The sequence below is a fragment of the Rattus norvegicus genome, chromosome 14 (assembly GCF_036323735.1).
Source record: "Rattus norvegicus strain BN/NHsdMcwi chromosome 14, GRCr8, whole genome shotgun sequence".
Lineage (NCBI taxonomy): Eukaryota > Metazoa > Chordata > Mammalia > Rodentia > Muridae > Rattus > Rattus norvegicus.
Window position 1 is genome coordinate 81,532,700 of NC_086032.1, and position 70,997 is coordinate 81,603,696.

The 70,997-nt window shown below is 47.5% G+C and overlaps 2 protein-coding genes and 1 long non-coding RNA gene across 18 annotated transcripts in view; all 3 read right to left on the reverse strand.

Moving 5' to 3' along the window:
• Nucleotides 1-2,479: 2,479 nt before the first annotated feature.
• Uvssa (UV-stimulated scaffold protein A) lies at nt 2,480-43,745 on the reverse strand. Of its 13 annotated transcripts, none has more exons than XM_006251323.5 (14): nt 43,566-43,745; nt 42,970-43,069; nt 34,989-35,319; nt 34,138-34,258; nt 32,898-33,302; nt 31,547-31,659; nt 31,284-31,412; nt 21,176-21,281; nt 13,965-14,136; nt 13,407-13,529; nt 11,826-12,009; nt 11,197-11,308; nt 8,755-8,929; nt 2,480-8,002 (listed from the first exon to the last, which is right to left on the reverse strand). In XM_006251323.5, exons 2-14 carry the CDS (start codon nt 43,065-43,067, stop codon nt 7,909-7,911), a joined length of 2,163 nt encoding a protein of 720 aa, XP_006251385.1. In that variant the 5' UTR covers nt 43,068-43,069; nt 43,566-43,745; the 3' UTR covers nt 2,480-7,908. The 13 variants fall into 13 exon arrangements, with proteins under 13 accessions (XP_006251385.1, XP_063129376.1, XP_006251387.1 ...); XM_063273306.1 differs by having other exon boundaries at nt 41,483-43,069; XM_006251325.5 differs by having other exon boundaries at nt 43,508-43,745.
• Nucleotides 43,746-49,084: 5,339 nt separating this feature from the next.
• The window catches only part of Maea (macrophage erythroblast attacher, E3 ubiquitin ligase), a 33,463-nt gene continuing 11,550 nt past the window's right edge, over nt 49,085-70,997 (reverse strand). For 3 of the 4 annotated variants that reach the window (NM_001008319.2, XM_039091799.2, XM_039091798.2), the window contains exons 2-9: nt 62,929-63,111; nt 60,708-60,911; nt 58,391-58,513; nt 55,757-55,833; nt 53,752-53,860; nt 51,859-51,992; nt 50,576-50,771; nt 49,085-50,107 (exon numbers count right to left, since the gene is read on the reverse strand). In NM_001008319.2, coding sequence (NP_001008320.2) covers nt 50,012-50,107; nt 50,576-50,771; nt 51,859-51,992; nt 53,752-53,860; nt 55,757-55,833; nt 58,391-58,513; nt 60,708-60,911; nt 62,929-63,111 — 1,122 coding nt within the window. In that variant the 3' untranslated portion in view covers nt 49,085-50,011. Of the gene's footprint in view, nt 50,772-51,858; nt 51,993-53,751; nt 53,861-55,756; nt 55,834-58,390; nt 58,514-60,707; nt 60,912-62,928; nt 63,112-70,997 lie in introns of all 4 variants that reach the window. The other variant, XM_063273013.1, reaches the window with a different exon arrangement.
• The window catches only part of LOC134481860 (uncharacterized), a 12,557-nt gene continuing 10,624 nt past the window's right edge, over nt 69,065-70,997 (reverse strand). Inside the window, exons 1-2 of the long non-coding RNA XR_010057724.1 lie at nt 70,811-70,997; nt 69,065-70,516 (exon numbers count right to left, since the gene is read on the reverse strand). The exon at nt 70,811-70,997 is cut by the window's right edge and continues 10,624 nt beyond it. This is a non-coding gene — a long non-coding RNA (uncharacterized LOC134481860). The remainder of the gene's footprint in view (nt 70,517-70,810) is intronic.

The window sequence follows — 70,997 nt, forward strand, 5'->3', positions numbered from 1 at the left end:
CATTATGAAGAAAGGGCAAGTATGCAAGAAAAGAGCTAAACACAGGTCCGCAAATACATGATGCTGAAACTAACAGAATGAGGGGTGACAGACAACCGCTGAAGCCCTCATCACCCCACTTCAATGGACTGACAGGACAGCTGGGCAGGTATCACAGAGCCTCCCCAGAAGCAACAGGACAGAACCGGATAGTGGCTGGTTCCTTGACACAGCTCAGTGTGTTTAGGATGAATGAAGCAATCACTAACATAAGGGGTGCACATGTTTATGGAAATCAAACAACAAACTCCCAATCAATTGAGAAGATGATAACTGAAAAACTAGAAAAATCCTTGAAGTTAAAAAAAAGTCCTGGGTGTGGGGGACACGTGCCTGGCGTCTCAGTAGTTGAGCGATGAAGGCAGAAGGAGCAGGGTTTAACAGCCTGGGTAACATAAGACCTTGTCTCAAAAACAAATCAAAAATTTAAAAGACAAAAATACAATATGAAAAAACTTAAAGGATGAATGTAAAATAATGTTTAGACCAAACTTGCAGCTATAAATACTCTACTAAAAAAATAAAGAGTTTAAATCAATAAGCTAAGTGTTTCTATCTTAAGAACTAGGAAAAGAGAAACATCATATCCAAAGTAACACAAAAGAAATAATTAAAGTCTATAGAATAAAAAATGGAAAAAATAACATAGATTAGTTAACACAAGTAAATCACTATAATTAAAAAAAGCTAGCCAGGCGGTGGTGGCACACACCTTTGATCCCAGCATTTGGGAGGCAGAGGCAGGTGGATCTCTAACTTTGAGGCCACTCTGGTTTACAGATCAAGTTTCAGGAGAGAGAAACCTTGTCTCAAAACAAACAAGCAAACAAAACAACAACAAAAATAACAACAACCCCACCCCCAAACAAAACAGGCGACCAAGAAAAAATGGGCAAGGGATGGGCGTAATGAAAGGATTAGACTTCAGGAGCAAAGGCAGTTTAGCGCAGGACTGCGAGGTTAGTGCAACACATGGCCAGTATGTAATACAGCACATCTCTCGGAACAAGCACATGACCACCTCAGTAAAGGACACAGAAAAGGCATTTAGCAGTGGGAGAAAATCATTTTACAAAATTGAACCTTTTAAGACAAAACACTCAACAGCATACATAAAAGGTGACTTAAAATGGATAAAGAACTTTACACATACAGTCTATAACGGTGCAGCTCTCCCAAGGCCAGGAGGAGGCGTCCATGTCATTAATTAATCTTAGCACTTGGGGCAGAGAGGCAGGTAAACTTCTTGGGTTTCCAGCCAGCCAGGGCTACATAGTGAAACCCTGTTTCAAAACAAAACCAAAAAGAAACATTGACAAAAAAAAAAAAAAATCAACTCTCAAAAACAAAACCAAACAAAAAACCCAACTACAATAACAAAAACAACAAAACCAAAGCAAATCTTTGTGGCTTGAAATTAGGCAATGGTTTCTTTGAAATGACACAAAATTACAAGCAACAAAAGAAAAAATAAAACGACTTCATTAAAATGAAAAAGAAACATGATAAAGGACATCTACAAAAATCCGCAGTTGTTATCACACTGTGTCTGTGTGAGAGGTCAGGAGATTCAACACTAGACTGGAGATGCTAACCAGAGCAATTAAGGTGTGCGTGTGGTGCTTGCCTGCGTGCTTGCGTGCGTGCGTGCATGTAGAGAAACAAGCGAACACCATATCCAGAAAGGAGAAAGGAAACGTGTCTGTTTAAGGATACCAGTATTGCGCACAGAAAAAATTCTAACATAAACAAACACATAAGCTATTAACTAACAGACAAGTTTCACAGAGCTGCAGGATACAAGATCAAAATAAAAATTAACTGTATTTCTATAAGTTAGCAAAAAAAATCTAAATACGGAACTCTGAGAACAGTAACATTTATAAAAGCATTAAAGCGGGGCTGGGGATTTAGCTCAGTGGTAGAGCGCTTGCCTAGGAAGCGCAAGGCCCTGGGTTCGGTCCCCAGCTCTGGAAAAAAAAAGAACCAAAAAAAAAAAAAGCATTAAAGCACGTAGGGATATAATTTTTAATATAAGTGACCTATAAAAACTGTAAAACACTAAAAATAAGTGACAGCTCGATTAAACAGAACACTATCAGAAGTTCATGAATCTTAACCTGCCTTCGGGTTCCTCCTACCCTGCTTGAATTGAGTTCCTGTCCTGACTTCCTTTAATGGTGAACTGTGATCTGGAAGTGTAAACCAAATAAATCCTTTCCTCCCCAAGCGCTTTGGTCATGATGTTTTACCACAGTTATGGTAAACCCTACTACAACAGTGGCCAAGGATCCCCAATGCTAACGATCAAAAATGCAAGGACAATGAAAGTCCCAAATGCCAACAACAAAGACGGCCCTACCTCACAGCACACACACACTTGATTCCAAATGGATCAAAGCTTTACACGGAAGAGTTAAAATTCTACAATGCTCAGAAGAAAGCTGAGTGTAGTGACACACGCTTTTAATCCCAGCACTTGGAGAGCAGAGGCTGGTGGATATCTGTTAGTTGGAGGCCAGCCTGGTCTACATAGTGAGTTCCAGGGCAGTTAGGACTACATAGAGACTCTGTTTCAAAAAAAAAAATAATAATAACACAACAAAAGTCTCAGAAAACCTTGAGTAAATCTCTGTGCCTTAAATTAAGCAGTGTGTGTTTATATGCATATATACACATATATAATTAGTATATTAGGAATGATACCAACAGCACAAGAAACAAAATAAACATGTAACTGGACTTTATGAAGATGAAAAACCTTGGGGCTGGTGAGATGGTTCAGTGGGCAAAGGCATCTGCTGCTAAAACTTCCCATCTGAGTTCAATCCCAGGACCTGGACAGTGGAGGGAGCGAATGGATTCTTGAAGGCTTATCTTCTGACTTCCTTACATGAGCGCGTGATAGATATGCGTCTAAGTTTACTCTTGTCCATGTGGGCATCTGGTCTCCGAGCCCCGTCTGTTGAGGCTGCCGTCTTTTCTCCAGTGTGTATGTCTGGGATCTCGGTCAGATGTAGCTGGCTGTAGCTATGTGCACTCACGTTTGAGCCTGTTTAGTTCCGTGGATGCACATCTGTTTTTCTGCCAGTACAAGACTATTTCCATTGCTATATCTCTGTAAGACAGCTTGGAATGCAGGATTTCTTCATATTTTTCATCTAGGATGATGTTAGCTGTGGGCTTATCATATACTTTTATTATGATCATAACAGATCTTTTTATTATTATTAAAACTTTATTACAAAGCCAGGTGGGTGGTGGTGCGTGCCCTAATCTGAGCAGCTGGGAGACAGGCAAGCAAATTTCTGAGTTTAAGACCAGGCTGGTCTACAGAGTGAGTTCCAGGACAGCCGGGGCTACACAGAGAAATCTTCAAAAAAAAAAACAAAAAAAAAAACAAAACAAAAAAAAAAACAAACCAACAACAGCAAAGTTTATTATGAAAAACTTATAAAAAAAAAACACACAGTGAAGTTAACCAGACCCAAAGCTTACCCATCTCAGTGAACAGCTGTGAAGCTTCACGGTAGATCTTACACTTTCCTTACACTTAACTACCGAGAGAGAGAGAGAGAGAGGGAGAGAGAGAGAGAGAAGGAGAGAGAGAGAGAGAGAGGGAGAGAGAGAGAGAGGAGAGAGAGAGAGAGGAGAGAGAGAGAGAGAACGAACGAACTAGAAAAAGAATTAACTTTATATCCTCTTTCATGACTCAAAGGTTCATTATCTACATTCAGTCCTGCATTCAGTTTGCAGTATTTTATTGGATTTTTTTCATCTACACCCCTACACCCATCAAAGATATTTGCTTATATCAGAGATATTGTTGTTGCCGACATGGTTTTGGTATTAAAGTAATACTGGCTTCATGGAAAGAAGCTGTTTTTATTTTTTTAAATTTAAGTATTGGCTGTAGGTCTGTGAAAGTCTAGTGGAATTTTCTTGGGAATCCATCTGGGCCTAGGCCCTTTTCCTTTGTTTAAGATTTCTTTTTCCCACTGTTCCAATCTCCTTATTTGCTATGGGTCTTTTTGGGAGGGTTTGGTAGCACAATGTTACAGGTCTGTTCAAGTTGTCGCTCTCAGTTTACCTTTGGTAATTTGGGCTAATGTAGAAATCCATCCATTCCTTTTTTTTTTTTTTTTTTTTTTTGTAAATTTTTTTTTTTCAGAGCTGAGGACTGAACCCAGGGCCTTGTGCTTGCTAGGCAAGCGCTCTACCACTGAGCTAAATCCCCAACCCCCTCCATTCCTTTTTTAAATAAAAAACTATTCATATGAGCATTTTGCTTGCACGTATGCGCACCACACGTGTGCCTTGTGCACTTCTTTAGAGTTTCTAACTTAATGGGGAAGAGGTTTTTAAATATTCCTTTATAGTACTCTAAATTTCATTGGTGTTGTGATGGTTCCATTCAACTCTATTAATTTGAATCACATCTTTATTTTTGTTGGTTTTGGTTTTGGTTAATTGGTTAGCTGGATCTGCCAATGGCTTGTCAAAGAACCAGCTCTTAGATTCATTGATTTTTTTTCTTTCAATTTCATTAATTTATGTTGTTTTTTTCCTATGTATTTCTCTCTCCTCAATTTTGGTTTGTTCTTGCTTTTACAAATCATGGAATTACATCATTAAGTCATTTATTTGTGGGTCTTTTTTCTTCAGATTTTTAATAGGTAGAGTTAGTCCCTCATAGGACTCCATTCAATGTATCCAGAGACCTCATTTTCAGTTTTGACTTCAGGATTAAAACCTTTTGCTGATCCTTTAGGCACATGTATTACTTAGTAATGTGCTGTTTACCCTTCACCAATTTGTGTGATCTCCTGGGATATGTTTGTTATTGAGCTGAAGCCTTATTGCACTGTGGTTAGATTACACTAACTTTTTTCAATTTTTCTGAACTTGTTAAGATACATTTTGTGTCAAATTATGATCTATTTTATTATTTTTATTTTTTATTTTTGAGACAGGGTTGGAGTAAAAGTGTGGACTACCACCTCCTGGCCAATATGATCTATTTTAGGTATTTGGCCTGCTGTGTAGAATGTATATTCTTTAGTGAAGATGACCTGTCTTCTGGAGAAAGCAGGGTACAGAAATCTCCCACTAATACAGAACTGGCGAATCTGTATCTTTAAGTTAATGGCTGTTTCTTATGAAATTGGGTGTGTTAGAGTTTGGTGCATGCAGAACTGTAATGTATTGGCGGCCGACTGTTCTCTTGATTAGGATGAAGAGCCTTTGTCTTTAATTCCACCACTTGGAAGGCAGAAGCAGGCAGATCTCTGAGTTCAAGGCCCACCTGGTTCACATAGCAGGCTAGGACTGCACAGAAGACAGTCTCAAAAATAAGACAAGGTGAAAAGGCAGTGGCGCCCCTCCCTTCCTGTTTGCATTTGCTGGGATCCTTTTCTCCATCCTTAAGCTTTAAGGTGGCCCCAGTCTATAAAGCGGAGTTCTCAGTCCATCCAGCTACCCACTGTCAAGCATGGGAGCTGAGGTCAAAGGTGAGCGCTGGCTCCAGTGGTTGGTTCTCTGCATTCATCCTTTTGTGCTTCCGTAATCACAGTTTCACTTGCTTCCCATTATCCTCGGCCTTCTCCAGTCTCAAGTATTGATTGCTTCAGGTATTCTCTGTAGGGCAATTTGGTGGACGTGAATTCTTCTGGCTTGTTTATAATACGGAACATTTTTCTTTCTCCTTCAACTATGGCAGAAAAATTTGCTGAGTATCCATGGTCTTTTAGACCTTGAAGTCCCCTGGTCCGGACTCTTCTGCTTTTTACAATTTCCATTGAGAAATTAGTTGTCGTTTTGATAGGTTTTTTTTTCCTTTACATGTTCCTTCCACTCCTAGTCTCCCTAAGAGTTTTATTATGAAGCCATATTGGATTTTGTCAAAGGTGTTTTCTGCATCTATTGAGATAATCATGTGATTTTTTTTTGTCTTTAAGTAGACACTAACAAAACTTCATGTGCATGAACAGAAACCTCCCAGGTTGAGGCCAGGGCGTTAAGAGACCACCAAAATAATACAGGCTAATGCTGCTGCCCTTAGCTGCCTAACAGAACCTGAAGGTAAGACCTTACTGCTGAAGATGACAACAGCTATCTTCATATGATGATGAGGAAGAGACCTCTGGAGAGGGCAGGGGGGGTGGAAATGATGTGAACACAGTACTCTCATGCAGACGTCTCAAAAAAGCAAAAGAAACGAAGACAGCCAGTGACGGCACAGAGCCCTCAGGAACCACTGGTGAGTGTAAATGGTGCCACCATTCGACAGTTTAGTTCATAGAGAGAAGTTACTATATGCATCAGTGATTAGCAAAACCAGTTATCTGCACAAAAACTCAAGCACAGATATTCACAGCAGCCCTAAGGTAGGAACAGACCAAACATCAATAATGGACCCATGGACACAGGCCTTGGTGGCGCCTTTAGTCCCAGGACTCGGGAGGCAGAGGCAACCTGTGCACAACCACTTGGTTTTTATGGGTGGTGTGGAGTCCAATCAGTCCTCATAACTGCATGGCTAGTGCTTTATCTGCGGAGCGGTTCCCCTCGTCCTCTGCTGTGATTTTTATGTGCAATACACAGGAATGAAGCATTGGTATTACAATACGGAAGAATCTTAAAACAGAGGCAAGGGGTTGGGGATTTAGCTCAGTGGTAGAGCGCTTGCCTAGCAAGCGCAAGGCCCTGGGTTCGGTCCCCAGCTCCGAAAAACAAAAAAACAAACAAACAAACAAAAAAAACAGAGGCAAAGAAGCCAGCAACAAAAGGCCACATTCAGCCAGGAGTGGTGGCACATGCCCTTAATCTCAGTACTGAAGAGGCAGAGGCAGGAGGATCTCTGTGCGTTGGAGACCAGCTGGCATTGCCACATCTCAACAAAACAAAACAAAAACAAAAACCACAGACCCAATTATTCTAAAAAACACAAACATGGAGATAGAAAGTGGACTTAGAGGTGGCTGGGCAGTTTGTCTGAGGATAATAAAGTTCTGGAAGCAGATGGTGTCATTGGTCAAGCTCTGTGCATAAAGTAGGGGGACTGCATAACATGTGAGTTAGGGTCCAACAGAGCCAGTCCACAGAGTTTTATCAGGAGGTGGACATTTGTATTAAACAGCATATCACGAAAGAGCAGATTCCTGAAGGCATTACAAAGTACATAGCACCACCAGGGACACATGCACTGCTCAAGCACTGACCTGCGACCAGATGAGTGGCTGCCCCAATCTGACTCCAATGCGGGTACACCATCCCGAAGGGATTCCTCCCACCCTCAGCAAGAACTTACAACTTGGACTAGGTTAGCTGTTTGTTTGTTTGTTTGTTTGTTTTCAAGACAGGGTTTCTCTGTCTTGAAACTCACTCTGTAGACCAGGCTGGTCTCAAACTCACAGAGACCCACCTGCCTTGCCTTCTGAGTGCTGGCATTAAGAAGCGCACCGCCATGCCTGGCAACTAGGTTAGCTTTCAGCTCGTGCTGCTCTCCCTGCGCTGCCTCCTGAGTGAGGATTACAGGTGTGCATCTCCTCATCTGGCTTTTTGTTCTCGTTTGTCAAGCAGTCTTGCTCTGTACTTCATACTGGCCTCGGTCCTGTTTATGTCTTCCAAGTGTTGCAATTACAGGTGTGGTACCACACGTGTGGTTAAAACAGTTGGGCTCAAACCCTGGCCTCCCCTGGCCTCCTGGAGAGTACTTAGTGCATCCTTCCCTTGTTACACACAGATAAAAAAGCTCTAATTCTACTCAGACTTAAGCCTGCCCTTCTTCCTATCCCAGTGAGCTCTGAAAGGGAAGGAAGGAGCTGATGGCCAGAGGGGACCATGCGCATTCGCCACACCCACACCCTTTTACTTCAGTGCATAATTAAATTGATTTGCAAACTTCTCGTGCTTCTTCTGGTCCATCTGGTTCATGGCAGCAACTACTCTCTGCACAGCTCCTCTGTGGAGAGAGCACAGTGAGATGTGACTAAGGACCTGACAGGACTCTGGGGTCCTAGACTGGCTTGCTGCCTGTGGACCTCATAAGGCTCGGTGGGACTTCTGTAAGGTAGTGTTCAGACAGCAGGGGTCTCCAGTCTGTTACCCACAAGTCTTGGCTATGTCTCCTTGCAGCTGAAGGCAGTTCCAAGAACCCATGCTCGCTAATCCCAGGCTGCACGCTAGGGCGAAGGCACAATTGAACATGGGTTGCAGGTGCAGGGGTAAAGGCCCCCAGAAAGGGCTGTAGGAAATCGCAGGAGGCCCATGTGGACTAGCCTCCACCCCAACCCAAGGCTGACCACTAAGGAGCTTACTAACCAGTGCTACGATAAAGTATCTGGCCCCAGCCGTGCCCAATGCCATGCCTGCCTTCTCTGAGTCACTCCTACAGATGGCATAGCACTAACCCAGCATGGCACAGCAAAGCCAGCACTTGGCCTCTGAGGGCCACTTTACTGTAACCAGCTCTATGTACAGAGAGGTGGCTGTGGACTCCGACTCAGAGTGCTCAGGGCACACAGCTGCAGCTCTGTTCCCAACCAGCTCTTGGCATGGCCTGTCACTGCTCAGGGCTTGGGGTCACTTGCGACAGCTGATCTTGGTTATTACTTTGACTAATACAGTCACCAGAAGCTCTCAGCAACTTAATGGCTCTCCCCCAACACATCCTAGACCAAAGCCTGAGGCCTTGGGACAGTGAGTAGCTCTTACTTGGCAAAGACCTTCTTCTCAAGGCGGGCTCGGGCAGTGTTGGCACGTTCTCGAAGGTCAGTGAGGTTGGGGTGCTTCTTCTTTTTCCCTTTGCCCTTCTTGCTATACTTGGAGGAACCGAGGTCCACCCCTGTGGCTGCCTCCACGTCCTTCATAAACTCAGGGTCCTGCCAATCTGAGCACAACTTGAGAATTTCAAAATATGTCTGTCATAAACCAGGGGTGCCCCTTGTGGGTTTCTTCTGGATGAAGGGCTGGAGCCTGCTACTGCAGGCCCTGGCGCCATCGTCTGAGAGGGTCTGTGCTGAGTGCCATGGCCACCTTGGGACGCGATCCCCCCAGAGACATCTCTTCCCTTATTCCCTATTCTGTCTGGTGTGCTTGCTTCTCCCTCAGTGGACATGCCCCTCTCTCAGGCCTATGGGTGAGCCAGGAGGAATCCTTCTGTCACTGACTCCCCCAGTATCCCAAGGGTGCCCTCCACTTGAACAGGCTGGAAGGATCCGGGCAGGCCTACCCCACAGCCACTACTCCTACATTCCTGACCATTCAGGTAGGCAGTACTCAGGCCTTTGGCCATGGAGTCAGTGTCTACAGGCCACTTCCCTACCAGTCAGGCCAACTGTGCTGCCTTCAGACATAACTGGAAGCTAATTGGCATGTGAAGCAAGGGTATCCAGAGGTGAGACACATGGCAGGCTACAGATGAGTTCTCTGGTTCACAGGAAGTGTGATTATGGGCCTCCGAGTGCAGAGCGGTTCCCCCACCTGTAAGCTGGTCACTGCCTGTTGTAGCCACAAGGGTCTGTGGAAAGAGGGGACCTGAACAGTACCTGACCCACTGAGCAGCCTCATCTGATCAGGGCGTGATCACTGCTCACATGTAGGGCTGCTGGGATTGTTAGGCATGTAAATAAGCACCAGGCCCTTCTGGGAGTCAGCGCCCAGGACTCCTGAGTTCCCTCCTCAGTCTCTGCTGGCCCATCTCCACAGGCTCCCCTAAGCTCCATTAGGCGTGACACCGGTCCAGCCTGGCTTGCGAAAGTCAGTCTAGTGAATCAGATAAAGGCAAAGTAAACCTAACTCTCCAGGCCTATGGGTGAGCCTAGCAGGCCTAGCCTGGCATTCCTTACTACAAGGGCATCCACATGCCAAAGAGGTCCCATGGGCTGGGGCAGAGTGGACAGGGAACAGTGCCTGGAAACGGGGTGGCAGCAAAGCCAGACTGTGAGACGGGCATGTCCACTGAGGGAGAAGCAAGCACACCAGACAGACAGATAGCATGGCCTCTCCAAGCTGATTTTTTTGAAGTGAAGGAACTCAGGACTGCACGATTCAGATACAGGGACGATTAATCCAAGATTAAGGAAAACTGTCTAAACAGTTTATCTCCCAGTAATAAGAAGGCGTCACAGTTTAGGAACCTGGTGAATGGAGCAATTGTTTAAACACAACGAAAAAATGCTGGCATCCAGTGGAGATGGAATGAGCACCTCAGGAAAATGAAGGAGCAATTTAAAAGCCTTTGAAGAAAATCAATAGATGCTGGGGCTATGCGGCCTTCCTGGGCGCTGAAGGGCCCTGGAGCACCGTGTGCATTGTCACCGAGGTTAGCACCAGGGAAAAGAAAATTGCCCTGTGTGCGAGGGAGGCGGGATCAATACTGCAGTTAGTAAAGAGATGCTATTTCACATCTGACTGGCCAGCACCGGGCTTGGCCCGTGGCCTGATACCTGTTTGTTAACAAGCCACCGAGGGCTGGAAAACTAGATACTCTGCAGGGTTGACACAAAAATAGGCACTTAATTTGCTCTTGAGTGTGAGCCACCAGGGAAGGTTTCTCCCGCAGATGAACAGGTCAGGCCCTCCCCACCGCTATACGACCCAGACAAGTATCTGGACACAAGCTGAAACAGGTATTTGTGCCGTATAACCACAGGGCAAGAAGCTGTGAAGGGGCCTGCAGACATGTCCCCTTCACAGAAGGGCCCTCCATGGGCTGACAACAGCCCCCAGAATGGGTGTAAACACCAGACTGAGTCTGAGCCCCCATGGAGGTGTTGGGGGAGCTGGGGCAGGGTGAGTCAGAGTTGGCAGACGAGACCACCTTGACGCTAAGCACAAGAGCTGGATCAGGAGAGACAGCCTGCTGCAATCCCATCATCTGCTCAGGAAGCAGGGGTAAGAACCAGAACCTCAGCGGCTGAGTGCTTACCTACCATACGGAAGGCTCTGGGTTAGTCCCTTAGTGCAGATGTTGACATGGTAGTGTATGGAGTCAGGAGTATCCACATTCCTGTGGTGAGCCTTAAATACCTCACGAGCCATGTGTACCCAACCTTGCCCATGGAGCCTCCAACTTGCTTCTCAGTTACAAACAGAACTTGCAACTTGGTGACCAGGGCGATGCCTGCAGTCCCTCTCCTGCTCCCACACACCTACCTGGATGTGCCCGTTGCTGCTGAAGCTGCTGCCTCTGTTCACGGGCTCTGTCTTCAGGGTTGAGAGGCTGCCCCTTGTCATCTCTGGGGATGATCTTCCCATGGAACGGGCACTATACAAAAAGCACAGAGCAGCTGATGGCCAGGAGATCGCACAAATAGCTCTAGGGGAGGGTGGTACAGCCAAGCCCCCTAATCATGTGCCCTCCCCACAGAGGGGGAGATCTGGGGAGAGACAGCATCAGGAGTCTAAGAACTGGTCTATTTATCCAAAGCAATTTCTCTCTATTCTGCTACCTTTGGTATGCATGCATGTACTTCCCCAACCTTGTGTGTCAGTCCTCACACGGCTCTAGCTGCAGAAGAGTGGTCTGGCTACTGTAGATGGTCTCTCAGAGTCAGTGTCAGGGCTCAGGACAAACAGCTCCACACACGGTCCCCTGATGGTCACTGGCTAAGCACTTATGACACTACTTATAAACCTTCCTCTACAGGGCTCTTCAGAACACAAACATCCCTGGTCTAGAATGGAGGGAAAGAGGGCCAGCATTTCCCAGGCCACTAGTTGTGGCCCACCCTCTCCCCGGGTAGGCACAGCTTTATGTCCATGCCCTTGCCTACTGGCCTTACCTTCAGCCGATCCTGGCGCTCGCAGAGCCTGCCATTAGGCCTGAGGGCCCGGCACTTGTGCTGCACAGGCTCGAATTTCCCAGAAAAGGTAATGTGTCGGCTGTGGAGCATCTCAGAAACATGGGCACTGTCCACCTCTTCCTCTACCTCGTGGGGTTTCCAGAAGCGGTGTTGAGAGTCGGATCTGCAAGGAGCACCAGAGATCCTCAAAGCAACTACTCTGGACCAGAAGAAGGGGGCTGACCCAATCCCAGTGCACCCCAATTAACTCTCAATCCTAGGGAGAATACTTGCCCTGGTGGCCGTGAGGCCTTCCTAGACCAGAGAACATGACCACTACAACTGGGTTCAAATCCTGATGCTCACGAACCAGCCAAAGATGGTGGGTATAACCGCTAGCCTAAGGCTAGATTCCTGTTGCAAAGCAGGGCAGCAGCTCCAGGGCCTTGAGGCCATGGCTTTGAAGTAATATGAGTCCATGTCAAGGGTCTCTTTGACACTGAGTGGGTGAATAAAGCTCTGACGTTGACAAGGTACCAATGTAGCAGAGGAAGAAGCGTTTGTAAATTCAAACCCAGTCTTCACTCAGTGTTAAGGGCTCCAAAGGATGGAGTTTTGCCTGTGGCCACCACCAAACCTTTTTTCCCCTTTTTTTCTTGACAGTGCTCGGGACTGAACTTAGGCCCTCGTGTATGCCCTATACCAGTTAGCTCCAGTCAGTCAGTCCATCACCAGACCTTATGAAGGCCACTTTTCCCTGAATGTCACTCTGTGGCAAAGGCTCGACCTTCTGATCCAAAAGCACACAGCAGGTTCTTTGGGCTCTGCGCATGGTGCCAGCTGCCTCATGAGCTGGCAGGGCTGTGAGGATCCTGACTAGTCTTGGCTATAGCTGGGTGAAACAGCACAGGCCAGGGAACTGAAACGGAATCAGCAATACAGGCTGGTTATGACGTGAACTCGGGGAAGTCTCTCAGAGCCAGCCTAGCTGCACCAAGAGTTAACATCATGGAGCCTCAGGGCAAAGCCCTGAACCAGGACTCTCCCATGGAGGCCTGGCTCCCTTCCTTAGGCTTCTCAAGGCTCCAATCCCTGCCTCATAAGCTTAGCACCCAGGCAGCTCAGGCTGAGGGTCACACGTCATTAGCTCCACTGGTCTCAGTCTCCAGTGCTGGCTCCTAAGTGCAATGCCAACAAATGCAGCCTGGGCTCTTCCAGCCACCCACCTCCCTCCTCCTTGTAGGTAAGTTCTCACCTGTACGCCTAGATGTGTCTTTCTCCCTCTACCTTCCACTAGCTATCTGCAGCCTGGCTATCTGTGCTGGGGTAGTCCTACTCAGAAGGCTCTTGGGGAACAAGAATCCAGATTCTGACCCAGTTCACCCTAGGCCCATCTGTCTCCAGCATCTTGAGGAGCCACACTTGTATAGCTACTCCCTCACCTGAGTCACAGATAACCTCCGTGGGTATTCCTGAAGAAGCGATAGTAAGGCTCAAGTCCCAGCGTCCTACAGGCCACAGAATAGACATTTAAGGCCAGGCTGTGCTTTGAGCCCTAGGAACCAGATACCTTAGACTCACTTAAGAATCTTCCCAGCTGTTAGCTGCTCCTGGCCCCAGTAGCACAGGTCCACTCCGAAGGGCACCATGGGTGCTCGGGCTCGCTCCGCTTGCTTCTGGGCTTCTTCTGGTCCCAGAGGTCCCCTGAAAACAGAGCAGCACTTGTGGGCTGCCCACCCCTGTGGCTATTTGCCTTTCCCTCCCACATCCCAGTGCAGGCCAGAAGCCTGGGTCAGCATTAATGTCCTGTTGGACCTGAGCTGACAGGCTGGCTGCTGCTGTCCAGCAAACGAGCTGGCCCTGCGAGCACTGGCTCTGATCTGTGATGTGAACCTGCTTGAAGTCACCTGGAATTTCCTGTGAGAACATGGCGTGGCCGCAGGACCTCCAGAGGACTGCTACAGGTCCAGCTGAGCACCATGCCCCACATTGGCAGGTGCTAGTTGGCTAGGCCACACACATTCCAGGATACCTCTCAAAGGAGCATTCCTGGGCAACCTATTCCGGCCAGCCAGTGCTGCAGACAGGTGGTGGCAGTATTAGGCTGTGGGCCCAGTAACATGGGACATCTAGAATCACCTGGTAGAGGAGGAGGAGGGAGATGACAAGCAGTCCTGGAGCCGCAACATCTGGGCAGCTGCAGAGGTGGGGTCTGAGGCCTCCTCTTCCCTTCTCCTCCTGGTCCTCTCCTGTACGCTACATACAGCTGTATGTTTCTCCAGAGTCTTCAGTGGGGCCTTTGGCTCCAGCCCTGAAACAACACATGTCTAACATTGCTCTGTAACCCAGGGAAGACTGGGGGAGCAGCATGTGGTCAGGTCTCAGAGGCATCCATGCATGAAAGCACTTACTCCTGCAATAGCACAAGAGATGCCTGTCATCGCAGCTTGTCAGATAGAGGGAACATTCTTAAGTAAGGCACAGGGCAAGGACTACGGTGGCCCTAGCCTACAGGGACCGTTACCAAGAGCCTACCCAAAGTTGTTCACAGCACAGGCTGATGACACTATCATCTCTGCCCATAGTTTCCCACAGTGAGAGGCTGGATGTCTGTGTAATACCTGCCATGCCAAAGAGAGGCTACCTTCCCCTTGACAGGGGCCCTTTCTTCACTGAGCAGGGAACAAAGCAACCCAGCCTTTATATGAAGGTGACAATTCAAGTTGAGTGGTTTTTCTCCCCTGTGCTGTCCTCAGAAGAAACACCCACCATGACAGTTCCCAACTTCTGCCCAAAACTTCAAAAGCCACAAGGGTGGCTACAGCTAGGCCTGGGTCATGTGGCTGCAGTATGTTTTCTGTGACTGTGGAGCAGATGTCAGGGCCCTGACCACAGGATGCCATCCTGAAATATCTACCCCTCTTCCTACCAGCTAGAGGAGGTTATGATGTTGACACCAGGATTTCTATGGGACATGGCAGATGACACCAATCTTAGCCCAGCGTTCACTCTCACATTCCAAAGGCCGAATCCTGCCACTTTGCTTCTGCCCACTTCTGGGTCTGGCTTGTTGTATACAGGGCCACTGTCAGAACTGGGACTCCAGAGGCACCGTCCACTTGTTACCCGGCTTCTCTGAGACTGGGTAGACTCCACAGCTGAGATAGGGCAAGAGGGGAAACCAGCCGGGGAGGAGAGTACAGCAGTGCTGTGAATACACTGCACAGCACCATTCTAGCAGTCAGAAGGGAAAAGGCTGTGAAAGACCTCTTCTATCAGAGTTGAGGAGCAGGGGTGCTGGAGAGATGGTCCAGCACTTAAGAGCGCTAGCTGTTCTTTCAGAGGACCCAGGTTCAGTTCCCAGTACTGCCTGGTAGCTTACAACTGCCTGATTCCAGGCCCTTCTTCTGGCCTCCTCAGACACTAGGCACACACATGGTGGACAAACATACAAGCTGGCAAAACACCCATCACATAAAATAAAAATTAAAGAAAAGGTGAGATCAGGAAACGTTGCAGAGGAGTGGTTACTTGCTGGGTGCCTGCAGGGCAGAGGGACCAGTGTAGGGCATACGAGTGAGACTGCACAGCGCAGCGATGTGCGGGGCAGGCACAGGTCCTGGGGTTCTTCTGTCTGGAATTCCAGAGAAAAGAAAATGCAACTGGAACATAGGAGACAGTTGAAAAAACTCTTCAGTGCTCCTGCCTGCCAGAGGAGGTGAAGGGGCAAATATGGTGGAAAGAGGAAGTCAGATAACATTAACAAAGAGGAAGGCGCAGAGGTGAACATCCCAATGGCAGCCGCACTTCTAACCAAGAAGCAGATTCAGGGCCTAGAGGCAAAGCCATCTAGAAAGGCACAGGGAAGGGCTGGGGATGTACCTAGCGTGTGTAAGGCTGTGTGTCCTAGCCTCAGGACCACAAAGGAGAAAAGGAAAAAGAAAGTGATAGGAAGATGCACCGAGCTCACAGCTGAACACCCAGCTGAGCTGCCATGCCCACCACAGGTACAGGAGAGAGCCTTATGGACAAGAGACCTCACAAGACCCACCCCTTGCAGTTCTATCCTTAGCACAGGTGATCCATCAAGAAAAAGAAAATCTAAACCACAGTGCACATGACAACAATGAGTAAATGACTTTTGACATTAGAACATTAACTCAGTGGGTGCGAGGGTGGTCCACTGCCATGGAGGTAGGATAAGAGAGTCCTGATCACCTGTCTTTTGTCAAACAAACTAATAAATCTATGAGCAGATGGACTGAGAAAGTCAGATATGTTTAGCAAATAAACATCTATTGAGAGGCTAAAATAAAAAAGTTAAGAAACAATCAAAAGACATCTGAAGAAACAGGTTAATACCAGGAAAGTAGGTAAGTTTAAAAATAGTATAAAGAATACAGGAGGGTGTGACAAATGTGGATGGAACCTCGCCTAATAGTCAAAGTACAAGGTGGACCTCACTTGTCGTCCAGGAGGGCACTTGGGGCACTCAGGCAGGAGATTCTCAAGGCCAAGGCTAGTCTGGGTTACAAAGTAAGATCCTAAATCAAGCTTTAAAATGCTAAGCTAAGTTTGTGCATTACTATCTAGACTCAAGGTCAATGAGTGTTTTAGGCATGTGATATAGTTACGTGAGTCTAGTACCCAGAAGGCCTGAGGAAGGAGGATTTCAAGTTGAAGTCTGTGCAACAAAGAGACACCCATCAAGGAAGGCCAATGCACTCTACCTGAGGCCTTGGGATGGCAAAGCCTACAGCTCTGAGAGGCCACAGCCCTAAGTCACTAGGAGTTCTCGGCTCATCATGGACTTGCTGTAGCCAAGGTCAGCCTGACATGGCACAGAAAGGACCAGCTGCTCTTTGAGGCTTCCGGGGCCCTGAAGGCAATGGGACAAATCTGCTTGGCTGCCTGTTTCTCTACAAGTCTTACTGGTCCTAGACACAGCCATTTATCTGTGCTTTACTGGTGTTACTTTCAGGGTGGCTATGAGATACCTGATGCAGCCCAGAAAGCCAAAATATTTACTGTTCTGTGGTCTATATGGAACACTTGTCTCTGCTTTCGATCGCCCTGAGCATAAGTGACGGCCCCTGACTCCTGGATCCTCATGGGTGGGGAACAGAGGATGACAGCAGGGCCACTCTGAGAGGGTAGTGGAGTCACAGACAGCTACCTCCAGGCTCTGGAGTTCTGTAGTCCTAAGGTTTGGCCACACTGTGTATCAGAAGATACCAGGCTGCCCCTCCTCTGGTCTAAGTGTAAAAACAGTGTCCCATGTTAGGCAGTGGTGGCTCATAACTTTAGTCCTAGTACTTGGCAGCAGAGGCAGGTGGATCTCTGAGTTCTAGGCTAGCCTGGGCTACAGAGTTAGTTCCAGAACAGCCACGGATAGATACACAGAGAAACCCTGCCTTGAAAAAACAAAGACAACAACAACAACAAACAAACAAACAACAACAAACAACAATCAACAACAAAAACCAGTGTCCCAGGTTTCGGTGGCAAACATATGACCCCAGTGTCTATGTTACTGGCAATATGGAAGCCAGCAGGTTAGCCGAGCCCTGCATACATGCATACACAGCAGGGAGCCAAGGCTGGTAAGTGAACAATGTGACATTTAGATAGATACAATCGCAGCCAAAAGATCAATATGAGAATTCCTAAGAGTTACAAGAATGAAATATATTTTTCATTGATTTGTTGTTTTAAACCATTAAGAAGATGGGTAAGCGTGTTAGAGCAGGGTAAACACTCAGGGCACTGAACACACCACTGTTTTCACACCATCGTAGAAAATCAATCTCACTGACATATTTTCAAAGTTAAAACCCAAAAACCAGAGCACACTCCTCAGGCTGGAGGGTGCATGACCCTGAAAGAATGAGACATTACCCTGATGACCACCATGGCCCTGCTGCCTTACAGGGCCTGACTCTAGTAGTCCCCTGGCCAAAATTTACTCCCACGGTGGCTTTTAGAAAGAGTCATAAAAATGTCCAAAGCTCCTTTTTTTGTTTAAATTGGCCAAGTGGCACCTATTTGCCTGAAGCACTAAAGCAGACAGTGCGGGAGAGATGGATCGATAGGAGGAAATGGAGAGGCTGGGGCTCCGCACAAAGTTAGGCGGCCGCGCGCTGACACTATTGATTTTACCTAGTTCAGCTGGCCTTGTAATTAAAATGTAAATTTGAGAAAGAGATTATGTCCTGACAGAAATGGTAGGATTAAGGGGAAGATAAAAGCCCCTCAGTGAAAATTCAGAGAAAGAAATGAGAAAGAAAAAAGAGCCTGATTTCCTCAGCCGTGTGGATTTAGACTGAGTCTAACACTTCAGATTCGCCTGTGTTTAATTGGAAAAACAGTGATGGACTATAAACTAGCATTATGAACTGAACTCACTGCACACTGTCTGTCTGTCTGTCTGTCTGTCTGTCTGTCTGTCTGTCTGTCTGCCTGCCTGCCTGCCTGCCTGCCTGCCTGCCTGCTTGCCTGCCCGGAGCCTCCAGCCTCGGCTGCTGCTCTCAAGGGAGTCTCCATTTGGTATGATGATGAAGGATTCCCACCTTCTTTCTATCCGTGCCACAGGTCCTGCCCATGGGCCAGTGTCCCTCCTGCCCCAGCCCCTCCTGTGAACACTCCAGGAATTCTAGGTGTTGATATGTTGCTGGCCTCAAGGGCTCACCAAACCCTCCTTGGTTCCTGTGGCCCTCAGCCCAGTGGTGGCACCAACAGTCAGATTGTATGTACTTAATGTGGGGTCTCCCTGTACGCCCTGCCAACCCTCCCAGACTGCTAGGTTCTCTATTTGATGCCATTTGGAAAATACCAAAGAGCAGCTGGTTCAGTCCATACCGGCCACCACTGCCTTCTAGGTTTAAAACAGATGCCTAGAGCCCTCCAAGAGAGGGCTACACTCCAGACAATGGAGCAAGCCAGCAATGTCTCCGCTCTCTGTTAGGCTGAGATGAGGCCCCTTAGCAGCTTAGTGTATGTGGAAGGCTCTGAAGACAGTGACACAGGATGATGGGCCCTGGTGCAGGAGTTATGGACAACGTAGTTATTGCTCCTGTGTAAGAAGCGGCCCAACATGCAGTAGTGGGACCTGCAGCCTTCTATTGAAAAGCATGGACTAGTCTACATGAGGAACAGGTAGCAGGGCAGCACGGCTCTGTGGTGGGGCCTGAGGCAGGCTGGGATGACCACAAGCAGATGTGAGTTGTAAGTGCCAGACCAGAGCCACTTGTGACTTCCCTGTGTAGCCTTACAGCAGGTTGCTCACGGGTGTCCCAGAGAGTGTCCTGCGAGTGTGGAGGGAGACGCTTCACAGCGCTTTTATGACTCAGTTCCTTTTGCTGGACTCAAAAGGCCAACAGGCAGAAGCCGCCTAGACACGGGCAGACATAGGGCTATCTCTGATCAGGAGAGAAGGGATTTCTCTAGCCATCTCTATTTCCACTGGCGGCTGGAAAGGGTTTCACTGTGTGTTCCTATCTTCCAGCGTGACATTAAGGAAGCATCTATGAACACTGTCCTCACTGGCACCATCACTAGCCATTCCCAAGCCATGGGCCAAAGGCATCCTAGGATGAAAGGAATCTGCTTTGTTCTTTGAGGATAATCCCTGGTGTTGGCTTGTCGCTGCTGGATACAACCTGTAGCTGTTCAAAACCTGTGCAGAGTCAGACTTACCATGTCTTCTGGAAGGATATGGAACATCAGAACAGGATGCAAAGGCCCAAGCTAAAAAATTCTGGTGCAATCATGATCCCTGAATCAATGCTAGCTCCCAGGATGCCCTGGAGACTCCAAGAGCCAAAGTCAGTCCCCCAGCTTAAAACCAAAAGTGTGGCTTCCAAGGAGGGCAAAAGGAAGAACCCAGGTACACAGGTGGGTGCTAGCCACACTGCCTGGACCCTGAGAAGTATCCCTGCCTCACCTGCCCTCACTGCCCTTATTTCAGTCTGGTGGCCTCAGATACCACCACAGCCACACCAGCACCTTGCTAGACAAGGACCTCATCCAGGCAAGGGTAAAGACATAGGAGGTAAAGACCATCCTGGGCACAGGAGGATGGCCATGTCACCCCATGTATATCTGAAGCACTTGCTGGTGTTGGCCATGATGTATCTCCTACCAGGTAGAAAGGTAAGCTGGGAGACAATAAAATCCACCTCAGGTGGAGATTGGTGCTTGGAGAAGCATGTGAGTAGAGGTTTGGAAGGTCATGGGGTTTGCAGGCTGAAGAGAGCATCATGAGGCTGAGGCCTAGAGAAACTCTAACAGTTTCAAAACGCAGCATGGCAGGCTTGCCCACAAGCAGCAGGTGAGGCAATCGGGCATAAGAGGCCAGCTCTACTAGGCAGGGAGCTCTTCCCTGGGGCATCAGAATATTGGGGCTTCTGAAGCGTAGGCCAAACAAGGCCACTGTGCTCAGCCAAGGGGTCACCAGTAGCCGTTGAGTGTGGGAGATTCCTCCTGACAACCACACACTCATTGGTCCCCAAGCACCGAGTCTGCCCAGGAGACAGCACTAGGCAAAGGACTGAGGACTAAGGGTGGGTCTGCCTAGGCTAATTTGGCTTGACACCTCTCCCTAATGGGTCATAGCTTTGCACACAAGTCATCTAATCATCTAAACTCTCTTAACAGATTCAAATTACACCCCATAATACCAGTGCAAGTCCACTGTGTACTCCCCACAGACGCTAGATGACTTGTTTTTCCTTGCATCTTCATGGCGTAAGTGGTGCCTCAGGTCACCTGAGGCTGTGACCTGGGTCCTGGATCCCCTCTAAGTCTACACTTTCTCTCTGGAGGGCACAAGCCTAGGGTACAGAGTGCGGCTCTTAGAGCCTTCTTGGAAAAGAGGAGGCTCCTCATGGGAAGCGCCTGTCTGTCACAGTAGTGCTCTATGTGTGACAACTGCTTCTTGCTTGGGGCCCAGACAATCCTGTTTCAGAGGCCATGTCTGCGACCTCGCAGACACGAAGCCGGGATTCCTTTATCTCGCTATCTGCCTCTTCTCTGCCCTGGTGTGGGCTCTATGTGGACAAAGGCATCCCCAGCAGACTGCATGCATCCCTGACCCACAGCCAGAGCATCAAATGGCCCAGAAGGCCCTGTGTGATGTCCTGCCATGTCCTGGCCACAGGGTGACTCAGGGCACAAAGAGAAACTGTGCAAGTTAAATACAAGCAACAAATACTGACACAACAGCTGTACAAGGGAAGTTGACGGCTAACCTCCCTGGGTCAATGTCACAACCTAGAGGCATTGTCCAGAGTGGAACCTGTCTCTCCAGTACCCTTGATGCGCAGTCCCGCCTTTGTGGGCCCACAACTCACCATATTCAGCTCGTAGATGGTCGGGGATTCGAGGCTCGTAACCCTCTTTCTCTGGAACCTCCACGAAGTCCTGGTCCTCCTCCTCACTGTCCTCCAGTGCTTCTGTCTGTGGAAACATTCCCACGTACATACAAGGTCGCCAGCTCTCTCCAACGGCAGCTGTCCATGAACCGTGCACTGGTGTCACTTCCTACAGGGCTGTCTCCAGTTTAGGACTTCAGCAACACACGTTGATAGTCTTTAATTACAGGGTCTCTAAGGCTGTTCTTATTCTTAAGTCACAGTTCCTTTGCTTAGCTCCCACCTGGAGCCATTCCCTGACTACCACCAACCCTCCTGTGCCTGTTGCAGTGGACACCACCAAGACCTGCAGAGCTGGCTCAGCCCCATTAAGCAGGCAGCAGAGCTTGAATTAATGGTGCTGCCATCTTACCCACAGCTCTTCCATGCCCAAGTAGGCCAAGTTCATAGGTCCTAACATTTGCCTCAGCTCAACCCAGGTAAGGAAGTAGGTATGTGGTGCCCCTTAGATTGTGGTGGCCCTTTGAGTTGTAAGGTCCCTTGAATTTTGGTGCCCTCTGCTAAGTTTCAATATTCTTGCAGCTTCCAAAGCTGGGCATGGTGGCATACACCTTTAATCTCAGTGCATGTCCGAATATGAAATAAAGGGAAGAGATAAAGAGAAGATGCTGTTACAATAACAATCCACATAGCCCTGGTTAACCAGCAGGAGCTCTGTACTGAGTATCCATCAATGTCTGACAGTGGGCTCGGCTGTTGGGAGGCAGAGGCAGGTGGATCTCTGTGAGTTCAAGGAGGCCAGCTTGGTGTATGTAGCAAGTTCCTGACAGTTTCGTATTAGAGATAATAGAGAGACCCTGTTTCAAAAAGCCAATAGACAGGCAGACAGACAGAATAGATAGATAGAATAGACAGACAGACAGACAGACAGACAGACAGATGTGGCTTCAGGGAAAAATTGAGACAAGGAAGGACCCTGTCAAGTGAGTACTAACTTATGGAACCTTCATAGGATTATAAGAAAAACTTTGAAAAACTTAAACATTGAATTTTAAAACCATTCCCAACAGCAACTTGAATTTACAGATGTTCCCCACTGTCCTGACCTCCCTGAAGGGAGGAAGGACATCTAAGGAGCAGCTTCTAGTCTCAGGACAGGAGCTCGAGCGCACCGGGAGCCAAGCAAATGGGAGTCATCACGAGGAGGGACTACAGTGCATCACCTACCTATGCCCTAGCTCAGCATGCTGCCCGCCCAGGGAGAGCCGGGCTCCTTTATGGGCTGCTGGAAGCATCAGCAGCCACATCTGGCTGTGCCTGCTGGCCCCGTGCCCCAGCCTGGGAGTCTGCTGCCCGGAGTGAGCATAATCAGATGCAAATGCACTCTGTTTTGGTGCAGCCCACAGTCGTGCATCTGGGAAGCGCAGGCGACATTAATCATCGGAAACTGTAATTTTTGTTATCAGTCTAACACTGATCAAAAGGGAAGCCTGTCTCCACCGCTGACCTGTGAAACGTCCCAATTATACTCTTTGGAAATGACAGGGGCACTTAACTCCCGAGCTGAGCAAATGACGACGATCAATCACGTTTGAATAACAATGAGCCACGGACCTGAAAATTATTTTTGTATAGAATCTACCCAGGAATTTATGAAAGGTGGAAAGCAGCCCAAGGTTTTAGGGCATTACGGGCTCGGCTAGTGCAGTGCGTATCAAACACTAAACAGAATTTATGTGTTTTAATTTTCTAAAAGGTAGATGTGGGCTGGGTGCTACAATGCATAACATATAGTGCCAGGTTTTAAATATGGGGGTCATTTTCATAAAATATTATGCTTATTGCCCACACCCTTGAGTTTTGCTGCGGACTTTTTATCAAAATTTCATTCCCTAAAAGTACTCAACTGCTTAGGTAACTATTATAATTTTATCTTCTTCCTCCCCAGCTATAATCATTTCTTTTTAGACTAAATTTGAGGCTCCAGGTTCTTCCTTGTTCTTAAATTAGCACCGATAAAGGCCTCTGGAGTCTGCTCTTCTATCACATGTGTTAGCCTCCAAAAAACCCAGGCTCTCTGGGGCCACAGAGGGAGCCGCCAGACACTCCTATCCCTCGCTTAGCAACTGTTCAAGCTGCAGCAGCTACAATGTAGAGATGCCACTGTTAGAGCTTGAGTGAAACTACACTCAAGTTTTAATTCACATTTGGTAAATACTGAGATCGCAAATGCCTGGTGCCGAAGTTACCAAGGACAGCCGACAGATGAGCTACACCCGAGGGACGGGAAATTACTCTGCTGTGGAAGAGTTCGGAGCCCTAGCTGTTGGGACTAGCTGTGGCCTGCTCAGGAGCCTGACCAGGAATATTGTGGTCACAAGGGGCAGTCCCTGGGAAGATAACACAGCCTAGAGAGAAGGCTTTCGTGGAATGGTCTTGAATCACAGTTAGCTAGCCTCCACTCACTTACTTTGGAATCTAAATAACTAAGAGGTTGTGCCCACTGTGGAAGAACTTGTCTTTAAGGTCACAGGGAAGGTCGGACAGACGTCAGCATCCAGAAGGGTCCCCATGAAGTACCTAGATGCCGAGTCCTGGGAAAGTGCTCACATCTGGCTAAAAGGCATCAGGATTAGTGATGTCTTCAAAATGAGGCCAGACTTTTGAAATGTTCTCAAGAATGATTTACTTTTACCTCGGGTGAGGGCCAGGTTTTCTACTGTGGTGAAACCGCACAGAATGAGCTGTGTGGAACCCGGCAGGAAGGGCAGCCCTAATGAGCCCTGCACAGGGACCACACACCAGCGCAGGCTGCCTTCCTCACCCAGACCTTCTCTGATGGGTGAAATCCTTGGGTGCCTTCGAGGGCTATGGCAGGTGGTCAGAAACCCTTCCAGCCAATCAGAAGACTTCTCCTAAGCTGGCCCCCAAGTGGGAGCTACAGACCCCTATGGAGGGCCAGCTCATCCACTCACAAGACAGAAGCAAGCTTTTGCCCACTGCTGTTGTGTGGTAGGGGTACTGCTGGTTTTATACAAATTGATTCTCACCCACAGTTAAAAGGATTTAGAAAAATGAGTAGTCATGATCATAATTAAACAAGCAATAAAACGGCTAAAATATACAACGCAATCAGCTTACAGAAGTGGGGTGGTGAGTGCTAATTATTTGCGAAGGAATGGGAAGAGCATCTCGACATCCAGAAAACCCATGGCCACCAAGCCCACAGCCTAGAGATACAGCTGGAACCATTAAATAAATTTTGTGCGATCTAATTAACTTGGTGCGCAATCTCAATTACTTTTCACCCAAGAAATCACTTTTGTTCAGTTTTATGTGTGTCTATTTCCCTTTTAAAAAAAAATGATGTAAGGCCTCGTCAGACAAGTGAGTTCCAAACTGCATTTGTCTTTCAGCGGCTTGATGGCTATGCATTTAAAAACCCATTCTATCTTATAAACTAAAAATTAAACGTGCTCAGCTGTGATGGCCGTCATTGCAGCTGCTATTTATATGCTAATGCCCTCCCTGGAAGGCCGTGCAAATTGCCCGGCCAGGCCAATATCTCATGTGCATCTCGGCTGCCAGGGACGCACCTTCAGAGGACAGAGGGCGTTGTGGTGCTGACCACGTGATAACACAGGACAGGCACCTGGTAGCCAGAAGGGCCAGCACCGAGTCAAACCTGCCCAGATGCAAGCAGGGCACCAGAGCATACACTCAAGTCCAAAAAGCTATGCTGGAGCAAAACACCACTTTCAGGAGTGGCCATCTCTATAGAGACCACATTCACAGGGAGATCTCACAACAAACAGCAGGACACACAGGGGCAGGCATTTCTCCTCCTCCCTCTCTCTGAACCTCCTAGAACAGCCCCCACAAAAATCTGCCCTTGGGAATTCCGTCTGACCACGAACCCCAATGTCAGAGAACTTCCTCGAAGTGGGGCCCAAGAGCTGAGGCTAGCCTACTACCAAGTATGAGGCAAGAAACCTGGTCACATGTGCCTAGAAGTCCATTTTCAGAGCAAGGATAAGGCTAAATTCGAGGCTAGATCCAAACAAGCAGCTAGCAAGATGGCCAAGGGAGTCGCCTGCTGTCAATCAAATTGAGGGCTGGTAGCCTAGGTGGCCACAAGCCAGGTCCTCTGGGTTTCTAGTGCTTATAACGTACACACTCAAACCAGCCTGTTCTGGGAACCATCTACACGCTCTCAATGACAAGGCTGTGTGAGTGGTCAGAGGCAGGGAGTTATCATGGATGAGGTTATGTGCACTCCACACATTAACATCGGATGAAATGTGAAACCACTAATCATTACTCCCAAGAGTGTGCAGAGAAAGCCAACCACATAGGAGAGAAGTGTGTTCTCACTTGCTTGGGCCTACAACTAACAGTTTCCTTCTAGGGATTAGAACAGGTCCGTCCCTGGGCCTTGTTGCCATCTCAGGTGAGAGCAGGTGGGCAGCCTCTGAGGTCATGCTATGCTGTGTGGCTGGTTCCTCGTGCAGCCTTCCCACTGGGCGTCTGGGGCTTCAGGAGGGGCCAGGACCCACGTAAGTTCCTCTGGCCCGCTTTCACAACTGCAAAATGGAGGAAGTCATCAGATGGGGCACCCCGAGAGTGAAGAGGTAACATGTGAGAAGGTGTTGAGAGCTAGCTCATTCTGGAACACAAGTGATTGGGCTGGACACAGGAGCCAGGGGAAACCAAGACTAGATCCACACGGTGGGGGTAGGAGGGTATGGGCTGGTGCAGAGGCTGCTGAGCTGTTTTCTGCCTCCTTGTAAGCTGACCTCATAAGAACTTGTGCTCAACCCCCTCCCAACTCTGCTGTTGGGTGCGTGCTTGGCCTTCAGTGTGATGGAGGGAGCACAGCCCTGAGGAGGCTGTTTACGGGCCCTGCTGCTGCACAAGGTCCGCAGGCTGATTTAGTTTCCCTGCCTTCCCCGGGTGTGCCTGACGGTTCAACATTTCATTCCTGGGTTTTCTGCTTCTGTCCTTTTCACCTACAAGAAGCAAAGTCTGCAGAGCCCAGGGAGCTTTCCTAACATCCTGCAGGAGAGGAGCTGGGCCCAGGCGAGCTCCCAGTAGAGCGCCCACGGGCCTGGTAGTGAGACTGATCCGAAAGGCAGGCTGGGAGCACCCAACACAGAACACAAGCAAAGCTGCACCAAACAGATTGATTTCCACCGCTGTGAAAGGGTGAAGATGAGCCCATGGTGCCATCAGGGTGGCTGCCACACGGCCCATGAGCCTGGCTTGCACCAAGATGCATTTATAACCACATGAACAAGTAGACCCACAGTCCAGGAAGGAAAGAATAGCTGCTGACAAGTCAGACATGCCGATGTCTGAAATCACTGCTCTGACCACTTGGTGGGAATTCGTATTTTGTTAATTACACAATACAAACTAACCAGGACCAGAGCCACATAATGAAAAGGCAGGCAATTTAAAAGTTTTCAAAGGATTTTTATCAGTTTAAATAATGAGGCCGCCACGGATTATTACAGCTCTTCTGTAACAGAGCAGGTGGAAACTAACTCTACCAAATGGCCCTGCACATTGATCGGGTCAAGATTTATCCCCAGCCTGCTCCAGACTGAGCTGAAGTGCGCACACTCTGTAAAGCAAATGCTTAGACATGTTTAAACTGGTTTAAGTATTTCTGAAGACAGACCGTCTGTGTCAAAAGGAAAGCAATACTGTACAGAAACAAATAGCAACATTCAAAGAGAACCGGGGCTGGACTCGGATGTCTGACCAGCACGGCCTGCACAACCCAACCCTCCACAGACAGCCTGCACCCGCCCAGTCCTAGCGGCTGTTTATGACTGGTAGCGTTGTATTTGTTTCAATCTCACACGTTTGCTAGAAGTTCTGAAATGTTTAAATCATGCATTATTGAATTAGTGTTCCTTGCTCAGCCTGTTCTACATGAGGAGTTAACGATGCCCATCCGGTGCTAAATGGGGAAACACTAGGAAATGATTTAAACCCCCCGTAAATTTTATTTGGAAATTAGTGAACACCTCATCATGATTTCTAATTAAAACAGCTCTAATTAACATAGACATTCATTAGCCCTCTCCCTGCCCTTCCCCCACAAGACACCGTGGTGCAGCAGCCTTGCAAGGAGCTGCCCAGCAGCTGCAGGAAGGGCGGGCGATGTGCAGATAGGCAGTTGCTGTATCTATTCTGGGAAGCACTGCTCACCTGAGCCTGGGCGCTGCCACTCACAGTCCCGGAGCCGCCAATCACTTCATCTACAGACAGCGACTCACTCGTTCTCCAGCTGCGGCAAGCAAAATCTCCAAGGACTTCAGAGCAGTGCCTTTCGTTAAAAATCAGTTTGTAGACAGGTCTAGGAAGTGTCCAGTCTGCTGACAGCAGAGCCGAGCGATACCTGCCTTCCTACTGAAGGTAGGCATCATCAGTCCAGGGCTACCACCTTGTCAGGCCTGGGCAGCCCTACATACCCAAGGATGGCCTGGCTAGTGTGCTGACCTATGTGACCACCATGAGGGCCCCATAACACCATGAGGGCCTGCCTTCACAGCAGGTCCTGCAGGCACAGAAGGAGTGGGTGATCCAGGGTTCAGCCGTGAGGGCTGCCATGTGTCTGCTGAGATGCATGAGGGGTGCATGTGCTAATCTGGCTAGTAGCCACTGGGTGCAACAAGGAGCAGTGGAAACAGGGCAGACCCTGGGCATCACATCAACCCGACTGCCCACTGTATACCACAGAAAGACGGTGTTTACAGTGTTACAGAGTGCTGGGCCTCAACTCCCATGTCTGTGTCTCACAGGAGTTAGGAAAGGGCAGCCAAAGTACTGACACAGTCATGCTACGACAGTGATGGCTTACCATGAGCCTAATACCCTTACATCACAAAAGAATTCTAGGACTGCAGCTGGGTTAGGACAGCGAGCAGGAGTCCGGGCGAGCTCCTTAGTCTGTTTGGTGTAATACTAGGGGTTAAACCTACAGCCTCAAAGATGCTAAGCCGCACTCCACCACTGAGCTAAATTCCCAGGCCCCTTTGTATTTTGAAACAAGGGCTCACTAAATTGCTTAGGCGGCCCTTGAAATCACTATAACTAAGGCTGGTCTTGAAGTAATGGTCCTTCTCCTCAGCCTTTCAAATAATTAGAAAGACAAGCTTTTACCTTCAGGTCCAGCTTCCACTCAGCTGCCTTGAATGCATGGCTGTTACCATACAGGTACAAGCCACAATATAGAAAAACGGAGCCTCTTCACCTGGGCTCTGGGGATGCAAGTTGCTGCCCATGAAGCTGGCTGAACTAAATGCTGAACCTTGACCCAGGAGGTTGCCTGTCTTCACCATCACCCATAAAGGCTCATGCGTGTCCTGTAGGCCAGAAGAAGACTGCCCGGGTCTCCTCCGCAGTCAACCACTCAGCAGTCAGGAAATATGGAGATAAGAGATGAGGGTAAGACAACAGCATACAGCAACACCCACTATTATCCACCTGACAAAGCTGCAAGACAAGGAGAACGGCAGGCTGCTAGAGCTTTAGGCTGCCAGCCCCAAGACTGCTGTTAGTCCCAGTAAGGAAATGCAGGCTAGCAATACCTAGGCCTCGCAAAACCCTCTGTGCTACCCAAGAGTATTCAAGGCTCTATGGCCATTCCATGGAGTACTAGCTATCTAAGGATGTCCCTACACTGCCAAGGCCCACTAGCAAGGTGACTCACACAGAATGTAGGACTGGCTTGACTGAGTTCATCAGAAAGGAATTGGGGTACACAGCATAATAGTGAGGTGCCCTCACTTCACAGGCTGGTTGATAGGTCACCCTGAAAGGTAGCCTCATGTGGCACAGTCTTGGCCAAACTGATCACTGGTGACTGTGGACACTGAGTGTAGAGTTAAAACAAACTCTTCCTGACAGCTGCAGTGAGGGCGGGCGCTGTCACTTTCCTCATGGCTACAGAAATGTTCTCTACTGTAAATATAGTGCTCAAAATTCATAAAGCTACTTAGCTATGCGACACAACAAAATGCAACTCTCATAAGAGGTTAACCACACATACCACACAGCCAAACCTCAATTACAGCACTATATTCCCATGACTGCCTTAAGCTCAAGCCTTGGTTGACTGAAAGAGAAGCGAGGTCGCCCTCTGCTGGCCCACATCACACATGCGCTCTGCAAAGCTGGGACCATCAAGCAGCTGCAGAACAGAGCTCCCTCCTATGTCCTCTGGCTCCAGCACCTGACCTGTGTCTTCAGTGTACCTACAAGCTGCCACAGACTGGTCAGCAGGGTCTCCAAGTGCTAGACATGGAGTGCTCTTGGTTTTATGGTGGAGTAGTGGGTGGTTTCAAATCTGATCTTTCCCTCAGTAAGGAAAAAGCTAAGTCCACCTCAAAGCTACCTTCCAAAATAGAATTTATAAGTCAGACTGCCCAGGTCAGCTGACCTACTAACCTCTAAGGCAATACTTCTCAACCTTCCTAATGGTATGACCCTTTAATACAGTCCGTTATGTTGTGGTGACCCCCAACCATAAAATTATTTTGCTACTACTTCATATCTGTAATTTTGCTAGAGCTGTGAACAGTAATGTAAATATCTGGTATGTAGGATATCTGATATGTGACCCCTGTGAAAGGACTATTTGACCCCCAAAATGGCCGCGACCCACTTGTTGAAAATCTCTGCACTAAGGCTAGGTGCAGGGACTGGGCTCACGGTCCAGGTTTAGGATTTGGGTTAAGAACAGGCCTCCATGGGGAGGTGGCAGCTCTGATGTCTGTTTCCTCTATAAACCAGCTGAAAGAAGCCAGTGAGATGTCTAGCAGGAAAAGGCACTTGCCAAGGACCCGAGTCTTGTCCCTGGACCCACATAGTAGAAGGAGAGAACATAGACACAGACACACACATAGACAAATACATACACACACACACACACACACACACACACACACACACACAGAGGCACAAATGCAAAATTTTTAAAATTAAAACTAGCTGAGAGGGGTTGGGGATTTAGCTCAGTGGTAGAGCGCTTGTCTAGCAAGTGCAAGGCCCTGGGTTCGGTCCCCAGCTCCGAAAAAAAAGAAAAAAAAAAAAAAACTAGCTGAGAGAAACGGGATGGTGATGACTGTCAGCTTGGAGATGTGAAAAGAATTGGGTGACATAGAGAGCCTGGACTGTGGCAGTTTTCTTTCAGTCAAAACTCCCAAGGCCCATCTCCCCTAAGACCAGCCATCCCGTCAGCTCTGTGGTCATCTATGCAGAATTCTAGTTCCTTGTAGCCCAGGCACAGGCGCTCCATTCCTACTCCAAGGGCAGCACCTCCTCCAGGCACTGCAACGTACTCTGCCTTCCAGCCAGCTCCAGGGTACCTGGCATGGATGGCCTCTATGGCTCCCAGGTCACCACGGGACTGCATCTTCGCTCACTACCAGGCACCCAGAACACATGCCTACACCTCTCTCTGGCCTTGCCTGGACTCCCATTTCTCTAGCCTCATCTAGGGGACCCATGTATCCCTGCTCTATCTTAACACCAGATCCCCACTCAGGGAGATACAGTGCCTTGTCATCCCCCTAACAGACAGGCGGTGTTCAGGTCTCCACCCCAAAGGGCACAGTGCTCACCTCTGACAGCGCCTGAGTGCTCTGTAGGCTTCATCTTGTCTGACCTGCCCAAGACACGACTCCTTGTTTGCTAGCATCTCCCCACAAGTCCCACCTACTTAACACAGCCTGTTTCTTTGGGCTCTCGGGAGGAGCCCTTGACATGGGGGTTTTCAGTACTTTGAAAGTATCCTTGGCTATAACACAGGATGAACAGACACCAACAGCAGGAATGTAGCCACCATGGCATGAGTGGCATGAGTGACTTCATGGGAAGACTTGCTGAGGGACAGGACCGAACCCCATGCCAAGAAGAGCAGATGGGTCCTCTCTTGGGAGAGGTTTATCTGAGACTCCACCACAAGAACTTAATAAGGAAAAGGCCAGAATCCTCTGAATCTGATGATGCCTGCCTGTTGAGATGGCCGAGTGGAGGCTCCCGGGACCTTTTAGCCTCAGCTCCATGAACTCACCCTGCTCCTTTGTCCTCTCCCAGGCTCAATGTTCAGTTCTTCATATTTCTTCAGAGCAAGTTCCAGTTCCATTTTCAGGTCAATGGCCTGCTTTAAATGTCCACTGTAGATCCCTGCACGGGTAAACCGCTGTAAAACAAAGGATGGCTCACTCACGAAGGTTCCACACAGTCCCCGAGAGGGAGAATGCTCATCCCCACCCAGGTTAGTGCTCTGGCCCCACAGCCCAAGTTCACTGCTGAACGCTGGAAACGCGGCCTCACCTGGACCCAGGAGCACACCGCTGGCAGAAACTTGTTCTGGATGAGTTTGAGCGAGTCTCGAGCAGCGTGGAGCACGGCCAGGTTGTCTTCATTCTCCTGTACCTTCAGACCGTCTAAAACAAGGCAAAGTCAGTGTGCTGGTTTGCATATGCTTGGCCCAGGGAGTGGCACAATCAGGAGGAGCGGCCTTGTTGCAGGAAATGTGTTACTGTGGGAGTGGACTTGAAGACCCTACTCCCAGCTGCCTGGAAGCCAGGCTTCTCCTGTTTGCCTTTGTATGAAGATGTAGAACTCTAAGCTCCTCTACTGCCGTGCCTGCCTGGATGCTGCCTTAATGGTACTGGACTGAACCTCTGACCCAGTAAGCCAGCCCTAACTAAATGTGGTCCTTTGTAAGCGTTGCCTTGGTCATGGTGTTGGTTCACAGCAGTAAAACCCAAACCAAGACAGTAGGTCACAGAGGGATGCTGAGGCTGGCCGTGTAGCAGAGGCCATTAAACCCACTGGAAATGTGACTCCTAGCTGGTCTCAGATACTTGTCAACCCTGAGAGAAAAGCAGTCTTGGAAAAATCTAGGACAATACCATTCATTCTGGCTCCATGCAGACATGGATTCCCACCCAGAGGCCTAGATCTCTCAGAGCCATCTTCTTTTGCCTCTTCACTTACGACTGTCCTCCCCTTTAGTGCCAGAGTCTCAGTGACCCCTGCCATTCTGCCTCTCCTTGACAGGCCCTTCATTTCCTTGACAACCCCTGCTAGGCAGGGCCTCCGGATCGAGCACCTGGATGAGTAAGGCGAGGTGCGGTGCTTCAGAGATAGCAACCTGAAGCCGTGGGTCCCGCAGAGCCCAGGCTCTTCCACCCAGATCCACATGGTGAACACGTGCACTGTGAGGATACCGGGCCCAGCTACGATGGATGGATGAGCAAGAAAGCCCCTCTGTACCCCAAGGCTGGAATGCCAGGGCCACACACAACACTGTCACACCCCCGTCATTCTAAACACAGCATGAAATCATGCTTTGCTCACATTTTCCTCCTAAGAAGGTGGCCCTGGTGGACCTCCAGGTGGACACCCATACAGCCTGCCAGGGACTCTGCCCTGATCCTAGCCTCCCAGGGACAGGGCTACAATGGCAGAGAATCCCCAAGCTGATTCATGGTGGCAGAAACCCTGAGCAGGAAGACTAACCAGGTGGAAGTCCCTCTACCCCTCTCTCATGGTCCAACCCAAGGAACTGCTGTCCCTAACCTCAATCCTACCACAGGATAACCCACTGCCAGTGAGGGAGCTACACACCTGGCTAGAGCAGAGTGTGGAGGCACTGCACGGCCCCAGCAGCCGTTACCTGAGGGGAGTTCCACGTCCAGCGTGTACTTGTGGGAGCCCAGCCCATGGCTCCGCAGGAAATCCTCTGGGTCGCTGTGTTCGCTGTGTCTGTCTTCATCCCTGCAGGGGTCTTCCGTGGCTGCTGGGGCTGGTGCCTTCAGACCAACTGCAGATCCTGCATGGTGTGCAGAGGCAACCAGGTCCTTGCTACAGCATGGCTGCTCTTCATCCTGGGGTCCAGAGAGACCAGACCCTCGGGGAGTTGCCAGGTCTGGGCTCCAGGCGCAAGGAGCATGGTCCTCTGCTATGCCAGATGCCTCACCAAAGAACTTATCCTCTCGGTACGGGCCCAAATCCAAGGGCACCAGCAGCCTAAAGCAGTTCTCCACTTCTGTCAGGCAGCATCCAATTTCATCAGACATTTCTGCAGACATTGAGAGATCTACTTACTCTGTCATCTTGAGCCAAAGAGCAACAGATGGCCAAGACTGCTCCCCAGGACACCAAGGGGTCATGATATTTCCAAAAACAGTCAATGGCCTGGCACATACATCACAATACTTTTAACTCTTTAATAAACTGTCTAGCACAGAAACTCAGCCTTTGAAGTAGACCTCTCGTTATGGTGGTGTGGTAGCTCACGGAAGCCTGTGTGACCACTACCAAAGGCCAGCCTTCCACTCATCATGGTAGTCCCAGAGAGGCCCCATTTCCACCATCAGCACAACACACTTTACAGGGTTCCCCCTTCTAGAGCCCTTTAAGCCATCCGCAGCACAGCTGTCTGCTTGCAGCCTTCTCCAAGGCCTAGGCTTTCAAGGCTGACAACCAGGGCAGATGCGTGAAGGAGGCTCTGGACACAGAAAGAACCCAAGACCTGTATCTGAGAACAGAGTGCAGCTGGCCCATCTCACAAGGATTAGCTCCCAGGAAGGATGAGGACCTGGGGAAGGGAACTAGCAAGAACAGATGCTGGACATGAGAAGAATAGCAAGATGGCCTCCAGCTAGTGCAGACTTCTTCTAGATTCACACCTAGATTCAGACTCTCTCCTCAGGGAGTCTTAGGCCAAATAGTTACAGATGGACCAAATCACCAGGAGACACCAGGGCTATGGGCAGCCTGTGAAGGCTCAACCCCACCCTGAACCATTCTTGCCTTGCAAACCTGCCTGCATGGGTCTCAGACTAGAGTAGAGAAGAACTAGGAAACAAACACGAGGGCCATGGGCAGTTCAGGGGCTCAGTCTGGGAACTTACCTTCCATCTCCCTCTTAGCCCGGTCAGCACTTTCTCTGTGGATCTTATCCAAGTGCTTCTGCTTCTCCTCTTCTCGCTTCCTTTCTGCCAGAGTCCTAACATTTATATCCCGAAAATCCACCTGAGAAATTGAGAAGGAAGTTTAGGATTGCCTACAACAAACACAAACCCAAAGTTAAAAAAAAAAAAAAAAAAAAAAAAGACACATCGTCATCAACGCAAGGCCGGGGTCTCAATGGTTGGTGTCTACAGCACTTCAAACAAGGCCGCCTCATCTTGCCACATCTTCCTCCAGACAGAAGACGAAAGACATCCCGTGCCAAGTGTATCGTGTTAGGAAACAACATGCTCCTCCCACTGCAGGTCAGGGGTTACCAGCTAGACCCGGGGGCCACCCAGAAGTGAACCCCAGAGAATAGGGGACACCATATAGGGACCACAACCATGCAGAATGGTCCAGCCACTTGCCCGTGCTGCTGACAGGGGCAGGGCCACATATGGACAGTGACAGGAGGGCTGAAAGAAATAGCCGAGCTTGGGGTCTCACTAAGCGCAGCACCAGTCCGAGCCCACAGCGAGAACTGAACATGCTTCCTGTCAGGAACGCAGAGGCCATCTAGGATTAAGACTACAGGCTCATGCTCCACCCTCAGGCGGGTGGCTGGTTCTCTTCCCCAAGTCTGCTCTGACCTTGAGGAACATCCTCCATTCTACCACACGCTGATCCAGCTGCCTTGCCTACCTAGCCTGTGCAATGGTCAAATTCTCAGTGAAAAGAGCTCTCTCACTCACTGGCTGGCCTGTCTCAACCACCCCAGGGAAGTGAACTTTACTGTCCGAGACCCACCTACCTTTTTGGTGTGTTTTAGGAAGTGGTAGCCCAAGGCTAGCTTCTTATAGGCTTCCCCAAACTTCTCATTCCAACCTTCCACAGCTTGCATGGCTGCCTGCCTTAGCCTCTGAGCTGCCTCCCGAGGGGGTGGCAAGGGATGGTCATTGTCTGTGCCCAGTGTGAGCTCCAGGAATTCCTGGAAGTCAGAAACAAGCAGCACTCTGAACTGATGGGACCGGGTGAAGAGCTCATCCACGATCTGGAAGGCTGAGAGGCGGATCTCAGCGTGGTCCTGGGTCAGCTGTGTCATTAGCAGGCGGTAGGCATGGCTCAGCTGCTCCTCTGAAGACCTGGGGACACAAGCCAGCCTAAGAGCTTACTCAGCAAAGACAAATCAGTGTCACATTTTGTATGGGAACACTACATTTACAAGTGTCGAGGGGGGGTGCTATGCTCAGCATCCAGTCTTCATTCTTCCCTTCCTAGTGTCTAAGCACCAAGTGTGGCCCACTCCTGGCCTGTTTCTATATCGCCCATGGGCCAAGAGCGTTTCTACATTTTGAAATGGCTAAAGCAGATGTTGACATGGCACAGTGGTAAAGCACCTGACTAGCTTGTGTGAAGTCCTCGGCTGAACCTCCAGCACTGCAAAGATAAACATGGTTAAAACACACAAAAGAATTCAAATGCTACATTAATAATCAAATGTAGGGGCTGGAAATGGCTCAGAGGTTAAGACTACTCTTCCAGAGGTCCTGAGTTCAATTCCCAGCCACCACATGGTGGCTCACAACCATCTGTAATGAGATCTGATGCCCTCTTCTGGTGTGTCTGAGGACAGCTACAGTGTGTGTGTGTGTGTGTGTGTGTGTGTGTGTGTGTGTGTGTGTGTATATACACATATATATATTATATATTAAATAAATAAATCTTAACAAAACCAAACCAAATGTCAGGGGTTGGAGGGATGGCTCTGACATACTCTTCAGGCCTCCCAGGGCAGCTGGCATGAATATGGTACACAAACATACATATAAGCAAAACACTTGTACACATAAATTTACAAAAGCAAACGCCAGTGACTTTTGTTGAAACACATCTATCCCTGGATGGTCCCCAGCTGACACCCACAGTATGCACAGATCCTTCACAGGATAGCAGTAAGCCAGGAGAATGGGGCAGAGTAAGGTGCATAAGGCCTTGTACAAAGCCTCACAAGATTAGCCTAAGAAAGCACAGGTTGGCAAAGTTCAGCTAAGATCGACGGAGACATGCTGATGCTAAGAAGCACTCCCCAGTGCCTGAGAGTAACCAAAGGTTCATTAATACACTGGAAGACACACCCCTGGGTAGAAGTTTAAGATGCTAGTGAGTCATGTAATACGTGAGGATGTATGCAGAACTATATGTAGCAGGACACATGCACAGAACACACATGCCATGGCATGCATGTGGCAGCCAGAAGGCAACTTTCAGGAGTCAGTTCTCTCACTCCCAGGCCGTCTTAGGCTGTCAAGCTTGTAAGGTAAGATCTCTTACCCACTGCACCACTAGCATGCCAGACGCTTGATGATGCCTATTACAAGATGATCTGGTTGGTCATGGGCAGAGGGTAGAAGACAGCCCTTCATGAATCAAGGTGTGCTGTGAAAGTCACACTTCAGGGGGTGGGCGTGGTGGTACATACCTTTAATCTCAGCACTCTAAGAGTTTGAGGCTAGCCTGGTCTATACAGTGAGTTCCAAGCCAACCAAAGCTACATAGTGAGACTCTGAATACACACACACACACACACACACACACACACACACACACACACACACACTAAAAATAAAAAAAGTCACATACAACCTTGTCCTGTGGCAACTCCCTGGAAAGGACAAATTCACAGGAGCCCGTCAAGCCACACCGACACATATCTAGCAACCACTTTCCTGTGTCTCCCTTTTTCGCTTGCCCTGAGGCTTAGGTGATGACAGGTGTGGGGTAGAGCAGGTGCTGACGGGATGCTCAGACGCAATTCTGCTGCCTCTGTGCAGTGGGCTCCAGGCAGTGGCAATGGTGTGGTGGCTCCCGTCGGAGCACTTCTGGTCACCAGCTCTGGCGCATGCTGCTATCTCCTAGTGAGTCCCTGCAGCATGGGAGCTCTGCTTGCTTCCCTCCAGTCTCAGCCTTCGTTACAGAATGTCTCACCGCTCTGGACTTCTGTATCGCTTCCTGTGCCGCCCATATTCTACCCCCTTTGGTTTTGTCCTCCCTGTTCATTTCTAGTAGATAATCCATCTCTAAGGCCACTGATGGAGCTTCTGAGATATCTTTACTCCCTTACACGTGAGGCCCAAAGACAAAGAAAAAAATTGCCTGTTTCTACTTTTAACCTGGATGAGAATCTGGAAAAACACAGAGCTACCCATGCAGGCAAACCTCTTCTCTGAAAAACCTAGCTGCCTGGGGCGTTTTAGAAGCTCTCATGAGATGCCTTTTTCCACTGAGGTACAAAAAAATGTGCCTGTAATGGTGACTTGCATTCCATTCCCAGCAAAGTTAAAGCAGGACAAGGTCCCTGAAGAGACAGTACAAGCTGGCTCCGACTCTAGCTGAGAATGAGAAACACAGAAAGCTGGGGGTTCAAAGCAGTGTTTCTAACCCTTGGGTAAGCAACACTCAATTCACCGGAACCCCGAGAGTGTGATAGACTGGGCACATCCCACTCTGGCAAGCCTCTGAGAGGATTCCTCACAATACAGAGGGAGGTACTTCCTACTCCCAGAGACTGCTTCTTGTCTCTCCTCTTAGGATACTCCCTATGTTACTTTGAATGCATAGCTATAGTACATCGTCAAGAACTGAAATTATGTTTGATCATACGCTGTTGAATGGCTTAGCAGGTAGATGTGCTTGCTGGGTATGTCTGGAGATCTGAGTTTGATCCCTGGAATCCACATAAAGGTGGAAAGAGAGAACCAACTCCACAAAGTTGTCCTCTGACCTCCACAAGTGCACACTGATATCTGCATGCACCTGTATGCATAGACACACGCTTTTGTGTGTACACGTGCATACATATACAAATCATAAACGTTAAAAATGTAATAAGACGTGCTGGAGAGATGGCTCAGCGGTTAAGAGCACCCGACTGCTCTTCCAGAGGTCATGAGTTCAATTCCCAGCAACCACATGGTGGCTCACAACCATCTGTAAAGAGATCTGATGCCCTCTTCTGGTGTATCTGAAGACAGCTACAGTGTACTTATATAATAAATAAAATAAATCTTTAAAAAAAATGTAATAAGACATATATTTGATTCTGAGAACCTAAAGAGGCTAATATTTTACTATAACATCTTCTGGTCTCAATATAGGCTGGCTGATGGGATGTAGGCTGGTGACAGAAAACCTCCTTGTAGGGATAAAAACTTAGGAAACCTGTTAACTATGACAGACCAGAGAAGTTGCTCCATGTTTTAGTCGCTGTTCTGGTGGTGATAAGACACCATGACAAAGGTGACTTAGGGTCAGAGTCAGAGTTAGGGCGAGTCCACAATGGTAGTGTTTGCTGAGCACGCACATTGTAAACCTCAAGCAGGAGGCCGAGAGCACTGGGTGCCAGGAGACACTGCAGCCTCAAAGCCTGCTGGGTGATGACCTCATCGAACAGTAAGCATCTGCTGAGGTGCCTCAGGAAATTATGAAGGTGGATGGGAAATGTTAATTTTATTCCCAGTACTGTTTTGTTTTCTTTCTGTCCTGATTGTTGTGTGTGTTTGTTTGTTTGTTTTCTGGTCAGTAGACACAAGCTAGAGTTACCTAGGAAAAGCCTAGGTTGAGACAAGGTCTCCATCCAATTCCCTGTAGTTAAGTCTGTGGGGTATTTTCTTATTAATACTGCTGTGGAAGAGCCCAGCCCGATGCTGGTGTCCCACCCCTAGGCAGGTAGTCCTGAGTTGTATAAGCAAGCAGTCTGAGGAAGCCATGGGGAGCAAGCCAGTAAGCAGCACCCCTCCTTGGCTTCTGCTTCAGTTCCTTCCTCCTTCCAGTTCCTGCCCTGCTTTTCCTCCGTGGGGAATGTGACCCGAGAGCTTTAAGATGAAATGAACCCTTTCCCCTGCAAGTTGCTTTTGGTCACGGTGTTTTTATGACAGCAAAAGAAAACTAAAACACATCCTTAGGCAATAATCTGGGATCCCTTACTAAATAAACTTGGGCATAGCTGGGGTTGAGAGGAATGCTCAAAAGCCACAGGAGGTACTGTTTTCAACTACAACCCTTATAGTTGCCCAAAACATGGTCCAAGAGCACGCACTGGACCTCTAGGGATCCTCACCTAAAGGTTAGGAGCCTTCTCTCATTCACAGACTATTTCTACAGCTACTGCATGTGGCTATCCTGGGTACTTGCAAGCTATATCAGCCACAGCCATGAGCCTGTTAAAGATATAAATCCCTTTCGTTATTTGCGATAACTTCTCAGGGTAGACAGAGGCCTTTTCCATTCAGACTAAAAGAACTTAAGAATTTATTCTTGATGTCTTAACAACTAACTAATGAAAGAAGTTAGTCTCTAGAATAAAACCTGTTTTGAGTCTTCACGGTCTCCTGAATACCTTAAAGAAGGACTGGAGAGATGGCTCAGTGAGCACTTTCAAAGGACCTGAGTTCAATTCTCAGAACCTATGAAATGGCTTACAACCATCTGTAACCCCAATTCTAGGGAATCCAACAGGCACACACATGGTGCACATACATGCATGTGAGCAAAGTATTCATACAAAGTAAATATATCAATCTTTAAATAATTAAGAATGCCTTAAAGACAATTTTGTTTACATAGGCAAACTGTTTTTTTTTTTAGATTAAAAATTCTCTTCAAATAAAGTGTCTTAACTTCCTAAATATACAGGTAAGTCCTATTTACAAATCTATCAATAATTGTAACCTTATGCTTTTCTTAATTACTGGTGGGGATATATGCGGGTGGGTGTCCTTGTTCATGTGTGTGTAGGTGCATGCACATGTGTACACATATATGTGAGTATGCATGAATGTGTGTGCATGTGAAGGCCAGAGATCAACATCAGGTGCCTCAGATGCTGTATATGTTGTTTTTTGACACAGTCTCTCACTGGGATCTGGAGTTCAATGATTAAGCTAGGCTGGGTGGCCAGCGAATGCCACGGATCCTCATGTCTCTGTCTTCCCAGCACTGCCGTTACAATGTATGCCACCACACCCCCAGCTTTCTGCATGCATGACCGGGATCAAACTCAGGTTCTTATGTTTATTCAGCCTCACCACCTAAGGCATCTCTCTTGCCCTTCATTATGTTTTTTATACTGTTGGTACAATATAAACTCAACGATTCTAACCTCACACTATTTTCCCTTTATTCCAATGGTAGATTCCTCCTTGAAATTATTCTTTTGTATCTTGCAAATTCTCAACATATAATCATTAGTTTTTTCTTTTCCAAGCCTAAGAGATATATCTTACTCCTAAACTCAAAAGTTAGGGTGAGGTCAGCTGTCCTACAAGGCTTGATGGCTCTTGATATGCTAACACAGGCCCAGAGGTAAGCCTACCTAATGTCCAGAGAGAAATAAATGCTGGTTTGGGGTCAACAGGTTAAGACAAGTCAAAACAGTATGTACAATAATATACTCGGAGCAAGCTTCACAAAGATGGCTCTCCTGGGCAAACACAGCCATGTTTTTCCTGATTATTGTCCTTTGGAGGCCTGTGTGGGTCAGTTTTTTTGTCAACTTGACACAAGCTAAGTTAATCTGGGAAAAGGGAACCTCAATTAAGAAGATGCCTCCAGTAGACTGACCCATAGGCAAGTCATGTGAGAAGACCCGACTCACTGTGGGTCTAAGATATAACACTTTCAGCTGGAGAATCTGAACTCTTCTCTCCATCACTGGATAGCAGGTTTGTGGTCCCTCTTATGTGGCCTGAGAAGAAGTACTTCTAGAAACCAGATGGGAATGTTTTAACTTTTGTGTTTGACTCTGTGTCGGGGTGCACTCCACAGCACATGTGTGGAGAACATAGGATGACTATGGAACGGTCCTTTCCTTCCACCCTTGCATGGGCTCCTAGGATTAAACTCAGTTGCCAGGCTTACATAGGAAGCAGCTTTACCACCTCGGCAGCCACCATACTGTCCTTCAGCTTCCCTAAAAGATTCCTAGAACCATAGATCTCAAGTGGAAAGTTAGGTCCAAAGACCTTGTACAAAGCCTACATAATTAGAACAAAAATAAAAGTTGGCAAAGAGGAAGACTGGAATCCTCCCAGCTAAGACCTGGAATCACTAACACAGGCACTCGGGTAATCTATAGAATAATAACAAATTATCTATAGAATAATTTATAGCTCAATAGGATACTAAAAAATGTACATCCCTGGGGGGATTTAAGATGCTAATGAGGCACTGCCTTAGATACTTTTCTGTTTCTGTGATAAGACACGACAGCCAGGCGACTTACAGAAGAAAGAGTTTATTGGGGCTTACGGTTTCAGAGGGTAAGTCCATGAACATCATGGTGGGATACATGGCAGCAGACAGATGGGCACAGTGCTGGAGCAATAGCTGAGAGCTCAAATCCTGGGATAACAGGAAGCAGAAAGCTAACTAGGAACAGAGTAGGCTTTTAAACCCTCAAAGCCCACCATGAATGACATACCTCCTCCAACAAGGTGTGTCATACCTTCTAATCCTTCCCAAACCATTCCACCATCTGGGAGCCAGGCACTCAAACACACGAGTCATTCTCATTCAAACCATCAGACATGGAAAGCAGGTGGTAGTAATGTAGAAATACAACAGGGAGAACAGCAAAAGCTCACAGTAATATACAATAAGCCCAGCTCTTGGTATAGCAGAGACATTTGAGATGTTAAACTTTTTCCCTGCTTGAGCCAGCTTTCTCTCTTGGAAGGATACTAACTCTTAATAAATTTTCTTGCTTTGTCTGCTACTATCCACATAAAAAGTCTAGAACCCCTTCTGAGGTGCCCTCTGAACCCCAGGACAGGCCTGGGTGTACAGACCAGCCTTCTCTACAGGAAATGGAGCAAAAGGTTCTCAAAGTTCTCTACCCCCATTACAATACCTGTGTAAATTATACTTGGGGGGTTTTCTGGGGTGCACAGTTAAACCATCTCTGGAGTAGAGTTTTTATTGCAATGTAAATATTCTACCACTCCAGAAAGAATCACTTAAGTTCTCTCATCTTGTAAACAAAGGATCATTAGTGGCCAAGGTAATGAATCGCCGTGCTTTCTCCAGAAGGATGAATAGGGGTGAGAATGACTAACTTAAAGATAAGGTTCTACGATGGCACATGCCTATGACCCCAAAGGAACACTTGGTAAGTGGAAGCAGGAAGATCAGAACTGCACAGCCAGCCAAAGCTACATAGTGAGAGGTCAACCTGGGTTACATGAGAATCTGTCTCAAAGGAAGGGAGGGAGGGAGGGAAGAAGGGTGAGTAAAAATAGAGGTAGCTCAGTGCCACAGTTTACCTAGCATGCTTGAGGCTCCTGAGCTCATCCCTAGAGGTGGGGGTGGGGAGGCCAAAGTCACTGACACAATCCTGAACTCTACTCCAACAGGAAAGAAGATGATATACTTTTACTGACATGTGATTGCTTTCTAACATACAGAAATGGTCAGAGGTATCAAGTTCAGAGTCTGTGCTACATTCTGGATCCAGGTACACTAGAGTTACAGCCCCAGAACTCCTTTAGTGCTTCCTTATAGAACTTCTGAGACAAGACCTTACTACATAGCCCACCCTGCCTGGAACTCATGGTCCTCCTGACTCTACCTCACAACAGGCAAGTGCCACCACTGGTTATCAGATAATTCCTTTCTGGGCGAAAGCAGGTGGCAGAGATGTACAAGAAGACAAAGGGCCCTCCCGGGAACCCCACAATCTCCTCGGTGTGGGTGCTCGGTGGATCAGTTATTATGGCACATTTAGCCTAAATACATACTTGCAAATTTTCTTCAGTTCCTTCATTTTCTGAGCATTCAGTTGGGATTCTCCTGAAGTTGTGAGCTCCTCTATCAACTGTGAAAGTTTCTGATCCATATCTAGAAACAAGGGACGCGGAGATGCCGGATTAACATCAATACTTCATAGTCTTGGTTTTAGCAACGAAGTTTATGGGGTACAATGGCAAAGTTCCTAGGGTGTCTCTGTGGGGTGTCTCCCAGGCGAAGAAGGCTAGCTACCACATTCCCATCACTGAAGGCCATCAAGCCCTCTGATGATAATTAGCTAAGGTTTTAAAGATGAGACTAACTCCAGCAGTCTTAGGTCAGCTGTGTGGGTGACGCTGCCGCGGTTAAGGGGAAATGTCACTAAATTTTACTCCAACTGGTCGCACAGGATACTCTCTCTCTGCAAGCGACAGTCTCTAGATAACTGCGGGGGCGACCGATCCGACCCTGCGGGCCGAGAATCTGACCGGCCACGACCCTTCAGTCCGCCGCAATCGCTGCCTGACCCTCCGCTTCAGGAGACAGTACCAGCGTTCCGCTGTTCCGGTGACACGGACCACCGGATGCAGCCTCTTGTCTCACCCACCCCTTCCGGTGTAGGCAGCGCTCTGTTACAGGCCCCAGGGAGCGGCGGGCACAAACTCCAGAAGACCCGCGGCGCAGGAGCGGAAGTTACCGCGGCGCGCCCGCTCTGGTCCTTTCAGATTAGGCCACCACCAGTCTCCCGCATTTGCCCGGGTGGCTCCACGGCGCAGGCGCGAGGACGCGGCAACGCGGTGACGCAGCGCGCTATCAGGGGGCGGGGCAGTTCAAGAAGAACTAAGCGCGAGAAAAAGGAGGCGGGAGGGCCCAGCAAGTTCTTAAAGGGGAGGTGGCTTTGGGTCAGGAATTTGAAACTGAGGTGCAGAAAGAAGTTTTGATCGGGGGATCAGTTCCTTGGCCACCAGGAGGCTCGCGGCCTATGTACAAACCCTGTATATCTCTAAGAAAGCTCAGAAGGGAGTCTGGGCGCAAGTCCGGTTGGGAGGAGTCGGCCTGCCTCCCTGACCCGGTCAGCTGTCCACCCCGAGGACAGACCATCGTGGGAAGCAATTCAGTCAGTCTCAACGTAGGATGATTGTAAAAGATTTGGCGGCTAGAGCTGCTTGCTCCCTTCCCTACAGCTTCACAGTGTTCAGGATTCTGGCCTTGCCGACCTCACCCTGCTTCAGCCCAGCGGCCAACTCTTGGACGGACAGACCCGGGCACTGCCACCTTAGCCATCTCACAACTCGCTCCGCCTTTCCACTATCAGCTCCTGCTCCCCTTTGCAAAGGGGAGGCACACACTGGTCTCCCTGTGTACCACGTCTTGGGCCGCAGTTCTCCACCCACAGAGCGGGCATCCAGCCAGTTTGTGTGTCCTGTAGTATGGTCTTGATTTTCTGGACCAGTTGTTAAAAGCTGCCCTACCCACTTACCCACCCTTCCTTGAATCCGGGCCAGTGAACAAAGTCAACTGAACTTTTCCCCTCCTCATTTGTGTTCAATATGTGAGGATCTGACAGCCCAACTTCTGAATTTGTTTGGAATCTGAGCTCTTCCCACCACCTCGTGGCCAGGTCCTAGGTCCAAGATATTTTTATTACATTTTTTTATTGGGGGGTGTTAGAAGGTGGAACCTCCCTCGTGTGATCAGGGCAATTTCTGAGAGCGGGTTCTCTCCACCATTGTGGTTCCACTACTCAAAGTGAAGTTGCTAAGCTTAGCAGCAGATTCCTTTCCCAGCTGAGTGATCTCAGTGGTTCTAAAATGTCTTTTAAAGAAGTAAAAGGTTTTTGTCAAGCCAGCCTTGTGTATACATGTGCAGCAAGGCATCCTTCAAAGGCTAAGCTTGCTGCAATCGGGAGCAAGCTCTTGCATGCCTGCATGTCAAGGGAGTCCTGTGAAGGGAATGATAGCAGACGCAGATTCTGAGCAACTGAAGAACTACAAACGATAAAGCTGACGGAATGGTTTCAGTTTTCTTTTATAAGCTATGGTTCAATAGATTTTGAAGTTTAATAGTGAAGAAAAGATTATGATAACTACTCAAGTGATAGGGAGGGGGAAATGGTAGTATACGTCCTGAGAATTGTATTCTTAGATATATCATTGTGCTACTTGAAGGTATATCATGATAAACAGTCACATAGTATATAATGTCCTTTCAGTTGATGACCAAATTCAACACATAAGGACACATCAGATGTTTAAGTACATACTATGGTCACGTAACAATGTAACTGCCTAGTGACCCATTTCTCAGAACATACCACTACCATCAAGAGAACCTCTAAAGTAACAAAGCGAATTAGATGCAGCAGGGCCGAGAACTGTTTACTGACTTCCTGACGGAGCATGTGTGAGGCCCTAGATTTGATCCAACAGAAAAGTGGGACGTCTCTTGTAAGACTGCAAAGGCAGTGGCACATGTCTTTGATCCCAGCATTCAGGAGGCAGAGGCAGATGGATTGCTGTGAGATTGAGGCCAGTGAGTTCTGGATAGTCAGGGATACACAGAGAAAGTCTGTCTTATCCCCGTCCCCATGTGATTAATTTAAAATAAACAAAATGGATACAGGTAAAAATTAATGAGAAGAACAGATGAGACAAATCAGAAACAAGTAGAAGATAACAGATTTAAGTCTAAAAAGAAGAATTATATGTCAAAGACAGATCTGGTAGCACAGGGCTTTAATACCAGCACCTGCCTTTTAATTCTCATAACCAGGAAGCAGGTGGAGTCCAGCCTGGTCTACATAGTTAAGTTCCAGGAAAGCTACAGCTATTTTGGGGGGGGGGTGTTTCAATAACAAAACAAAGGGAAAAACCTGTCTGAGGGGGCTTCCCCAGCCCCTACGCCAACAGTTCATAAGGAGGTAGTCTGCCCCTGGCACTGAGATTTTCTTTCAATACCCTATTTGTTCTCAGGCCTAATCTTTTTCTCACTGACACAACCTTTAATGCCTTTAAATGCTGCTTTTGCTGTTCTTCCAGATGCTTTGCCAGACTTGAAAGACACTTTTGAGACTAGCATTAAATAACAGGGCCTTTATATAGAGGGTGGGCATGATCTCTGAAGTTTCACTGCCTTCCACTCAAAGCAAGTGAGAATTGGTCTTGGGACTATAAGGAAACTAAACAAGACAGCAAGGTCCATGATGATGATATCTCATCACCGACATCAGTTATTCTGTCAAAAGGGCGACGGTGCGCACAGCACCCCTGACTGGAGGCACCATTTGCTCTATCCCTCCATGATCCATCTAGCCTCCTCAACCACACTTTCAAGTTCAAAAGGCATGGGGGAGGGGGATGGCTGGAGAGACGGCTCAGCGCCTAAGTGCACTTGCTTCTCTTGTAGAGAACCTCGGTTCAATTCAAACCCAATACTCATATGGGAATTGTAGCTCACAAGTGTAACTCCAGTTCCAAGGGATCTGATCCCCTTTTCTGGCCTCTTTGGGCACTGCATGCATGTAGTACACATACATCTGTACCCACATATATAGGGAAACAGTCATACACACAATTTTCTAAAGAGGTCTTGGGCTGACACAGTGTAATCTATCCATTTTAATAGACTTCAGTTTACCCAAACATCTCTCAAGCAGGATTCTCCAATGGTTGTGTGCATGATGTATTCCAGCAGTACATGCCTTCCTGTTTTTAATTTCTAAATATTGTATGTATTTTTAACATGCAAGTATGTGCACCATGCATATGCCTGGTGCTCTAGGTTAGAAGGCACTGAACTCCCAGGAACTCAAAGATGGCATCAAAGATGGTTATAAGCCACCCTATGAGTGCTGGGAACCAAACGTCGGTGCTCATCACTGACCCTTGTTCCTGGTGCTTTTGGGTGTTACCAAGACCCAAAAGTAGAGTTGGCCCCACTATCCACTAAAGCCCAAGTTCTGCTACTTAGCAGGGACCATGTAATTCAATGTGAGACCCTGGATCACCCTGTAAAATTCTCATCTGCAGGCAACACTGACCACCACACTATGGGTGCAGCTGAGATTTCCATCTTGAGAGCTCCCACTTCCACAGTCTAGTAGTAACACACTGGAAGAATGATATCCAGTTATCCTCTAACCTCCAATGAGTACACACACACATCTGTGGTGGTCTGAGAATGGCTGTCATAGGCACGTTTGAATGCTTGGTGGAACTTTTCAAGGATTAGGTGTGAACTTCTTGGAAAAGGTGTGTCTTAGGTTTTACTGCTGTGAACAGACACCATGACTTAGGCAACTCCTATAAGGACAACATTTAATTGGGGCTGGCATTTAATTACAGGTTCAGAGGATCAGTCGATTTTCATCAAGCTTGGCAGCATCCAGGCAGATGGTGCTGGAGAAGTTAAGAGTTCTACATCCTCATCTGAAGGCTGCTAGCGGAAGACTGGCTTCCAGGTTGCTAGGACTAGGGTGTAAAAGCCTATGACCATAGTGACACATCTACTCCAACAAGGACATGCCTACTAATAGTACTACTCCCTGCGCCAAGCATATTCAAACTATGACAGTGTGTCACTAGGGGTGAGCCTTGTCTTAAAAGCCTGTAGCATCCCTAGTTCACTCTCTGTCTGCCTCATGGTTACCTCAAGATGTGACCTCACAGGCAGGAATTGCTCCAGCACAGCTGCCTGCTGCTACACCTTCCACCTTTCTTCTGTAGGTGCCTCCACTGGAATTTTATGGCAATGAGAAAGTAAACCAAGACTAAAATCTTTCAAGTCAGTATCACAGTTTTGTCCTATTATCTACTTCCTGCCAACTCAGAAGCTAGCTTAAAAGATGTCAACTGCATGACCTTTCCCATGTGTCATTCCTCCCTCATGCAGGCAGGATCTCTCGAGGGAGAAAGCTCAGCTTCACCTGTGTCTTCTCACCCAAAGTGGAACCTGCAGCTGCCACTACGGCAGAGGGACATGTCATATAACACATAGAAAGCCAAAGCCAAGGCACCAGCAGACCAGAGAGAATGGATGGATTCCATTTAAGTCCAGCTTCATGAACCAGTGAGTTTATGTGGATTTACAGAAACATAAAGTCAGCTTCAGTACCAAGAAGTTCCCCATGTAGCTTGTTGTTTGTTTTTCAAGACAGGGTTTCTCTGTGTAGTTCTTGCTGCCTTGGAACTCCAGGCTGACCTAGACTTCACAAGAGATCTGCAGGAACTGCCTCCCGAGTGCTGGCTTAAAGGTATAAGCTCCCTGTGTGGCTTATAAGTAGCTGTGACTCCCCCACTCCCTTATCTGTTTACCTTGTAGAGCCTTGCTGAAGGGAGAAGCCTCCAGAAGAGAATGTTAGCATGCTTAATCACATGAACGTCAGGTCTGGTGATTTCATAAGTCAAACTCAACCCAAAGGACAGTCACACTGAAAAGGTAAATAAATAAAGTGCTGGAGTCATTCTGTTGCAACCTCACTGGTACTGTGGGCAGAAGAGGAAGACCCCAGACAGGGTGTGGCTCCAGAATGATAGAGGTGTCAACTGATGCTAGGCCACAGAGACCCCAAAATATGGCATAAGGTGCTCCAGAGAGCACTGGGAAGCGTTGGGTACTCCCACCAACTTGAACTGGGGTGCATGTGTTTGTCCACACTGGCAGAACTAGGTGATGAGGTCAATGCAGCTGCCACAGAGGGAGAATCAGAACTACGGAGTTAAGGAAAGACCTGAGTGGGTGAGGGGAAGGAACACTCAGAACACCTGCTTGGCATTGTGCATGGCTTGAACCCTTGCCTCCAACAGTGGTGTCTAAGATCCCAAGAACAGAGACTAGGACAGCTACCAAGAGCGTCTGGTCCTTCAACCAGGCTGCAGGTGGGCACTGGCTAGATCAGCAGGAGCCAACTGTGACCTACCTTAGAACTCTAGGTATTTATGCCCTCAGTCCTCAGAGAAGCCCTTTGGGGATCTGCAGGCAATGTTTTGTATACTGGGTCAAAGCAGTGTGCTGAGCGCCCTTCACTGTAGTGACAAACGCAGGTCCAACAGAGGTGCTGCATGGTCTACTGCCTGGCAGGGTTAGCAAAAGACACCCGAGGTCTTACAAATACCTCACACAAAAAAGTGAGAAATAGAAAGCTATTTTATTAACACGCTTTACATTTACAGTTCATTAGCTAATCAACATCAACATGCAAAAATAAGCGCTAGATACAAACCTCTACAATATGGTTTTGTGTGAATTACAATGGTTCATGTCTGGAAAACCCGTCAGTACTTACTTTAGCTGAACTATCAGTTTCCGTAATGAAAAGCATGTACACTCTAGGACTACGGAACCACCTGGCAAGGCCTCTGCAGAAACTCAGTCCAGTGGCTTTCCCGTGAATACATTCTCAAAGCAGGAGATAAGGCGGTGCTGGAAGGTGAGACGCTGAACCTGTGCACAGACACAGCCCCAGACACCCTGGCCACAAGGGCAGAGGCTCGAGTAGCAGCCCAGGTGCATGTGGTGGATGGTGCTTTGGCAGCAGCTAGACAGTGAAGTCAGGAAAGGCCTCGGCACCACGTCACAAGTCACTGCAGCCAACCTGGTACGGCCAGCACCTTGCCCAGGCTATGACCAACAAGAGTTGGCAAAGGACCAGCCTGCTCCTCAAGCTCCCCTGAGTCCCATCACTAGCAAAAGGAAGGAAACGGAGAGACACAGGGAAATAATCGATGACCCAATTCCTACTTCTGAGATGCTCTGGATTTCCTGGTGCTCAGGCCACACTGTAGAGAGAGTTTCCTTTGAGAGGTGCAAGAACCTGCAGAGGCATCAGTCGACTTATGTTACAAAATCCTACCAACCAAACGCTGTTCTCAAGCACAGACTTAGTAAATCTCACTTCCTCTTTTTCTAAGAGTATTTGTCGTTGCTCACTGATCTTTGGTCGCAAGAAACAAATGCCGAGGCAGGCTGGGGTCAGGGGTCAAGGGTCAGGGCAGGAGGGCATGGCTCCCACCCACCACAGCCTCTGGCCAAGGGCGTGCACATGGCAACGCAGGCCTACATGATGTACACTTTCTCAGCTTGGGAGAAGTGGAAGACTTCTTTGGTTCTTGGGCAAACAACTTTATCATCTTGACGAATAGAAAGCAGAGACTGGAAAACAAAACCAGAGTTATGCATTAAAATGAGAAAATCCCATGCAAACTAAGATCTGAATTAAGGTTCATTCCAAAAAATAAGCTACCAGGGAACAAATCATCTAATACTATTTACTCATGAGTGTTTTGCTGCATGTGTGTATGTATGTGTGCCTGATGCCTATGAAGTCAGGAGAGATGTCAGAGCCCATGGGACTCGTTACTCCTGCAACTACAAAGCTGGAGACGGTTGTGCGCCACCACGCAGGTCCTCTGCAAGACCAACAAACGCTCTTAACCGTGGGGCCATCTCTTCAGTCTCACGCCATCTAACCTTACAAAGTCACTTCTTGAATGGATACCAGTCAAGAAGCCTGAGGCTGTTCACACGTGGTACCCTCCTCCATACCCACACCCTGATGCTTTTACCTTCACACAGCTGCCCAGCCCTCCCAGCCCATAGCCCTGATATTCGGGCCCTCACATTGTAGCCATAGACATAGCCATTAGGCAGCATCATGGGTGGGTTGTTCTCGTTCATCACGTCACCAGAGATCTTGCAGACCAGGCGGGAGTTGGCACAGTGAGCCATGGGTAGGGGCTGTGCCAGTTTGTTCAGAGAGCGGCTGCACACAGGGCAGTCGGGGCTCTTGGAGCTGCCATCCTCCTTGTAGCACTGTCTGTACACAGGGTTAAGGAAAGGCTGTCCCAAGAAGATCAGCAACAAGGCAGGTATGCTGTGACTATTACTGTCTAGCTAGCCACAGGGCATCCTTATGACCATAGGGACACCACTGAGAAAACAAACAGGGCTAACATCCAAGTTAAAAGAATGCCATAGTCATTCAATATCAATGTTCACAGAGATCTGACTCAAGACAAGCCATTGGTATTGCTACCAGTGGCACAACAGCACACTTGTTGGCACCCTCACACCCAACTCAAATTTCTTCAGAGGGCAGGCGAGTGTAAGACAGAGATGTTCTGGTGGATGCCAGAAAGTGGCAGGCAGCACATGCTTACTCTCCAGTCCACTAGAGATGGTGAAAAGGATGGTCCTTGAGCCTCAGCTTGGAGCCCAGCACAGCAGCACCAGCTGTGATGCATGCCAGCAAAGTCACTACCTTGTGGGACACTCATACAGAATGGGTTTGGCTACATGGAGCAATCAGGCCAGGCACACAATGGACAGGTTCCGTCAGAGAGGTTCAGCCACACAAGGGAGAGACGCCCTTGGTGGTAGTGGTGATAGTGTCAGACTCACAAGACGTTAGCTCTGAGTTCTGACTATAGGAACCACAAGGGATGGGAGTCAAACATATGAGCAAGGATCAACCACACAAGGGACAAGATCGGCCACACCAAAGTTGAAAATCTACCATGGGGGTTGGGAGAAGGGGTTTGGAGGATTGGGAGGTGTCCATCACAGGAAGGAATAGGTCAGCTATGCACTGTGGAGTCATATAAGGGATGGGTCAGTCACCTTCAGTGCACAGTAGGTCAAATATAAACAAGGAGGGGTCAGCCTTTCTTGTCTTTCCTGCAGAGGGAGGCTGCTTCCTTTCCAGAGCTATGACCATTATGAGTCAAGCTGAGACGTCAAACTGGCTAGACAGTTAGGACTCTTGGGAAGCCAGTATCAGGTACACAGCAACATTTGAAATGGAAAAGCCACAGAGGACACACAGACCAAAGAAAGACCAAGCTGCTGGGTCCCAGGCCCTCTCAACCTTTACCCTAGAGGATAAGGTAGAGCAAGGAGGATACGGTGTCTTTATTGCTGAGAGCCCAGCCTGCAGGGTGAGGGTGAAGACGGAGCTGTTTCCCAGCTGGTGCAGCCGGTAGTTGTCATATCGAAACTGCTGGATCAGCATTCGCCACCGGGCTGGGTCCAGGAGGTCCTGAAACACAATGCAGAGGTGCTGGGACCCTCCCCTGGCAGTTACTAGGAGGCCTAGCCAATAAAGATGCCCCAACAGCCATACAAGACACCTGTTAGTTTAATGTTCCAGAATACTCCCTGGTTTGTATCCTGTGGTCTTGAAACAATGAAACAGAATTGCAGAGAATTAAAGCTGAAAGAGAGGTCACTTCTGAGAAGAAATGCTCGACAGACAATAACATGACCTCAGCTCAGAACTATCCCTGGTTAATGTTGTGACTTAGACAGACACAGTATGCACACAGACAAAAGCAAGAGAGAGAAAGGTTCTGCATCTCTAGGGTAACAACTTAACCTCCACCCTCTTTATAAACACTCTGCTCAGCATTGCTTTTATAGAAGCAGTCGATGGACTGCCCAGTTTGAGAAGCTCTAACAGAAGGGACAGCATCAGCCTTCAGGGCTCTTCTCCTGAGGTTCAGCCATCACTTTCCTCTGAAGGAAGCTTCCTCTTCACCTCCCTCACTAGTGCACTGATTCTTCCCTCCTTAATTTAGTCAAAGTCATTCTTTCAGTTCTCTTTTAGCTCTCTGAACCCTAAATTTCCTGTCTGCCCCTAAGACCAGGGTTTCTGATGTGATGATCTTGGTCTTTCTCTTTCAGGTCACCAAAACTCTGTCACTGACAGGACTTGACAGGCTAAGCCTGTTACTCTTCTGGCTTTGACCCCATGAGTAGGCTTGTCCTTGTGCTCACTGATGGGACGGCAGGGATAAGTACCACGTACCCATACCTGCTGTAATCTTCCCTGGACCACAAGGCCTTGCATCTGAAAAGTGGTTCATCTTCTAACTCTGACTCAGGCCAACCCAAATCTCCAATGCAGTTAAGATAAATTTAAGGCATTAACTTAAAATACAAATTTAGATATTTCTGACACTCTGACCTGATGATTATTTCAATACAAGAAGTCCCACATCTCAAAGTTATATGGGGTTACTAGGGCCCAGTGCAAATCTAGCAGTATTAACTGGATTCTCTGAAGGAAGAACACAGCTCTCCTCTGTTGGCTACTAGAGTTAGGCCAACTATGGATGAGGCTGTAGGGTAGACACAAAGGCCCCTGACAGAGACTTAGCCTCAAGGCTCAGGGAACAAAGTGTTTAACTCTATGAGCAAAACCTGTACTTAATGCCTTCTGAGGTCTTGGCGTGGTGAGGCCATATACTGAGCAAAGGTAAACACTATACACTGCCCACTCGGGGCAGGAACAGATACCCAAACTGGGGCTGAGGTGTGTCCAAAGCTGTGCAATGCAGCCTGACCATCCTCTCCCAGACCCTCTTCCACCAAAGGCCAGAACACAGGGGCCGAATGCAACAGACCAGCACCAAGGAAAGAGACCAGGAGCAGCCAAAGAAGGGGAAGACCACCATAACCCTTTAGTGCGCTTTAGACCTACAACTCTGGACTTAGAGAAAAAGCAAGAAGGCCAGGATGCTGACATGAAAGACTACTGGAAGAGAACACCAAGGAGAGATGGCAGGGTGTGGAGACCCAGAGCCTTCCAGATTGAAGCCTGACCTCTGCCTCAAACGTTTCACCAGCTAGATTGGAATAAAGTGAGAGAAGCATAGTTGAGTAGAACAAGCTATGAGGTTTGAAGAAATGACAGCAGATGGGTCCCCAGGAGCTGTCCAGCACTCTCTAACCCACCCCACACACTTCTGACTCCAAGGGCCAGCAAGGACATAGATAAACAGGGACAGGAACATTACCTTGTATGGAGAGATATGTGTGTCTGGTGGGAAGGCCAGCATGCCCATGACCTGGCGGACCTCATCCAGTTGGCTCCCTTCAGCCTGACTGAAGTGCTTTCTTGCATGTCTAAAAAATGACATTTTGGCACATTTAGGTTAATATTTCCAACTTTTAAATAACTAATTAAACAATTCAGGTCAGAAAACAACTGTCAAGAGTTATAACTTTCCTTCCACCATGTTAAATTCAGGCTGTCATGCTTGGAGGCCAGTACCTTTATCTGCTGCTGAACCAACTGTCTAAGGCCCAAATCTCCAATTTTAAGGATCTGGACTATCAGGTCCTTCAGAGTCTGACACAAAGGAATCCCATACCAGAAGATGTGCTCAGGGGTGTGTGTGTGGGGGGGGGGGGGGGGAGTGAGAGAGAAGATATCAGGAAATGGGTTCACTTAGGGCTACAACTACTGCTTGAGCCTCTGAGTGATTCCAATTGCCCTGAGTGCTTACCCTTCACGCCAAGGGACTTCTAGTCCAGTGTTTTCAATTCAAAGTTGTTTGAGGCAGCGCAGGCCCACAAATAAGACTATAAAGCTCGTCTAACTCATCATGTATAAGTAAACACATGCACTGCGTGTTTCACATTGTGATGCACATGCTGGCTCCTGACCAGCTTGGGAGGACTGGACATCAAGGAGGAGCATGGAATTCTCCCTGCTGGCCGTTAGCCATGGGGGCCTCAGGTTTCATATCTTCCCACAAGGCCTCATCCGCATCATATCCTCTAAATCCTGAGCTCCTCCTGTAGAACCAGACCATACACCAGTGACCAGTAACACAACAGAACCCATGGAACCAAGTCCACATGGAGATCAGCCCTATGCTAAGTCAGGACAAAAAGAGCTAGAAGGTTCTGGGAACCTGAGGCAGCCTTGAGGTGAGTAATGTATACCTATGTTTAGATAGAGAGTTGGTAGAAGATGTCACCAAACAGTCCCCAGGGAGTAGCAAGATGACCAAAAGGCCAGAGGAAGTGTGGGGGGGGGGTGCTCACTCCAGGTTTAGGCCACAGCCAGCTGGCTTACGTAACTTTCCATTCAACACAAATAGCGGACAGACAAGAGACTTGGGGAACAGTGATCAGCTCTAAGTAACAAGTGCGTTCCAAGGGAAACTGAACTGGTCACTTCACAGTTTCTTGATCTGATGTTTTCTTCACGACCATCTGAATGTTCCCTGTTCACACTCCAGAACTAACTGGGCAGGAGCCTTGGCAAAGCTGGAACCGAAGAACCCCAACTAGAGAAGTTACTGCTCCAGGTTTGGCATGCACTGACTAGATAGCTGGTGGAAGCCAGGAAGACTTTACAAAGCTGACTAAAGGTAAGTGGGTCAGGGGAAGGAGTGGAAATTGGTGCATGGTCCTCTCTGACATTTCAATCAAACAAGGATAAGCAGGGATGACGGCTGATCCTTCCACTGCTAAGAGACCCAGTACGGATCTAACAGGTAGACGTCACATGGGCAGACAGCCACTCTTCTCTGTACCCTCAGGGAAGAAATAGACCTCAGAAGCTCAGACATGCCTGCAGAAAGCCCTCATTCTGATGTGAGCATGCTCTCAAATGGCCATGTAGAAAACATGAGACCAAGAACGGTGAACCGACCAGTTCAGTTTCCCTTAGAGCACACTTATTACTTAGAGCTGATGACTACTTCCCAAGTGGAAAAGACGGGACACAGAGCCCTGATCACATGGGTCTACATGGGTGGTTGGGGCGCCAGTCTAGCTCACTTGACAGCTATTAGGGTCTAAAGTGTCTGATGAGCAGGGGATCTCAACCTAATTTCTGGCTTGGCAACACAGAGATTTAGTGGGCATGTGAAACTGAGGCCATCAGACTGGCAGTGCCCAACATGTGTGGTTCCCTCTCCAGCACTCCTGCCATGAGGGTGGGGAAAGGCCAACAGCACCGAGTGTCCTGCCTTACCATAAAAAAACTTGTATATGGTGACATCCTACCTCACAGCATCCAGGCGCTTGTTCTGCCGGACAAGTTCGATGAACTCCTGAATCCTGAGGCTGAACTCTAAGCAGCTCTGAGGGGAAAGACAGACAAGAGTTAGGCGGTGCCACCTGTCAGCCCTGCCATGGCCTAGGCACCTGAGCACCAGGATCCACAGATCTCACAAATTCTCCCATTAAAGCTCAGGGTGCTGGGAAGAAGTGCTATTACAAAGCCTCTATTCTGATAGAAGAGACGGAAGTCCTTTTCTGGCAGGGCCAATGCACTATGCAGATGGTGAACCCAGTCCCCTCCCTAAGGCAGCCATGTTGCACCCAAATGGGCAGCAGACAGGGAATGTCATCAGCTCCCAGAGTGCATGGGGTAAGGTAAGTAACTGTATAAAGAAACCCTGCCAACTCCCTAGAGGGCAGAGGTCTTCCAGGTCCCACAGGCTACAAATACTACTCCTCTAAACGTACTCCCTCTAGCTGGCATGGAGATGCACATCTTTAATCACGGCACTCAGGAGGCAGAGTCTTGTGATTTCTAGGCCAGACTGGTCTACACAGTGAGAAGTTAGTTCCAGGACAGCCATGGCTATGTAAAGAGGACTTGTTCAACAACATAAAAAAAAGAACGTTTCCTCCCCTCCCTACCATTATCACCAGGCTTCAACTCAGCCCATTTCTTGTCTGTCCTGTAACTGCCTGAGCTGGTGACTGCTCCAGAATAAGCAGGTCCTGTGAATAGCAGAAGCTCCAAGATTTGCAGTTGTGAGGAAGAACTAAGGTCAGCACTGAAGTGACTCTTGAGGATAATACAGGGAGTACTGGTAGACAGCAGTTTATACAGAAGCCCAGAGCTGAGAGGACTCTGAGAGCAGTGCTACAATCCAATGTAGGCAGAAGTTTCCTTACAAAACCAGCTGGAAGAGCAGCTGCTCCCACCCACACAGAAAGCCCTTTCTGTGCAGTAATAATCGTACCTCAGGTACAGGACAGTAGAGCACTTGTCCAGCATATACAAAACCACCGATAATCTAGCACCTACGCGGCCATCCCAAGGCTCCCCAGGGCCCGTGTAGCTTCTCTCATGTGTGGAGAGGGGCTTGTGGATGCTCTGTTCACTTTAAAGCCAGGCAAGCAGGAACTGAAGGTGAGCCTGCATGCTAGAGCCCTGTAAGTTGTAGAGGAACACTGTTCCTTCTACGGTTGGTGGGAACCAGTGGGATGTTTAAAAGCAAAGATACTGAAGGAAAAGCAGATTTTTTTTTTTTAAAACATAAACCTTAACCTGTCTATTATTTAGGAGCAACATTCTCTCTAACAGTTAATTTTCAAATACCTTACCAACACAGACGTGTCTACTAGTCATGCAAATCAGCTCTCCAAGCCTGAGTCTAAAACACAAATGTAATGCAGTGGGGTGGCTAGCCACCCTACTCACTCTACAGCAGCTGGAGCCTCCAAATTTACCACTCTGTGTGACTCCCAGACACAAGGCCTCTGCGTCACTCTTTAGTGTCCTGCCAAGTCTCGAGTTCTAAGCTAAATTACAGATCATCTCTTGGTGCCCTGTTATATGGTTCTCCCAATTTAGTGAAACTGAGTCTGAGATGCTTCTCTTCCCATGCAATCAGTGTCTGGCCTGTGGGACCTTAATGCAGAATGGTTCTCCACTACTCTGAGGGAGAGGAGAGCATGCGTGCATGTGCACATTCTGATTACAGACAGTTGTGATGGCAAGCCTGTCACTAGGTACCGTCACAGTGTTAATGGACGACTGCTAACATTTCCTTCTATCTGACTTCTCAGACACCAAAGCAGTGCTCACCCTCCCTCTCAGCATTCACTCAGCACCTCAATTTCTCAGGCTCTGCCTACCCAGAATGTCTACTCCTGGCCCACAGGAAACACCTATAGTAAACTCAGCAAGCTTGTAGACATGCTTCCTGAAGAGGTCAAAGCTTAGGAAGATCACTCATGGAAGAGTTCCTTCTCTGGGAGGGAGGGAAAGAAGGCAGAACTGAGTAGGCCAGACTTATATTATCAATTCTGGCTTTCCTTTTAGGAGTTCCATACCAAGATCCTTTCTTTAAGGGAGCCCCAAGTGGCAGAGAAGTGTCATTCCTGGCTGGTGACTATATGTACCACAAGCTCAACCAGATGGGTTAAAGCAACACTTAGAACACAAGAAACATAGGTTCTCTGAAAGGCAGGGCTATTAATCAAAGCTAACACATTTCTGCTACAAAACAGGGAACAGGCTAAGTTCGGTGGTTCTGTGTTTTACAAAGTGTATATTCAATAGATACTACAGCCCAGAGTTCTGCAGCCCTTATCTGACTGGGTGAGGAATCCACAGGCTGCCTCATCTTTAAGTGCAGTGGGAGTGAACATGCTATACATGTAACAGGGCTCCATACTTCACTGCTGGTTACTCCTAAGGAAGCATTGGCACCCAAACACCCTGAACCCCACCACAAACCCAACTCTGCTTCACAAACTAAAACCAACCCAAAAGTCCACAAGCAGGTTGAAGCCATGGTGGTCCTGGGTAGGGGACACAGATTCTACCCAATCTTGGCCCCTCCTCCAATAGAGACTCATCCACTCCCACCAGGAGCCCAGCCCAGAAAGCTTACACACCTTCATCTTCCGGAGTCGGGACTTGTTATCATGGCACCAGGCAAGGCAGGTGGCTGTCTCACGCCTCTCCAAGGACTCCTCCACTTCTTTGGCTGTCAGGAACATCTCGATATTCACAAGGTCCTTAGAGGAAGGGGCAGCTCAGGTCACAACATGTCTGTGGCCTACAAGCAGGGGTAACTGGTTTCTACCCTCTTCACCCCAGCCTCTCACCCTGAGTTTACACTCAGCCATAGTATACCCCTACATCTGATCCAACCTGTCTAGGACACTGCTCATCGACAAGTACTCAGGCAATAAGATTCCAGGGAATAAAAATGGTCCATGAAGACTAGGAAGCTTACACGTGGCAGAAGCCTACTGGTTAGGGGACCAGAACCATCTTGTAGTAAAGGCCCACGGAAGAACATAAGCACTACACACACTTGGACTGGCTCCCAGCAGGGGTTCAGGCTCTCTATGGTTAATCTTGACAACTTGATAAGACTTAGAATCACCATGGAAATTAATCTCTGCACATATCTGTAAGGGATTACGTAGATTAGGTAAACTGAGGTGGGAAAATTCATCTTAAAATGTGATTTGTGGGGCTGGGGATTTAGCTCAGTGGTTAGAGCGCTTACCTAGGAAGCGCAAGGCCCTGGGTTCGGTCCCCAGCTCCGAAAAAAAGAACCAAAAAAAAAAAAAAAAAAAAAAAAAAAAAAAGTGATTTGTACCGTTCCAAGGGCTGCAAGTCTCAGAAGTAAAAAGAGAGAAAGCAAGCTGAACCCTAATAATCACCTCTATTTCCTGACTTTGTATACACTTAACCAGCTGCCTCCTGCTTCTGCTGCCATGCTTCTCCTCCAGCTTCTCTGGCAGGATGGATTTGTGACAAGTTAGCCCTTCCTTCACTAAACTCCTTTTGTCAGGATACCCCCACCAGGTCCCCATCATAAGGTGAACAATGCCTCCACAGCCTATATGCTAACATTTTCTTTGTCTATTCTGAACACAGCTGAAAGCATGTGCGTGCGTGCGTGTGTGTGTGTGTGTGTGTGTTACACAATGCTCTTCCCAGAGCCTATGTTCTTTGAAGAGGGCCAAAGACTAAACATCTGCTGAGCTCTGGAGGATTCCCCAGGGCCCCTCTACATCAAAGGATCCACCAGACTAGCAAGCAGGAAGGAGGGCTGGGCCAATGAGACAGATGTCTGCACATCACAAGAAAGGCAGGAAAGCTACCTGAAGAAAATGGACATGTCTTCAAATTTATAAAGATCACGCTGATGTGTATTTTAATGGGTAGACACACAGAGGACAACTTGCAAGAGTCAGTTCTCTCTTTCCACCATGTAGTTCACGGGATCAAAATCAGTTAAGTTTTGGCATCAAGTGTCTTAACCTGCTGGTCCATCTCACCAGCCTGAAAACCTAATTTCAAAAGCAAAATTCCTTTCTGAGATGTACTCTAACAAAAACGCATTAATAAAAGACAATTTCTCAACTAACAAAGAGAGTACCAGCACTGCAGTATTCTCTGGCCAGGATCTACAGAGGCCTGATGTGCCTCCTGCCACTCCTTGGCAAGGGCCTTTGTCACCATCATATCCCAACCACTGGACCCTACACATGTAGGACAATGACGAGAGGAGGGAGGGAGCTGAGACTATGGGAAGCTCCTTCCAGAGCTTGGCCAGGCAGGGCATGCAGATCCAGCTGCTCAACATAGTGTAGACAGCCTTTAAGTAAAAGAAATCAAGATAAACAACAGGAGTAAAGCAGACTTGAGTGATGGTGTGAGATAGCTCAGTTGGGAAAGATGCTTGCCATCAAGTGTGACAACCTGAGTTCCATCCACACACTTCATAGTAGAAGGAGAAAACTGACTCTCAAAGACATGCACGACTGCCCAAAGATAGGCACATTTCCCAAAGGAATTCATCATGACATGATAAATTTAATAAAAATTAAAAAACAATAACGGATTACAGAAAAAAAAAGGGGATATCCCATGGGCTCAGTGATGCTCTGTGGTGGCCATCACAGGATGGGTTTTCAGTGTCTCACAGCAGTGGCCATAACAGTGGTCACTGGTCGGGGCAGAAGGTAACAATACCCTGTCCCTGGCTATATGGCCATGTCATCGACTCCAGGGAGCTCCTGCCAAGAACACCACCTCCTGATCTCCTCAGGCACAAGATTAACAAGTTCAAGTTGTCCAAAAGCAAGGCACTTGCCTGCTGTGACTGTCACTGACTGCTGGGCACCACAACAGGTGGGAATAGAAGGGAATGCAACACTCACACCCAGGCAGGGCCAAGAGCTCAAAGCCCACCTCAATGCCACTCTGGCGAGCCAGCTTCACAGCTGTGTTGTAGTAGCCACAGCGCAGCAGGTGCTCCACCATCATTCGGTCCATGCGCTTCCGCTTCCACATGCTGGCCGCCGCTGGCTGGTCACTGCTGTGCTCCTTGAGGTGCTCGATCCTACGTTTGCAGAGCTTGGCGCTCTCATCCTCGGCCTGGATGGACTCTACTGCCTAAATCACAGCAGACGTGGTTGAGATTTGAGGTTCGTCCCTGAGGCACACCACTAGCCATGAAGACATGTATGTGCCTCTCCTCTGAATGCCCACGAAAGATAAGCAACGGAAAGGCAGAGATGGGGATGGTGCTGGACGAGACCCAGAAATAGAGAGGTCAGGTTCTACATCTGCTCCGGGTGCATTTGTACAGGACAGTGGTTACTGAGAGAAACCTGGCACACCTCTCCGACCTCTTCATGTGCTTGTCCAGCACATGGGAGGGCTCATTTCCCTCAAAAAGGTTTATCATACACGTATATTTTGTTTTGGTTTAAGCTGCAGTGTCAGATGCTTAAAATCTGAAATTTGTTGTATTTCCTCTCTTATTATTTACTATAAAGTGATCCAACTATGTAGCCCTAGCCAGCCTGGAACTTGCTATGTAAGCCAGGCAGGCTGTCGTCAAACTCACAAAACTCCTTCAGGCTCTGCCTCCTGAATACTAGGATTAAAGCTTGTGTCACTGTGCCGAGCCTGGTGGGGTGTGTGTGTGTGTGTGTGTGTGTGTTTGTGTACTGTGTGTGTATATGTGTGTACTATGTGTGTGTGTATGTACTATGTGTGTGTGCGTGTGTGTGTGTTTGTGTACTGTGTGTGTATATGTGTGTACTGTGTGTGTGTGTGTTTTAAACATACATTTGTTTATTTACTTATTTATTAATTAATTATACAGTATTCTGCTTACATGCCAGAAAGGGGCATCAGATCACAGTATAGATGGTTATGAGCCACCATGTAGTTGCTGGAAATTGAACTTAGGACCTCTGTAAGAGCAGCCAGTGTTCTTAACCTCTGAGCCATCTCTCCAGCCCCCAAAGCCTGGTTTTTAAATCCTTTATATATTTCTTTTAAAAATCAACTTGGGTCTAAGTTAAATTCTAGGTAAAAATGTTCTCAATGTGGGCTGCCCAAAAAGGCTGCCACATTCCTGTGTGTCATTGAATTTCTGGAAGACCAGTGTCACCAAGGAACCAAGTCTCATGTCATTGAGGGTAACTTTTTTATAGCCACATAGCTAATAGCTAAGTGTAAGACACCACAAGACAGGCCCCTATTGGCATTCTTTCCTCAAACACCACCGTCCATTTCTGTCCCTCTCCTTGGCTGCTGTTTCGCTGCTCTCCGTCTGAGCTCTTCTCTCACTGTGTAGCACGCTAGTCTATCTTCACCTCTTGTACTGGTCCATGAGTCGATGACCTCAGTAGCCCTACCATTCACCCTGCCCTGTCTCTACCCTTCTCTGGGCTCTGAGCGACCACGTCAGAAGTCCATGATCTCTAATATATTTGCCCTTCTATTTACACCGTTACTCTATACACTCTCTTTGGAACACTTTCCAAGTCTTGGTATGGAGCTAATACCACCACCCTGGTTATTATTTGTGACAGAGTCTCACAATGTGGCCGTAGCCAGCCTTAAACTCAAACAGATGATCTCTTCTCCCCAGATGCTGGGATTTAAGGTGTGTGCTGCAGTGTTCAGCCCTGATTACTGTTCATCAATCTGTGTTTCCACTCATTCTTTTTAACCCTAAATAAATTTTTATTTCTGTTTCCTACAGGTTTTAGAGTTGCTTTCTGGCCCACTCTCCTGGGCCCCCGAAGTCGTCTGTCAAGTCACTTCTATGTTCAGATAATGCTCCAAGGTGGCCACAGCCCTCTGGCCTTTTCTCATATCCGACTCAACCTCCAAGTCTGACTACTATTCTCTTCTGCTACCTGAGTTCTCTACCCGTTTAGGAAGATTTTTAAATGACTATTCATGTCTTCACAGGGTCCTCCTCAGAGCTAGGTCAGTTTGACAGTTCCAGGAAGTTCTAGGCTGAAACACCATCTCTGCAAACCCTAGCTTCCTCATAGGTCGGGCTCAGGACACTTTCAGTTCTCTTTCTAGCAGCATGAGGCCAGGACATCCTGCCCCCAGTTTGCCTGTCTCAAATCTCCTAGTCAGGGCCCACTCCCAGAGGACAAACCTTCCTCTTGAGGACACTCAGCTTCTCCACCACTCCATCCAGTAGGCTGACCACAGAGTCCACAGCTGGGCAGCTACTCAAGGTCTTCTCAAGCTCAGCTACCACCATGGTGACGTGGCTGGTCTCCCGATCAATGTTTTTCTGAGCAGCTCGGAAGCGTTTATTCAGTGTCTCATAGGGCACCTAGACAAGAAAAGGCAGAAAGAACCTCAGCCTTGACCTTCAATATATGGATACAGTCCATGTACACGGGCCTCCTTCACATCTGGCACAGGCGGCCTAAGACTCTCGGCTCTCAAAAAACATCTCACAACACCCTGGACCAGGACCCACAAAGTATGATGACTAGAGGTAGTCCAGAGCCTGGAGGGGAGGCTGACTCGAAGACAGTGCTGTGCCACAGTCTTGACAGACAGACAGACAGACACACACACACACACACCTTTAAGGACAAAATAACTCCAAAGTTTATCTAAAAAAACAGTTTAAAAAGTGACCAAAAAGCAGGTAAGGGAGGGGGGCTTCTTCTCATTTGACCAGTGGGGAACTGGAGGTGAACCACACTGGGCAGGACAGTCAGGATTAGTCCAGAAAACTTCACACCATTCAGGGTAATGTGAAGTCATCATGTTTCATATAGACTTGCAAATGAACATTAACATTTCCCCTTCATGAAAATGTTTTTATCCCAATTGCAGGAGACAAAACCAGGCCATTTCCTACTAGGTAAAGAACAGTCAAGTCACGGGGATTTTCCCAGAGAATCACTGCCATTTCCCGGCCCCTGGCTATGAGCACAACACAAGCAAGCTATGCCTGAACAGCGCGCCCCACCTTTGTGGCAGGCTAAGCTAGAGCCACAGCTCATACCTACTATCAAGTCCTGCTAGTATTAACTGTGCTGTACACCCAATCTGCTCTCAGAAAGTTCCGGTCACTGACCGTTTCAAAGCAGCAACAATAAAATCACACCAAAACCCACAAAATAAATCCACACAGTGTCTTGCTGGTGAGGATGGGATGCTGCTGCTAACTGTGAAGCAGCAGAGGATTACCAAGGACAGACAACTGCAACTGTAGCAGGCCCACTCCTGGGTATGCATCTAGGAAAAGAATCTCTACAGATGTCTGCTTACATATTCACTGCAACATCCCCAACAGCAGCCATTGGAATGTCACCAACAAATGAATCAAGAAAATGCAGCACATACATACAGCCCAGCTTTACAGTGGAAAACCCTGCCAAACACCAGAATATGGATGAAACCTAAGGACTTCATGTTAAAGAAGAGCGCTGACCACAAAATGACAAACTGTTCCAGTCTACTCACCCAGACCCTTAAATAGCATGCATGGTGAAGCTCTAATGGCAGAACTTCAGTTCGACAAGATGGAATGTTCCAGAGACCACGACAGTACGTACACACAAGTAACAGCACATTTGTACACATAGCAATTCTAAGATGTGCTTTCACTATAGATAACTAGATAGGTAGATAGACAGATGACAGGCACAGACAGACAGACATGTGGCTCAGTTGGTACTGACAGTGTTTGTCCAGCACATATGAAGCCCTGTCTTTGATCCCCATTCATTACAAAACAGATTGTGCATAGTGGAGATGTATACCTGCAAGTTCAGCACTCAGGAAGGTGGAGGCAGGGGGATCAAAAGTTCAAGATCATATCCTCATTGACAATATAATGAGTCTGAGGCAAAAAAACAAACAAACAAAAAAAAAAAAAAAACAAAAACAAAAAAAAAAAAAACCAACTAGCACTGATAGACTACAAGCTGATAGAATGGGACCTAATATCAAGACTTACTATTACACCTGAGCATGGTGGCATATGTCTGTGACGCCAGCACTCAAGAATGCAAGGCAGGAGGATACTGTGCTTGAGCTTGGGCTACATAAAGATACTCCATCTCAGCACCATCACCACACCACACCAAGCCACACCACCAACACCACACCACACCAAGCCACAAACCATTACCACACCATCACCAAACCACACCAAAAATAAATAACCATTGACCTTTGTGACCCCCCCCTTAGCAAGGTGCTGGTCTGAGATTAGATATGGATCAAACGAAGGTGGAGAACCCACAAAGAGTTCCACACCCACCTATATATATGTCCAACCACACGGCCAAGGGAAACGGTAGTTTTCCCAACAATATCAGGACTAGGAACTCCCTGAAAGCAGTGAAAACCAAGCTATGTCTTATACGTCTGCCAAGACTACCCTGAAACAGATCTAAACATAAGTGCCGAAACTTCCTGTAAATCTTCTGAGGAAGAAACAAGATACCGTCATGACCTTAAAGAGGGCACAAGCTTTGTACCAATGGCACTAATCACACAAACTATGAAGGAAACTCATTATTAACACTCTTTAGCCAACCCAAACGTCTGCCCTGCAAACCACCACCTAAGGAAAGAAAACAGAATCAGGTACTGAAAGGAAGCCATTAGAAATATGTGACTGTCATCCCAGTTACTCCCAGCACTCAGGCCGGAATAGCATAAACTTGAGGCTGTCCTGGGCTATACTGCAAGGCTGTCTGCAGGGCAGGGAAGTGAATTCCACACCCCCTGCTTCCCCCTTCCATACAGGCTTTCTCTGTGTAGCCTTGGCTCTCTTAGATCTTGCAGTGTAGACCAGGATGGCCTTGAACTCACAGGCATCTGTCTCTGCCTCCCAAGTGCTGGTATTAAAGGTGTGCACCAACACTCCCTGGTAGGGAAATGAAATTCCTTCTTAATGTATTTTAATTCAATGCAATCCAGATACTTTAATTTAGATACAATAAAATTGGGTTTTCCCCATCTTTGTACTATGTCTTTAAAAGCAGAGTCCTCTTAATTCAGAGCATATAACATTCCCAGTGTTCATAACTTCCCCGACTGAGGGTAGTACATGTATGTGCTGGGTAACTCCTCACCGTCTGGGACTCACATCACTGATGTGCAAGGGCCACACGTGTAGCAAATGTGATGCGAGCCACAGACCAGCCTGGTTTCTTGACCCCACTGTCACTCCACAGACCTATTCTGCAAACAACTTATCATACAGAGCTATGTACTCCAGCCAAACAACGTATCTGGCCATGCTGTCCCCTGTTCAGTTGTCAGTAAAGCTGCCCTTACTACAAAAAAAGAAAAAGAGAAACAAATAAAGAAATACGTTATTTTTATTTATATAATTCACAAACTTTAACTTCCCCCATTAAAAGGTAATGGCAAGGTTGTGGAATCATTACTACTATCTACTTGGAGAGTGTTTTCATAACCATGTCACTGTAGTCACTTTGAATGTAGTCACTTGGTATGGGTGAATACTACTGCTCCCAAAGCCACAGATTATTAAATGAAAATTCCTGTGCCAGATGTGGGATACCTCCCGAGTTGTTGACCAGGGAAGTCCCAGAGGTCCCTAAAACAATACAGGCTCTATTCCCATTGCTCATGGCTATCTCTGGTGGCAGAACATAGAAAATCAAGATAGAAATGAGCTGGAAGCTTCCTTCTTACTGGCTAGCTATCATATCACACAGCTTGCTTGCTAAGAGAAGAAAAACAGTCATGGATAGACTTACTCAGTTGTGGAACCCGTGTGCTACACTACCTCCCTGCCAGGAAAGATCTGACCACTGTTGCAGTAGTGGTGTGAACGTTAGCTACGATAGCTCACTACTTTCTGATTGGATTTTTAGCCCCACTGCACGGAAGGAATTGACATTTAGCACTCTAAATCTGGTCAAACGCTTATAGCTTGTTTCCTAGTAGGAAACTTTCTATAGCTGTCTTGCTAAATGGCCATGCTGTCAAGCTGCCTTCTAAGTATTCATAACTATAGTCTAGCACTGTTCTCAGTCCTGGTCAGACAAGCTTCTCTTTGAAGCTAGCAACAGTTAATGCAAAGACTCATAACTGACCAAAGTGCTCAGAGTATATGACTGTTGTGTACTGGGCCAAATGGGACATCTGTGTCACCCCCTCCACAGCTCAAGGAACACTGAAGAAGGAGTAGAGAGAATGTAAGAGTCACAAGATGGGGAAGAGTGCTGTGGTTACCTGCACAAGATGGGGCCCATTAATATTCCATCACAGACTGGGAAGAGGCCCATGAAGCCCTACCACTCCATGAGGAGCCACTGGCAATTAGAGGTTGCTGCAGGAGCGGGTGTCACTTTCTTTAGTGGTATAGCCACCACTGCCTATGCTCCAGTAAATAATTCCCACCCATGCTCATGCAAGCAACTCTAAATTAAACTCACTGGTTCACAAAAATATAAAACAAAGTAGGGGGACTTGTTGCAAAGAAGATACATTTGATAGGATAAGAGGGTAGTGGGTGAAAATGAACAAATATATATGTGTCTGAATACATCGAAGAATACGGTTACGATCACTTGCCACACCAATGTGTGGTGACTTCTAACTGTCCCTATCCAGCTGTAGAGGATCCCACACTCTTCTAGACTCCAGACACTGGGCACAGATGTGGTATACTTACATAAATACAGGCAAGATACTCACACACATATACATAACATGTTAAAATGTTTAAAATTTTCAAATTGGCCTAGCAGTGGTGGTACACACCACTAATCCTGGTACTCAGGAGGAAGAGGCAGGCAGATCTCTGCTGAGTTCAAGGCCAGCCTTCTCTATAAAGCTAACCTCCAGGACAGCCAAGGCCACACAAAGAAACCCTGTGTCCAAAACAAACAATCAAATAAACAAAAAACCCTAAACAAACAAACAAAAAACCTCAAACTATAGAACAAGGGGTTAAAAATAAAACTCAAAAGAAACATGTTTAAAGTAAAAAATGCAATCAAACTTTAAAAATTTCATCATCCTTGGACATAAAACACATTTTAGGACCAGCCTGAACTGCAGAAAAATCTGTCTCAAAAATACAAAACCCTAAGAGCATCACTGGGGCTCGGTCCCAAGTCCAACCCAACCATCTCTCAAAGGCCACAGCTCAAGGCCTGGGCCTTCAGCATGTACTGTCTGGGGATGGAGACGGACACTCACTCTGAACCCAGGCTTCTGAGTTCACACTCCCACTGAGCAGCCTTTCACCCAAGCTTCTGTGCTCAGGGGCTGAGAATCCAGACTAATCCAAGGTCAGAGTTATCTTTTATATTGTTATAGCTTTCTAGAAGCTTTTTTAATTTCAGATCTTTCATCTCGTTCTTTCACTTTTAGTTTTTGTGTTCGATGTGATGTAGGGACCCAACTGCACTTTGTAAAAGCCCAGATGTCTCAGCACAAGTAAAAACACTACTTTTGATCTGTCATCTTCAAACACCTGTCACAGGCTAATTACTATTAATGTATGGTTAAAAGTTGGCTGTGTAGTGCAGTAACAGCACAGTGCCTGGCTTGTACTATAAGGTGTAGGATTCAAACCTCAGACCTCAGCAATGCAGAATAAACAAATGCCCACCCTCAATTTGGGTAGATTTGTCAATTCTTTTGCTAATATCACCTGGTCACACCTCCATAAGGAGTTTTGAAATCCAAAACTCCAAGTTCTACAACCACTGTTTATGAGGTTATCTTGGCGAGTTTGGGTTCCTGACTCATTGTGGATTTACAAGCAGCTTGCCAATCTCAGGGGTGGGGGTGCGGGAACTGAGATTCTGACGCAGCTCACACTATCCCTGGGCATTAGTTAGGAAGTAATGCTAACCTAACAATACTGTATTCCTACATGTTGTATTATTTTTGTGCTACAGTAAATCAAAATTACTCAATTTCTTTTAGGGTGGTCACTTCTAGTGTACAGAAATAAAACTTACTTTTATATACTGCTTTTATACTCTGCAATACTGATGAACTATTATTAAGTCTAATTGTGTGTTGATGTGCATTAGGTGCCCACGAGCATGCCATCTATAAACAATTTTACTTCTTTCTTTCTGATCTGGAAGCCTTGGCCTCCCTGTCTGTCTGCACCAGCTACAACCTGCAGGCCAAGGGTAAGTACGCGTGGTGAGGAGTGGTATCTGTGTTGTTGCTGACCTTAGGGGAAGCTTTCATTTCTGACCACTAGGTGTTATGCTGGTATGCTTTTTAAGCAGTCCTTTATAAGGTTGAGGAAGTTGGTATTTTTATCTTTAATAGGTATTACTTTGTCAAGTGCTTTTTCTATATTTATTTAGTTGGTCATGTGGTCTTTGTCCTTTATTCCAATAATATGTGAATTATACTGACTTCCACAAGTTGAACAAAATTTGCATTCCTGGGGTAATTTTCACTTGGTGTTTTGAGGCGTGTCAGTTCAGACTAACTTCAGACTTCACAGTCTGATTTTTGGATCTCCACTTCCCAAGTGCTCGGATTACCGCCTTGCTTAGATGTAGACACTGCTGAGGGCTTCAGCATGTAGTCATTTATAAAAACACGGGTCTACAGTTTCCATGTGTTACTGTCTGATTTTGCTATGGATAATACTAAGCTCACAAAAATGAGGTAAAAAGTGACCCCTCGGGGCTGGAGAGATGGCTCAGTGGTTAAGAGCACTCTGACTGCTCTTCCAGAGGTCCTGAATTCAATTCCCAGCAACCACATGGTGGCTCACAACCATCTGTAATGGGATCTGATGCTCTCTTCTGGTGTGTCTGAAAATAGCTACAGTGTACTCTTATGCATAAAATAAATAAATCTTTAAAAAAAAAAGTGGCCCCTCTTCCTCATTTCTTAGGAAAGTCTGTGTAGAGTTGATGACCCCCTTTAAAATTATCTAGTAGGATTCACCAGTAAGGCTATCCAATATTGGACTCTTCCAGGCAATTGGAAAGTTTTAAACAACTGTCTTTGAGTGTTACAGGGTCATTACAGTTATTGCTTTTAATGTATAAAAAATATTTCAACTCAATACATTTTCCTCTCTGACATCTGTTTGTACCCCCATCAGCTCTCTACAGAAAGGCCCTACTCTTTCTTATCCATTTGAATCAATTCTTAGTTTGTATTTGGAGGACTCTTTAGAAGACTATATGAGTTTCAATTTAGTCTTATTTTATCTGCTTGAGCTAAATATCTAAAATATTTTACACTTAATAGATATACTTGGTATCTCTCAACATGTCTGGGTAGCAGCAGGAGTCAGTGACAATTTTTTTACTTTTTTTTTTTTTAATAAAAGATCTATTTATTCTAAGCATTTGGGAGACAGGAGGATGAGCTGGAGGCTAGCCTGGTCTACAGAACAAATTCAAGGACAGTCAGGGCTACAGGGCTACAGAGTCTCAAAAAAAAAAAAAAATGAACCAAAGATTTGTTTATGTGTATTAGTGTTTTGCCTGCACGCACCACGGGCATGTCCACTGATGGCTGTGAGCCACCATGTGGGTGTCGGAAACTGAACTTAGGTGTTCTGTAGTGACAGCTGCTCTTAACCTCTGAGCCGTTGCCCCAGCCCCCAGCCCCATGTGATAACTCTTAATTAAAGCCAGGCTCTCTCTGGTTAGCTGCTGGACTCACCAGACATCCTCAGTGTAGCCCAGTCAAGCGCACATGATCTGCTGAGCCCTGAAAGCAGCAGCTTGCTCTTCCACCTGCCAAGCAGCACGTTCACAGTGTCAGCTACTTCAGGGCCTCTTTCCCTCAAGCTGTCTCCATACTTGCCTTGAGTTTTCTGACATTATCTGCTGAACACTCCCCACCCCCACTGCCATGGCCAAAAAAGGGTGCTTTAGCTTGTCATTGTGTTTCTAGCCATTTCCACTAGTACAGGAAGGAAAGGGCTTGCTTGGTTAGTTTTGCTTTTGGATGACATGAGGTGTTTACTGTTCACAATTAAGAAGCCACAAGGGGACTGGAGTGATAGTTCAAAGGGTAAAAGCACTTACCTCTTCTTCCAGAGGACCTGAGTTTAGTTCCTGTCACTCATTTGGTGGCTCACAGCCTCTCTAATTCCAGTTCCAACGGATCCAATGCCCTCTTCTGACCTCCACAGGGATATACATGTATGCAGGCAAACATTCATTCGCATAAAATTAATAATCTTAAAAAAAGCCTCAGAATAAGCATTCTAAG

Excerpts from the sequence above, each read along its gene's own strand:
- Uvssa (XM_006251323.5), bottom strand. The coding sequence starts at position 43,067 with ATGGATCAGAAACTTTCACAGTTGATAGAGGAGCTCACAACTTCAGGA. Across the intron at positions 34,259-34,988 it reads TCCTAAAACACACCAAAAAG|GTGGATTTTCGGGATATAAA; the intron begins GTAGGTGGGTCT and ends TCAATTTCTCAG. Across the intron at positions 33,303-34,137 it reads GGCTAAGAGGGAGATGGAAG|AAATGTCTGATGAAATTGGA; the intron begins GTAAGTTCCCAG and ends CAATGTCTGCAG.